The sequence below is a fragment of the Oryctolagus cuniculus genome, chromosome 1, assembly GCF_964237555.1.
Source record: "Oryctolagus cuniculus chromosome 1, mOryCun1.1, whole genome shotgun sequence".
NCBI classification, from domain to species: Eukaryota; Metazoa; Chordata; class Mammalia; order Lagomorpha; family Leporidae; genus Oryctolagus; species Oryctolagus cuniculus.
Genome location: NC_091432.1, coordinates 8,464,394 through 8,536,362, shown reverse-complemented (window position 1 = coordinate 8,536,362; position 71,969 = coordinate 8,464,394). Strand labels below are relative to the sequence as shown.

Here is a 71,969-nt window from a genome sequence, read left to right as displayed (position 1 = left end):
GAACCAGGAACCAGCATTCAAAAATGTTTCCCAGCTCCTTTCAATGTAAGACCAGGGTTAAGAAGCACTGTGCTTATGGAATCATCTTGCGTAGCCAGGGCCACAGTTTAAAATGCTGCTTGTAAGAGGTTCTTAGAGAAAGTTCCTTTCTGTAATCTAAAGTTTTGATAGTTTTTGTTTGACACATGATTTTTTTCCCTAAAGATTTCCTTATTTATTTAGAAATCAGAGAGAGAGAGAGAGAGAGAGAAAGAGAGGGAGAGAGAGAGATCTTCCATCCACTTATTCACTCCCTAAATGACTGTACCAGCTAGGTCTGGGCCAGCCCAAAGCTAGGAGCCAGGAACTCTACTCTCGTCTCCCACATGAGTGGCAGGGTCCCAAGCACTTGGGCTATCTCTTGTTGCTTTCTCAGGTGCATTCGCAGGAAGCTGGATCAAAAGTGGAGCAGCCAAAACTCAAACTAGTACTCTGATACAGGATGCTATAGTTGCAATCAGTGGTTTAACCCGCTGCGCCACAACAATGGTTCTGATGCGTGACATCTTTACATGCTTATGAGGTACAATGTGATGTTTTGATTCATGTATACTCTGGGTAATGATCAATTAAAGGTAATTAGCATATCTATCACCTTAAATTTTTTTATTGTGAGTATATGCAAATCCTCTCTTCTAACTTTTAAAATAATTTTTCATTTCCTTATTTTTATTTTATTTGAAGGTCAAAGACACATACATGCACACATACAAACACACAGAGGGAAGGAGGGATAGAGGGAGATATCTTTCATTTACTGGTTCTTTCTTTAAATGTCTGTAACAACCAGGATTGGAATAGGCTGAAGTCAAGAGCCCAGAACTCAATACAGGACTCCTATGAGGGTTGCAGGGTACTATGTACTTGAGTCAGTACTTCTGCCTCCTAGGATGTCACCAAATGAGTTTTTTAAAAAAATATTTTATTTATTTGAGAGGTAGAGTTACAGACAGTGAGAGGAAGAGACAGAGAGAAAGGTCTTCCTTCTGTTGGTTCACTCCCCAGTTGGCTGCAACAGCTGGAGCTGCGCTGATCTGAAGCCAGGAGACGGGACTAGAACTGGTGCCCATATGGGATGACAGCACTGTAGGCAAAGGATTAACCTACTGCGCCACAGGTGCTGGCCCCACCAAATGAGTTTTAAACTAGGATGAGGGGCTCGTGCTGTGGTGTAGTGGATGCTGCTGCTGCCTGCAATGCCAGCATCCCATATGGGTGCTGGTTCAGCCAGCCCAAGGTATCCAGTCCCTAATAGCATTTCTCAGGCTCTCAGTTGCTATTCTTCCTCCTCTCTGCTCTCTCTGATCTTGGGAAGGAGACCTTGGGGCCTGGGCCAAAGGAGCAAGAACTCCTGGTGATGATTTAAGAATTAGAGTTTGCTTGTGTTTTTTAAGCCTCAGGCACTCCCAAAAAACTCTAATGGTGGCCTTGAACTTCATGCCCCTATTTGAAATTCACTGATAACATTAAATGGATTAAATCAGTTTAACTATGTGCCAGAATAACACTAAGGTATAAAGAAGGAGAGATCAGACCCACTTACTCCAGGCCAGACACAAATGCACACAGAGAAGCCCAGGCAGGGTGCCAGAAAACAGAAAACAACTCAAGGTTATTGCCCAGGGAAGGAAAAACCTGTCCTCAGGATGCCTTGGCAGTTAAAAGAAGTGAAGAAAGAAAATACATAGGTCTTTTTTTTTTTTTTTTGACAGGCAGAGTGGACAGTGAGAGAGAGAGAGAGAAAGGTCTTCCTTTACCGTTGGTTCACCCCCAAGTGGCCACTGCTGCCGGCACGCTGCGGCGGGCGCACCGCGCTGATCCAAAGCCAGGAGCCAGGTGCTTCTCCTGGTCTCCCATGGGGTGCAGGGCCCAAGCACTTGGGCCATCCTCCACTGCACTCCCTGGCCACAGCAGAGAGCTGGACTGGAAGAGGAGCAACCGGGACAGAATCTGGAGCCCCGACTGGGACTAGAACCCAGTGTGCCGGTGCCACAGGCAGAGGATTAGCCTATTGAGCCATGGCGCTGGCCTATATATAGGTCTTAAAATCCAGAAAACGAAAGTCCAACAGCAGGGAAACCTGAGCCTGACAGTGCTACCCACCAGCACTACAACCTTCCCCCTGGGCCCAGACAGCACCTCCCTGTCTAGGCGATGCGCTTCCCTAGGCTAGATACTGCACACCATTCAGCATGATTTAAAAAGCTTCTCATGCCAGTTCATACACATCTTCATTTTCTATTGGTGATTACATGTGAATAATATATTTATACTGTTCTTTATGGAAAGCAATGTTAACAAGTCAACTCTAAGAACACAATAGGCAACCCTAACCCTGAGAACCCTCGGCATCTTTCTTGACAGTAAGCAGCCTTCTCTTCTGTCCCAGGGCTGTCTAACTTCCTCTCTTCCCCAACCGTGGTTTTTGGGCAAAGCGTCTTTTATGACCATTAGTCCTCACTGGACAAATTCTGGTCCTGGTGTAAACCATGAACAGCCAGTCTGGCCAAGAAGAGACAAGGGGTGACCTGAATGTACAGTCTCAAAGCCCAAGAAGCTGAAGGTCTTCAGGAGTACAGTTCTTTCTTCCTGGTCCTCCCTGAAGCAGAGGAAGACATGGTTTATTTTCACCTTCTCTGCAGCAAAGTCAAGCCGTGCTAGCAGTCCTTCCTTGCTGCCATCAACTGCTCATACATCTGGCATTTCTACAAATAGTCTCTGGTGAACAGGATTGCATCCCAGAAGACATTCGCTTTGCTGGCCTTGCACCAGCAGTGGATAATGTGAGAGTTTCCATTGTTCACAGGGAGGTCCTGGGTCGTAGTGAGCTTCTCGTCCTTTAGTAGAGCTCAGAGAGAAAGATTCCTGCATCCCCTCACTTACTGAGGATATTCGACAGTAGGTGGCAGCTATCAGGGCAACACAAAGGCCCTGGAACAATGTGCCTGCAGCACTGGAGCTGGGGACGGTTACTCAAAGGCAAAATACTACAGTCCTTGGTGTTTATTGTGTTGGAGTGTATTTCCTCGATGTCTAATTTGTTCAAGCTTTTTACATATTTTATTGAATGCTTTTTTGCATCTGTTGATATGATCATTTGATTTTACCCTTCAGTCTGTTCATGTGAGTCATTATGTTTGTTGATTTGTGTATATTGAACCATCTCTGCATACCTAGAATAAATTCCACTTTATCAAGGTGATAGGCTCTTGGATTCCTTGTGCTAGTATTTTGTTAAGTATTTTAGCAACTATATGCATCAGGAATTTTGTCAAAAGTTTTATTTTTTCTTTTGTTGTATCCATGTCTGCTCTGGTTTGGAGACCAAGACCTCATAGAATGAGTTCTGAGCTTTTTTTTTTTTTTCTTTTCTTTTCTTTTTTTTTTTTTTTTAACTTTTATTTAGTAGATGTAAATTTCCAAAGTACAGTTTGTGGATTACAATGGCTTCCCCTCCCATAACTTCCCTCCCACCTGCAACCCTCCCATCTCCCGCTCCCTCTCCCATTCCATTCACATCAAGATTCATTTTCAATTATCTTTATATACAGAAGATCAATTTAGTATATATTAAGTAAAGATTTCATCAGTTTGCCCCCACATAGCACACAAAGTGCCAAATACTGTTTGAGTACTAGTAATATCATTAATTCACATTGAACTACACATTAAGGACAGAGATCCGACATGGGAGTTCTGAGCTTTTTTTTTTGGAGTAGTTTGAGAAGATTGATATTAGTTCTTCCTTGAGTTTGATAGGATTAATCAATGAAGTTATCTGGTCCTGGGCTTTCCTTGCTGAGAAACATTTTATTGATGATTTTTTTTTTTTTACAGGCAGAGTGGACAGTGAGAGACAGAGACAGAGAGAAAGGTCTTCCTTTGCCGTTAGTTCACCCTCCAATGGCCGCCACGCTGATCCGATGGCAGGAGCCAGGTGCTTCTCCTGGTCTCCCATGGGGTGTGGGGCCCAAGCACTTGGGCCATCCTCCACTGCACTCCCAGGCCACAGCAGAGAGCTGGCCTGGAAGAGGGGCAACCGGGACAGAATCCGGTGCCCCGACCGGGACTAGAACCCGGTGTGCCGGCGCCGCAAGGCAGAGGATTAGCCCAGTGAGCCGTGGCGCCAGCCGATGATTCTATCTTATTACTCATTATTGACCTGTTAAGGTTACTATGTCTCTGTGATTCAATTTTGGTAAGTTATAATATGTATCCAGAAGTTTATCCATTTCTTCTAGGCTTTCCAGTTTATTAACATCTAGTTGTTCATAATGGTGCCTAATGATTCTTTGTATTTCTGCAGCATAAGTTTTTATCTTCCCTTTCACCTCTGATTTTATTGATTTGAATATTCGATTTTATTAGCCTATCTAAAAATTATTGATTTTATTTTTCTTATCACAGAGCCAATTCTCCATTTCATTAGTGTTGAGGTGGATTCGTTCTGAGAGAAGCATGGTGGGGGCAAGAGGCACGGAGTCACCACACAGACCCCAGGAGTCGGGTGAAAGCAGGCCACAGGTGAGCAGCCCGCAGACTCATTTATTTCAGTTGGTACAGCAGCTTAAATAGCCAAGGCAGCCAATCCAGTCAAGGAGCGGTTTATGCCCTAACCAATCACAGCCTGTTGCAAGGCAGGCTCTTTTGCCATCTGGTTTCCAAAGCCATCCAATCACAACCTGTTGCAGGGCAGGCTCCGTTGCCAGGTGGGTTTTGAAGCCATTCCTGAGTAACTGACGCTCACTTGCCAGTGGCCATCTTGGCATGGCCTTCTCATTCTACCACACATTAGTTGTTTTTTATTTTATTTATTTCTGCTGTTTTATTATTTATTTCCTTCTATGAATATTGGGCTTGTTCTTGTGTTTCCAGGTCCCCGAGATGCATTGTTCAGCTATTTTTCTGATATCTTTCCATTTTTTTGATGTAAGGTTTCTGTTGAAAAATATCTCTTGTCAATATAATGAAGTTCTCTTAAAATTGAGCTGGCATTTTTCTTTTATAGATTGTAGAATTCTCTCTTTGTGCTGTATTTTGAGAGTTTGACTATAATGTGTCTGATCATGTCTGTTTGGGGTCTTGTGGCTTCTTATACTTTTATGTCTTTATCTTTCTTCAAATTTTAGAATTTTTCAATTATTATTTCACTGAGTAGATTTTCTAAGTCTCTCCTCTTTTCCAAAACTCAAATATTGGTTTGCTTAGTGATATTCCAAAGATCATGGAGGCTGTCTTCATTTCTATTTATTTATTTTCTTTTACTTGTCTAAGGTGTTATGAAAGACCTGAGTTTAGGTTCAGAGTTTTTTTTTTTTTTTCAATCTTCTGTTTGAACTAGCCTATTGTTGAGGTCTTCAACTGTATTTTTATTGGACTATTTGGGTTTGCATATCTAATATTTGTTTGATTCTTTCATTAAAATCTCTATTTGTTGAATTTCCCATTCTTGTCATATATTGACTCCCTAATTTAAAAAATGATCTACTTGGGACTGGTACTGTGGTGTTGAAATTGGACATGACCCCCTAAAATTTGCACACCGATGTGGCCCCTTAAGATCCCCAGAAGTGCTATCTGCGGTGCCACATGTGCTACTGGAATTTGGGGTGCCATATGATTTCACCATGGGCTTATTACTAAATTCTCAATATTAATAAGCCTGAGGGTGTTCTTGCCTAATATTTGGAAAATTCTAAATACTGGCACAGATAAACGAGGCAGCGTGGTACATTTTTAGCTTTTATTTAGTGAGAAAGATGCATAGGAGAGTGAGAGCTTTATTTGAGAGAGAGAGGTGAATAGGGGTTCATACCAAGCACCAGGAACCAGTCATGTGGAAGAGCATCTAGGCTAGGAAGTCTAGAGCACATGGCCTGAAGGCCATGCACCCTGGAGGCGCAGGGCTACAGCAAGCTCTCCTCCTAGCAAGAGGCCAGGGAAGAAGAAAGGGGCGGACACACTGTGTCCCAGGCTTTTAGCCCACTTCCAAAGGGAAGTGGTTAATTACCCTGATTGGCTGGTTGGTGCCCAGGTGTGGCCAGGTAGGGGGATGAGGTCACACAGGGGCGTGGCGAAGGCATGGTCTTCCAGCTCACAAACCTAATCAATTTTAACCTATATGCCTGCCTACTTCAGTGTAGTGGGTAAAGCTGTCACCTGTGGCACCGGCATCCCATATGGGCACCAGTTCAAATACTGGCTGCTCTACTTCTGATCTAGTTCCTAGCTAATGTAACTTGGGAAGTAGTGGAGGATGGTCCACCCCCAAAATGGCACTGCATGAATGAACTCTGAACTCTCCCTTGATTGCAGTCTTCTCAGGTTTTGGAGAAATGACTTGGCTAGTTTAAAAGGTTTTTTCCTCTGTTTTTAGGATCTTGAATGGGCCTTCATCATTCTAGAAGCATAGAGAACTCAGTGACCCCTGGGGAAAAGAGAGATACAAGGGTGTAGACTCTATACACAGGTATAGCATAGTTGAAATTCCAGGAGTAGGTGTTTGGACATCTTTCCAGGGGACTTCAGGACTACACTGGATCCACCTTAAATATGCCTGGGAACACTTGATCAATAGGCAAGGGGATGGGAGAAGGGGTTGCTCTGATTCATCCTCTCATCTTCTCTTTCTCTTCCACACTTGGGGGTAGCTCATTCCAAGGCTCTTAGACTGTTTATTAAAGTACAGGAAAGAACTAGACTCATGAAGGCTGAAGAAAAATGCCCCCCATTTTTTTGTACTTGAGAGTGTTACAGGTGACATGGTGGCAGAGAAATATTATCTCTGTTCTTTGTCTCACGTGGAAGAAGAATTTCCACGAGGACAAGGTGTTATGCCAGTTCAGTTGTCCCCAAAGACCACCAAGGAGCCGATACTGCTGTAAAGCACACGAGAGTTTTATTGCAGGTCTGGGCCTGGACTCTCAATCAACACCAATGCAGCGGGTCTGAGTTGAGAGGCCCGACCCTTCAGTTAACAGGGTTTTTATAGGGTTTTCAGAGACATTCTATACATCATGGTACCACTTAGCAAATCATCTCATCCCGCTGGAAATTCAAAGGACATCTCTTAGAATTGATTAGTGCATCCAGTGGTGGGAACGGACCTATTAAAGGTGGTTGGATGGCTTTGGGGTTGATGCCTTTTGAATTGATTGGCCGAAGCATAGGGTCTGAGCTGCTGGGGTGTATGTGCCGAACTGCAGGGTCTCAGGAAGCTATTAATGACCTTATCTGCCCTGAGAAGACACCAGGAACTCTAGGTACTTCTCTGTTATCTGTTAATTGGCTGTTGCTAGGAGAGTTTATCTCAAGGGGAGTTCATTTATTTACTTTTAGGAGCTTCTGGCTTAGGGTTCAGGGCCTGGTCAGGCCCAAGTTACAAGATGGAGGCCTAATTTAAAATAGTTACACCTTGATCCAGGCTCAGGTCTTACACCATATGATGTCACCACATGCTTATTACTAAATCTCCAATATTAATAAGCCCGAGAGGGTTCTTGCCTAATGGTTAGAGAGGAATTCTAAATACCAGCACAGATAAACGAGGCAGCATGGTATATTTTTAGCTTTTATTTAGTGAGAAAGATGCATAGGAGAGTGAGAGCTTTATTTAAGAGAGAGAGAAATATCTGAGTTTATACCGAGCACCAGGAACCAGCCACATGGAAGAGCATCTAGGCCAGGAAGCCTAGAGGAGGCACAGGGCTACAGCAAGCCCCCCTCCTGGCAAGAGGCCAGAGAAGAAGAGAAGGGCCGGACACACTGTGTCCCAGGCTTTTAACCCACTTCCAAAGGGGAGTGGTTAATTACCCTGATTGGCTGGTGGGCACCCAGGTGTGGCCAGGTAGGGGCATGAGTGTTATGTATTTCTGTTAGGCTGTCACAAAACACACCAAACACTGGAGTAAGGGAAAGGATTTATTGGGGGAAACCCAGCAGACTGGAGGGAAGGGGTAAAGAGGGCAAAAGAGAAGGAGAGTATAAGAGAGAAGGGGAGAGAGAGAGGAACTAGCGAGGAGAGAAGAGAGATAAGGAGAGGAGAGTAGAGGCGACGAGCCAAGAGAACCACGTGTTCAGGAACAGGCCTTTTTAAAACTTTGCCGGAGGCCAGGCAGGGAAGCAGGAGCAGCAAATCCCATTAGGATGGGGGTGGAGCTTGGCACAGGTAGTTGGGCCATGTGGCCACCTGGCTTTCAGCAATGGCAGCAGGAACGGGGGCATAGGATGTATATCAGGATGTAGATTGTGCCATAGATAAAACTGTGTCAGTTTCCTAACAATGAGGTCACACTGAAATCGGAGAAGACCCCCTAAATTTTGCACTAAAATGTGGCCTCTTAAAGTTCCCTAGAAATGCTATCTGGGGTGCCACATGTGCTACCGGAATTTGGGGTGCCTTATGATTTCACCATGGGCTTATTACTAAATCCCCAATATTAATAAGCCCAAGAGGGTTCTTGCCTAATGGTTAGAGAAGAATTCTAAATACCGGCACAGATAAACGAGGCAGCATGGTACGTTTTAAGCTTTTATTTAGTGAGAAAGATGCATAGGAGAGTGAGAGCTTTATTTTAGAGAGAGAGAGATGAATAAGGGTTCATACCGAGCACCAGGAACCAGCCATGTGGTAGAGCCTCTAGGCCTGTAGGCCTCTAGGCCTGTATGTGGGCCAGGAAGCCTAGAGCACATGGCCTGAAGGCCATGCGCCCTGGAGGCGCGGGGCTACAGCAAGCCCCCTCCTAGCAAGAGGCCAGGGAAGAAGAGCAGCTCTGGCCACACCATGTCCCAACTTTTAACCCACTTCCAAAGGGGAGTGGTTAATTAACCTGATTGGCTGGTGGGCACCCAGGTGTGGCCAGGTAGGGGAATGAGGTCACACAGGGTCATGGCAAAGGCATGGTCTTCCAGTTCACAAATCTAACAATTTTAGCCTGTATGTCTGCCTACTTCAACACAGGGGTGTGACGAAGGTGTCAGGTAGGGCATGAGGTCACACATGAGCATGGCAAAGGCATGGTCTTCCAGCTCACAAACCTGACCAATTTTAACCTATATGCTTACCTACTTCAAATGCACCTTGGGCTGGTCCCAATAAGAGAAACAGCAATGGTCCCATTCAACTTCTCAGCTTAAAAGAAGTGAAAGGGGAATTAGGCAGCTTCACCAATAACCCCAATAAATACATCAGTAGTTTTGAGCGACTCTGTGCCCTATATGACTAAACCTGGAGAGATGTGATTCTCATATTGGATGAGACCCTAAACCCAACTGAGAGGAGAACAGAATGGGCATTTGTGGATATACTTGTTGGGTTTCTCCTATGATGGGTTTTATCTTTTAACTATGCCTCTGTGACTTAGTGGAGTGTATGTTCCTTCTGGATATCCAGAGGTGTGTGCTGGGTGGGGCCAGGGAGCTCTGGTTGGTGCTCAATAGTGGGGTGAGAATCCAGGGTGACACTCAAGTTGGGCATGGTTTGTCACACAAAGCCTTCTGGCATCAGAATCTCAGTGCCGTTAGAAAAGAGTGTTATGGTCAAGAATGTGTACCTGGCAACAATGACCAGGGAAGGCTTCAGTGAAGTCCTCCAACGGAATATGACTGATCGTAACATGACTGAGTTAAGAAGAAATCCATATGCAGTTTCTGTAAGCTTCCAGATTCATTCAAGAGCTCCTCAAAGGCCATTGAGGTCGAGCAGGTGATCCTTGGAAAAGAATGACTTTGTTACCAGAGAAGCTAGGGTTCTTGTCTTCGCGCAAGAAAGAATTCAGGCGTGAGACAGCAGGGGAAAACAAAATAGCAAGGTTTATTAGGGTAGGGACATCTGTAGGAACGGATGGGCACCTCTCCAGACAGAACCTGAGAGAGAGTGCCCAGTCACTCAGACTGGGGGAGAGTGAGGTTACATGGTTGAGTGGAGTACACCTGGCCAGGCCAGGCAGGTGGCTCAGCATAGAGGAAGAGGGCTGAGCTCACAGTCCGGTTGAGGCTGGAGGATTTTAAGGGGTTGGGCCTTGCCTTCCCACCTCTTCTCCTCCTTGAACAAAGGACTTTTTGGATGTAAATAAGAAAAATTCCTTTCTGAGTTTTCCCCTGAAGTTATCAGACAGGGGGAAGCCTGGTTGGCGTAGCCCCACCTTAGAGGAGCCTTAGAGGAAGGATGGTTATGGGTAGAAGGGGCAGGACGTTTGAAGTGCAGATACTGGGCTACACCTGGAAGGTTATTGGGATGACTTAGATGAGGATGCTGGACCCAGATGTTAACTCCTTAGGCTTTTGTCACACACACATAAGCTCATTTCTGACTTCCTACCTAATAACTTCATGGAACTAGAGAATAGTTCTTTGCCACAAAGTCACACAGTCAGTGTTGATCTTACATCACTTAGTTCTTAATATTTCCTTACCTAACACTTTATCAAACTAGTGTTAGCAGTTTCTAAATTTTTTGTTATTGAAGGCAGACACATTTTCAACACAGTCACAGAGATAATTCGTTAAAATGTTCCTTCCGACAATTGACAAACACACCTTAAATACCTACTATGGGAATGTTTCTGACCTCAGAGAGGCATCAAAATATCAGGGTGGACTTGAAGTTGAATGAAGTAACCAAATACACTAAACTATATTTGTTAATGTCCTGTAGTTCTGCAGTAATTTCCCTCTAAAACAGAAATTTTTACTCATATTTGAATGCTCTGTGGTTTTCTCATAGAAAGAATAATGAAAAGTCTTCTGTTAGTGTTAAACTTTGCTTAAAAGATTTTTATTAAAAGAAATGAGTTAAATTAAAGTGAGATGGCATGTTCATATGTAAAATATTAATTCTGGTAACTGAAGTTCTACCTCAGTGGAGGTCTAGTTAGGAATTCAGAGTTACTTTAAGTTTCTAGAAATTGGAGAAAGAAGAGGAGTTGAGGGAAATTAATAATTCTTCAGATAAAAATGTGCATCATTTGTCTTATTTTTCATTTATTTAATGTATTTTGAGAACATCATCTGTGCTGTTGCTAGGAACACATATATAGATGTGCCCTTATTGGTTTTATAGTTCATTGAAAGTGAAATAGTTAAGATCATAAATATTATGTATGGAGGATTTACATTGTTCTGTGGAAGAACTGTTGAGGTGATGTTGCAATCGACTGAGTAGATGAGTTAAGGCAGGGAAGTCTTAATTGTGGTGATGAGATTTTCACCAGATCTTGGAGCATGAGAAGACCCTGAAGAGTCAAAAAAGGAGTAAATGGGATTGTCCATTGGAAAATGATAATTTCAGGTACATGTTAAGTACATAGCTATGAATAAAGAGGATTAGAGACCATGAAATAACTGTAATTACTACAAACTACAGATTAGAGACACTGCATAAGAAGAGAAAGCAAACAGTTTGGACTTTGTTCTGCAGAACAGAGGTTCTCATTTCTTAGTTTCATAGTAACCTCTTGAGCAATAAGTGATAATAAACTTTCTATTCAGTAAAGTATTCTGAAGTAGGAGGCTCAAAGCTCAAACTTGAAGAATCATGGTTCTAAATCCAGAATTGCCAAGTGTTTTTTTTTATAAGGAGCAGCAAATGTACTTTAAAATAGGAAAGAGTTCAGAGTTTGGAAGCCAAGAGGCAAGATTGAAGATATTATGTTGACAACTACATAATAAGAGAAAAACAAATTTCCAGAATTATTCTATTGAGATGATTGAAACTATAATAATAATTGACTAAAAGTTTTAAAAATACAAGTCTATATATGAGAAAAATGAAATCATTTTTCTTTTAAGATAATATTTCACTTAATTGAAGTTCAAAGTAAGTGTCACCTATTACTGAAGTTATTTACAAATGTTTATTTGTTGAAGATGATCTTTAATGAGATTGTACATATTTAATCTCTGATACTGTGTTTTCATATGGGTAGGTAGTTCTAAATATCAACCATTAGCATGTGCATTGACTGAAAGTCATTTATAGAGTTCTATTAGACATTCTTTCATTTTAAAATCTTTATTTCAGAGTGGGAGAGAGTTGGAAGCACACTTCCTTCTACTAGTTCACTCTCCTAATGCCTGCAATGGCTGGGACTGTTTCAAACTGAAGCCAGGAATAAGGAACTCAATCCAGTTCTCCCACATAGGCAACAGGGACCTTACAACTTGAGCCATCACCTTCTTCTTCTTCTTTTTTTTAAAAGATTTATTTATTTATTTGAGAGGCAGAGTTAGAGAGAGAGAGAGAGAGAGAGAGAGAGAGAATGAATTCTTCCATCCACTGGTTCACATTCCAAATGTCCACAATGGCTATGATCCAAAGCCAGGAGCAGGAGCTTCTGTTGGATCTCCCATGTGGGTGTAGGGGCCCAAGCACTTGCACCATCTTCCACTGCTTTCCCAGCATTAGTAGGGAACTGTATTGGAAGCAGAACAGTCAGGACTTGAACTGGTGTCCACATGGGATTCTGGGGCCACAGGTGGTGGCTTAAACTACTGTGACACAGCGCCGGCCCCCAAGCCATCACTTTCTGCCTTCTATAGTGTGCATTAGCTGGAAATTGTAATTGGAATTAGATTCAGGATTTGAACTCAGGCACTCTGACATGGGATGCAGGCATCCCAATGGATGGGATAACTGCTGCACCAAATGCCTGTCCCCAGATTGTTCTCTTGATATTAAGTTATGTGGAAGCTCTTTAATTGCAAAACAATATAGTACTGGCATAAAGCAGACACATAGACCAATGAAACAGATTAGACGACAGGAAAAAATTCACCCGCCTATGGCTATCTGATCTATAAAGTCGCTAAGAACACACATTGGGTGAAGAACAGTGTATTCAATAAGTGGTGTTGGGAAAATTGGATGTCCACATGCAGAAGAATGAAACTAGACCCCCATCTGTCATCATACACAAAGTCAACTCGAAGTGGATGAAATAATTAAATGTAAGATTTAGAACTATAAAACTACTAGAAGAAAATGGAGAAGAAATGCTTCATGAATTGGACTATGTAAAACTTATTTTGGATAAGACCCAAAGCCAAAAACAATAGAAAAATTGACAGATGGTAATCCTAATAAATAAAAGCTTCCGCACAGCAAAGAAAACTATCAAGAGTGAAGAGAGAATCTACAGAGTTGAAGAAGATATTTGCATATCAGTATGACAAGGGGTTAGTATCTAAAATATATAAAGGACATTCACAATTCTGTAGCAAAAACATCCAAATAATTTGATTAAAAATGGGTAAAAGATTATAATAGAAGTTTGACAAATAGCACATGCAAATGGTCAACAGGTCTACAAAAAATGCTCACCATCACTGATTTTCAGGGAAATTCAAATCAAAACCACCACAAAATATCATCTTATTCGTTAGAATGGCTGCTGTCAAAAAGACAAAAAATAAAGATTGGTGGTAAGGATTTGAGGAAAGAGGAACTCTTTCCCACTATTTTTGTGAGTATAAATTAGTATGCCTGTTGTGGAAAACAGTATGGAAGTTCCTCATAAAAATTAAAAATAGAATCAATACATGATCTGGTAATCCCACTACTGGGCATATATCCAAAGGAAATGAATTAAATGTTTCAAAGAGATATTTATACTTACATGTTTGGCCAGCACCACGGCTCACTAGATTAATCCTCTGCCTTGCGGCGCCGGCACACTGGGTTCTAGTCCCGGTCAGGGTGCCGGATTCTGTCCCAGTTGCCCCTCTTCCAGGCCAGCTCTCTGCTGTGGCCCAGAAGTGCAGTGGAGGATGGCCCAAGTGCTTGGGCCCTGCACCCCATGGGAGACCAGGAGAAGCACCTGGCTCCTGCCATCAGAACAGCGTGGTGCGCTGACCGCAGCGCACCGGCCGCGGTGGCCATTGGAGGGTGAACCAACGGCAAAAAAGGAAGACCTTTCTCTCTTTCTCTCTCTCTCACTGTCCACTCTGCCTGTCAAAAAAAAAAGTATACTTCCATGTTTATTACATCATTAAGAATAGCCAACATGGAGATGACCTGCGTCCACCAATAAATGAATGGATAAGGAATATTTGGTATATATGCACAATGGAACAATATTTAGTCACAGTAAAAGATAATATACTGTCATTTGTCAATGAACCTGGAGGTCTTCAGGTTAAGCAAAAATAGGCACAGAAAGACAAATGCCATTTGATCTCACTCATATGTAGAATCTAAAATAATTGTTCTTACCAAGGACGTTAAAGATCTCTACGATGAAAATTACAAAACCTTAACGAAAAAAATAGAAGAGGATACCAAGAAATGGACAAATCTTCCATGCTCATGGATTGGAAGAATCAATATCATCAAAATGTCCATTCTCCCAAAAGCAATTTATAGATTCAATGCAATACCAATCAAGATACTGAAGACCTTCTTCTCAGATCTGGAAAAAATGGTGCTGAAATTCATATAGAGGCAGAGGAGACCTCGAATAGCTAAAGCAATCTTGTACAACAAAACAAAAGCCAGAGGCATCACAATACCAGATTTCAGGACATACTACAGGGCAGTAGTAATCAAAACAGCATGCTACTGGTCCAGAAACAGATGGATAGACCAATGGAACAGAATAGAAACACCAGAAATCAATTCAAACATCTACAGCCAACTCATATTTGATCAAGGATCCAAAACCAATCCCTGGAGTAAGGACAGTCTATTCAATAAATGGTGCTGGGAAAATTGGATTTCCACGTGCAGAATCATGAAGCAAGACCCCTACCTTTCACCTTACACAAAAATCCACTCAACATGGATTAAAGACCTAAATCTACGACCTGACACCATCAAATTATTAGAGAGCATTGGAAAAACCCTGCAAGATATAGGTACCGGCAATGACTTCTTGGAAAACACCCCAGAAGCACAGGCAGTCAAAGCCAAAATTAACATTTTGGATTGCATCAAATTGAGAAATTTCTGTACTGCAAAAGAAACAGTCAGGAAAGTGAAGAGACAACCGACAGAATGGGAAAATATATTTGCAAACTATGCAACTGATAAAGGGTTGATCACCAGAATCTACAAAGAAATCAAGAAACTCCACAACATCAAAACAAACAACCCACTTAAGAGAAGGGCCAAGGACCTCAATAGACATTTTTCAAAAGAGGAAATCCGAATGGCCAACAGACACATGAAAAAATGTTCAGGATCACTAGCAATCAGGGAAATGCAAATCAAAACCACAATGAGGTTCCACCTCACCCCAGTTAGAATGGCTCACATTCAGAAATCTACCAACAACAGATGCTGGCGAGGATGTGGGGAAAAAGGGACACTAACCCACTGTTGGTGGGAATTCAAACTGGTTAAGCCACTATGGAAGTCAGTCTGGAGATTTCTCAGAAACCTTACTATAACCCTACCATTCAACCCAGCCATCCACTCCTTGGAATTTACCCAAAGGAAATTAAATTGGCAAACAAAAAAGCAGTCTGCACATTAATGTTTATTGCAGCTCAATTCACAATAGCTAAGACCTGGAACCAACCCAAACGCCTTTCAACAGTAGACTGGATAAAGAAATTATGGGACATGTACTCTATAGAATACTATACAGCAGTCAAAACCAATGAAACCCGGTCATTTGCAACAAGATGGAGGAATTTGGAAAACATCATGCTGAGTGAATTAAGCCAGTTCCAAAGGGACAAATATCATATGTTCTCCCTGATTGGCGACAACTAACTGAGCACCAAAGGGGAAACTTGTTGAAGTGAAATGGACACTATGAGAAACAGTGACTTGATCAGCTCTTGTCCTGATGGTTGATGTACAATGTAATACTTTATCCATTTTAGTATTTTTTTTTGTTCTAGTACCATTGGTTGAACTCTGTAATTAACACACAATTATTCTGAGGTGTTTAAATTTTAACTGAAAAGTGATACCTGTTAGGAATTTGGAAAACATTATGTTGAGTGAAATAAGCCAGTCCCAAAGGGACAAATACCACTTATTCTCCTTGATACGTGACAACTAACTGAGCACCAAAAAGGAAACCTGTTAGAGTGAAATGAACACTATGAGAAACGGTGACTTGATCAGCCCTCACCCTGACTGTTGATGAGCTGCTTAATATGTTATCCCTCTTAGTATTTTTTTGTTTGTTCTACTTAATACTTTTGGTTGAATACTGTAATCAATACACAATTCTTCTTAAGTGCTGAAACTTAACTGAAAAGTGATAGCTGTTAAATATAAGAGTGGGAATAAGAGAGGGAAGAGATGTGCAATTCGGGACATGCTCAAGCTGACTTACCTCAAAGGGTAGAGTTAGAAACATACTAGGGGATTCGAATTCAATCCCATCGAGGTGGCATGTACCAATGCCATCTCACTAGTCCCAGTGATCAATTTCTGTTCACAATTGATCATAATGATAGGACTAAGAACCAAAGGGATCACATAAATAAGAATAGTGTCTGCAAATACTAGCTGATAGAATCAAAAAGGGAGAGAATGATCCAACATGGGAAGTGAGATACACAGCAGACCCATAGAATGGCAGATGTCCTAAACAGCACTCTGGCCTCAGAATCAGCCCTTAAGGCATGCGGATCTGGCTGAAATGCCCATGAGAGTATTTCAGGCATGGAAAGCCAAGACACTCTGGGGGAAAAAAAAACCTAAATGAAAGATCTCCACGAGTGAGATCTCAGTGGAAAGAATGGGTCATCAAAGAAGGAGGTACCTTTCTCTGAAGGGAGGAGAGAACTTCCACTTTGACCATGGCCTTGTCTAAATATGATCAGAGTCGGTGAACTCAGGGGGCTTCCATTGCCTTGGCAGCTCATGACAAGAGCCTAGGGTGATTACTGATGCCATAAACAGAGTGTCAATTTGTTAAGTCAACAACAGGAGTCACTGTGCACTTACTCCTCATGTAGGATCTTTGTCCTTAGTGTGCTGTACATTGAGATCTAATGCTATAACTAGTACTCAAAGAGTATTTTTCACTTTATGTTTCTGTGTGGGAGCAAACTGTTGAAATCTTTACTTAATGTATGCTAAACTGATCTTCTGTATATAAAGAGAATCGAAAATGAATCTTGGTGTGAATAGAAGGGGAGAGGGAGTGGGAAAGGGGAGGGTTGCGGGTGGGAGGGACGTTATGGGGGGGAAGCCATTGTAATCCATATTCTGTACTTTGGAAATTTATATTCATTAAATAAATGTTAAAAAAAACAAAAAAATAAAATAATTGTTCTCATAGAAGTAGAGAATTGAGCAGTGGTTAGCAGAGATGAAATGGAAAGATGGGCAGGTGAGATGGGTAGAAACTGTTCTTCAGTTTAAAGTTACAGTTAGGGTAAATAAATTCTGGTGTTCTATTGCACAGTAGAGTGAATATATTTAACAGTAATCTACTGTGTTTTAAAAAAAGATTTCTTTATTTGAAAGGCAGAATTACAAAGAGAGAGGGAGAGACAGAAAGAGAATCTTTCATCTCCTAGCTCACTCCCCAGATGGCCACAACAGCCAGGACTGGGCCAAGATGAACCCAGGAGCCAGGAGCCAGGCGATTCTTCTGGGTCTCCCATGTGGGTGAAGGGGCCCAAGCACTTGGGCCATCTTCTTCAGCTTTTCTCAGGCCATTAGCAGGGAGCCAGTTTGGAAGTGGTGTAGCCAGGACTTGAACTGGCACCCATATAAGTTGCTTGAGTTGCAGGCAGCAGCTTTACCTGCTATACCACAATGCCGGCTCCTACTGTATTTTTAAAAATAGCTAGAAGAGAGGATTATGGACATTCTTACCACAAAGAAATGATAAATGTTTGAGATAATTGATATGCTTATTATTTTGACTTGATCATTACACATTGTATATGCATATCAATCAGCAAGCTATACTTCACAAATATGTATAATTACTACATATAACTAAACACAAAGCAAAATATCTTACTATATAAGAAAAAAAAGAACAATACTGCTAAGCTTTAATTTGAATTTGAAAAATATCTCTGGGGGCCTGTGCTGTGGCACAGCAGGTTAACAACCTGGCCTGAAGCGCCGGCATCCCATATGGGCGCTTGTTCAAGATCTGGCTGCTCCACTTCCAATCCAGCTCTCTGCTATAGACTGGGAAAGCAATGGAAGATGGCCCAAGTCCTTGGGCCCCTAAACTCACATGAGAGACCTGGAGAAATCTCCTGGCTCCTGGCTTTGGATCAGCACAGCTCCGGCCATTGCGGCGAACTGGGGAGTGAATCAACAGATGGAAGACCTCTCTCTCTCTCTCTGCCTCTCCTCTCTCTTGTAACTCTGACATTCAAATAAATAAATAAATAAATAAATAAATCTATCTTAAAAAAAGAAAAATATCTCTGAAAATTTGCATGGAGAGGGGCCGGCATTGTGGCATAGCCAGTAAAGCCACCACTTGCACTGCTGGCATCCTATATGGGTGATGGTTCTAGTTCCAGCTGCTCCTCTTCCGATCCAGCTCTCTGCTATGACCTGGGAAAGCAGTAGAAGATGGCCCAAGTCTTTGGGCCCCTGCACCTGTGTGAGAGGCCTGGAAGAAGCAACTGGGCCCTGGCTCCTGGCTCCTGGCTCCTGGCTCCTGGCTTTGGATTGGTGCAGCTCTAGCCGTTGCGGCCAATTGGGGAGTGAACCATTGGATGAAAGACCTCTCTCTCTCTGTCTCTCCTTCTCTCTGTGTAACTCTGACTTTCAAATAAATAAATAAATAAATCTTTAAAAAAATTTGCATGGAGAGATAGTTCCTGTTTCTTGCTAGTGCATTTAGCAACACAGGAAGTGTATAAAGCATCTGATATTTCTGTGGTTCAACAAATGTTAATTGTCATCAATTTGACTTCAGTGCCATCTAACATTCACCTGTAAGTGATATTTCATCTTAAAATTTAGGTTGAACTCATGAAGGAAACATTATCACGTCCACAGCAAGGCTGATTTAATGTTCCAAATTTATTCAGTGTTTATAATAGAGGCTATTTCTTTTTATTCAGAGAAACTTCAATTTTGGTTCTGAGCTAAAGACATTGTAATATATTTTACCACAATTTATTAGTTAACTTTCCATTATTTTCACTGAAATACCTTATAGAGCATACTTAGGAAGGAAGGTTTATTTCAGCTAACAGTTTTGGAGAGAGGAGGATGGTGGAATGTATGAGCAGGGAGGATCACATTGTGAGTCAGGAAGGAGAGAGAGAGAGGGAGAGGGAGGGAGAGAAAATGTGCTTATCTTTCTTTCTTTTTTTTAAATAAACTTATTTGAAAGTCAGAGTTACACAGAGAGAGGAGAGGCAGAGAGAGAGAGAGAGAGAGAGAGAGAGAGAGAGAGGTCTTCCATCCTCTGGTTCACTCCCCAGTTGGCCGCAAAGGCTGGAGCTGTGCCGATCTGAAGCCAAGGGCCAGGAGCTTCTTCCAGATCTCCCACACGGGTGTAGGGGCCCAAGAACTTGGGCCATCTTCTGCTGCTTTCCCAGGCCACAGCAGAGAGCTGGATCAGAACTGGAGCAGCCAGGTCTTGAGCCGGCACCCACATGGGATGCTGGCACTGCAGGTGGCGGCTTTACCCGCTATGCCACAGTGCCAGCCGCATGTGCTTAACTTTTATAACCAACCCTCTTGTGAGACCTACCTTCTGAACGCAGTCTCCAATAACCTAAAGAACTCCACCAGTGTCACTTACCACCCTTAATCCATCAACAATTAACATCAATCCATTAACCATTAATGTAAGACTTTGGAGTTTAAACATGTGCATGAGTTTGGGGAGCTAAATCCTGTTCAAATGATAACATCCCACTCCTGATCCTTCAAAATTCTTGTCTTTCTCACATACAACAGTCTTTCCAGTCTCCAAAGTTTCAAAGTCTTAACTGAGTCTAACATTAATCCAAAAGTCTAAAGTCTGAGACTCAAGGCAACTTGCTTAGCTGTGAGCCTCTGTAAAATCAAACGCAAGTTATGAAATTTCAACATAAAATGGTGGGACAGGCCCAGGATATACATTTTCATTTGAAAAATGGGGAGATAGGGAAATAGAAAGAATCAATCACACCAAAGCAAGATCAAAAACTAGCAGTGCAAACATTAAAAGCTCCACATTTGGGCCGGCGCCACGGCTCACTAGATTAATCCTCCACCTTGTGGCACTGGCACACCGGGTTCTAGTCCCGCTCAGGGCGCCGGATTCTGTCCCGGTTGCCCCTCTTCCAGGCCAGCTCTCTGCTGTGGCCTGGGAGTGCAGTGGAGGATGGCCCAAGTCCTTGGGCCCTGCACCCCATGGGAGACCAGGAGAAGCACCTGGCTCCTGCCATCGGATCAGCGTGGTGCACTGGCCGCAGTGCGCCGGCTGCAGCGGCCATTGGAGGGTGAACCAACAGCAAAGGAAGACCTTTCTCCCTGTCTCTCTCTCTCACTGTCCATTCTGCCTGTAAAAAAAAAAAAAAAAAAAAAAAAAAAGCTACACATCTGGCTCCTAGGTACACTGTGCAGGGGACCGGGCTCCCAGCGGTTTGGACAAACTCACCTCTACAGTTTTGCCAGGCATGTGGTTCATGCATCAGTTGCTACAAGTTGGAGTGTCATCACTGAAGGTCCTGGAGTATTTCCCTAACTACAGGAGAATCACACTATCTTCACTGGTTTTACATCCAGCCTACAAAGTTGACTACTTTGCTTCAAGAAAGGAAACCCACACTGCACCTCTCCTCCTCCAAGCTCCACACCCTTGCTGCTATGACATAACCACTGCCAGACTCCATTCTGTATTAGGGGCCATAGGGAGCCTCATTTTCAGCACCAGGCAGTTTTGAATATAATTTACACTATGTCTTGAAGTCTGGTATTTTGATGCCTCCAGCTTTATTTTTGTTGTTTTTTTTTTTGATGGCTTTAGCTATTTGGAGTCTCCTGTGACTCAATATGAATTTCTTGATCATTTTTCTAGATCTGAGAAGAATATCTTTCATAGTTTTGACAGGGATCACATATAATCTGTAAATTGCTTTCAGTAGTATGGACATTTTGATATTAATCCTTCCAGTCCATGAACATGGAAGATTTTTTATTTTTGTGTTTTCTATTTATCTTCTTAATGTTTTAAAATTTTTCATTGTTGATATCTTTCACATCCTTGGTTAAATTTACTCTAAGGTATTTAAATTTTTTTTGTAGATATTATGAATGGGACTGATCTTACAAGTTCTTTCTCAGCCATGGCATTGTTTGTATATATAAAGGCTATTGATTTTTATGTGTTGATTTTATATCCTGCCATTTTGCCAAACTCTCTTGTGAGTTCCAATAGTCTCTTAGTGGAGTCTTTTGGAAAGCTATGCATCTGATAAGGATTTAATACCCACAATATATAAGAAGCTCAAGCAACTCAGCAACAACAAAACAAAGAATCTAAGAAATGGGCTAAGGATATGAATAGGCACTTTTCAAAGAATGAAATACAAATGGCCAACAGTCACAGGAAGAGATGTTCAGGATCACTACCCATCAGGGAAATGCAAATAAAAACCACAACGGGGTTTCACTTCACCCCAGTTAGGATGAATATCATCCAACAATCAAAATATCACAAATGCTGATGAAGATGTGGGGAAAAAGGTAACCTAACTCTCTGTTGGTGAGATTGTAAACTAGTACAAATATCATGAAAGTCAGTATTGAAATTTCTCAGAAATTTGAAAATTGATCAAACATATGGCCCAGCCATTCCACTCCTGGGAATTTACCCAAAGGAAATAAAATCAGCATATGGAAGAGTTATTTCTACCCCCATGTTTATGGCAGCTTAATTCACAATAACTAAGATACAGAATCAACCCACATTTCCATCAACTGATGACTGGTAAAGAAATTGTTGTATACATACATACATATATATATATATACACACACACACATACACACATACACACATACATATATAATATGAGGAGATACTACTCAGCTGTAAAAAGGAACGTAATCCTGACTTTCACAACAAAATGGATGTAACTGGAGACCATTATGCTTAGTGAAATGTCAGTCACCAAAAAACAATCACATATTTTCCTTGATTTGTGGCAACTAATATACAGAGTCTCCCCAAATGTAATGTGTATGATTTGATTATTGTTTATAGCCCTTGTCTATGCTCCTGGGTTTTCTACTTACTACTTATTGATTTCATTATTTATTAGAGAATTAAGCTTGTGATTATAAAATGAATTGAAAGTATGTCATTTCAAAAATTAAAAGAAAAATAAAAAAGAAATGGGGAGGGAAGGTGGGAGTGAGGATAGTAAGAAGGGAGGGTAGAATGGGAAGTATCATTATATCCTTGAAACTTTATATGTGAAATACATGAAATTTGTTCCCTTTATACAAATAAAAATTGGGATCAAACAAAAGTGGATAATGGACATGAATAGATAATTCTCAAAAAAGAAATACAAATGGCCACAAATCTATGAAAAATTCTCAATATCACTAGCTTTCATGGAAATATGCATCAAAATCAGAATGAGATATTAGTTCTCTTCTATAAGAATGACTATCATCCAAAAACACAGAGAGGAACAGATGCTTGCAAGGATGTGGAGAAAGGGGAACTCTGACACACTAATGGTGGGAATGTACATTAGTGCAACCAATGTGAACAGATAGTCTGGAGCTTTCTTTAAAAACTACAAATAGGGACTGGCACTGTGGTGTGGCAGGTAAAGCAGCCGCCTGTGGGGCCAGCATCCCATATGGGCACAGGCTGCTCCACTACTGATCCAGCTTTCTGCTATGGCCTGGGAAAGCCATGGAAGATGACCCAAGTCCTTGGGCCCCTGCACCCGCATGGAAGAAGCTCCTGGTTCCTGGCTTTGGATCGGCACAGCTCTGGCCGTTGCGGCCATGTGGAGAGTGAACCAGCGGATAGAAGACCTCTCTCTCTCTCTCTGCTTTCTTTTTCTCTCGGTGTAACTCTGACTTTCAAGTAAATGAATAAAACTTAAAAAAAAAACTGCAAACAGACTTGCTATGTGATCGAGCAATCCCACTATGAAGTATATACCTTAAAGACATAAATTCATTGTATCAAAGAGATAGCTGTTCCAGGATGTTTATAGCAGCATTGTTCACATTAGTCTAAATATGCAGTCAACCAAAGTGTCCATCATCAGATAAATGTATAAGGAAAATGAATATCATTCATCTATAATAAAGAATAAATTTCGGGGCCGGTGCTGTGGTGCAGCAGATTAACTCCCTGGCCTGGAGCGCCGGCATCCCATATGGGCGCTGGTTCTAGTCCTGGCTGCTCCACTTCCAATCCAGCTCTTGCTATGGCCTGGGAAGGCAGTGGAAGATGGCCCAAGTCCTTGGGCCCCTGCACCCACATGGGAGACCTGGAGGAAGCTCCTGGCTCCTGGCTTTGGATTGGTGCAGCTCCGGCCATTGCAGCCAATTGGGGAGTGAACCATTGGTTGGAAGACCTCTCTCTCTCTGCCTCTCCCCTCTCTCTGTGTAACTCTAACTTTCAAATAATAAAAAAAAAGAATAAAATTCTATTATTTGGAGCAAAATGGTTGGAACCAGAAGACATCATGTTGAGTGAAATAAGCCAGACACAAAAAGACAATGCATGTTCTCTCTTATATATGGGAACTAAAATTAAAAAGTAAAAATGCCTAAATGTATCAATTTTTTTTTGCAAATACAGTGTATATAGGTGAACTGGTCATTTCCATTCTATTGTTTATAGCTGTTGTCTATATTCCCACTAAACTAAGGTCTTTTTAAATTTTACTAGTTAAACTTCTTATTTGATGAAATAGTAAGCCTTTTTACTGTAATGTAAATTGAAATGTTTTTTCTCAAAAACTAAAAAGAGACAGAAAAGGAGAAGAAAGGAGGGTAGGAGAAGAAAGAGGGAGGAAGAGAGCCAGAGAGGAAGGGAATATCATTATGTTCTTAGCATTGTATCTACAAACCATATTGAATTAAAATTTTAAAAAATAAATAAATAAAAATTAATCAAAAAACTAATTAAATTAATTAAATCAATTGACATATTTTTCAAAAGAATTGGTAGGAATTATATTCTGGTATAGTTTTAATGATTTTGTGACTATTTAAAAATTTATGTCAATGAAGGTGAACATATTTTCTCTAATTACCTTGTATATCTATTGCTGATTTTCCTGCTGGACTATGTATGGTCTTTTTATTTTATATTTGCTGAAATCTTTATTTAGTGACACCAGTAAGCCTCTGACTATAATGTAAATTAAAAATGTTATGCTAAAAATAATAAATGAAGTACTTAACATTTTAAGTTAATGAAAGATCTCCAAAATGCCTTTCGGCTCTTTCTCCCATTGCTTTGCCCATGGATGCCTTTTATCTGAGCTAATCCACAAGTGGTTTCTCTACTTGATTTTCTTGTTCCAAACAAGTTTTTCTCCCTCTTTTCCCAGGCCAGTTTGTAAAATTTTCCAAAGCTTTCACTGTATTCCTTTTTGCTCCCCATTTTCACTAGGAACTTACTAGCAGCTGCCAATATCACTTAGGCGACAGCCTATACACTTTGCTGCTTCTAAGTCTCCATGGTCAAACAAACTAATCCACCATGCTTAAGTTCAGTCTCTCAGAAAGTCTCAGGACATGGGCAGGAAAGAGCCAGGTTCTTTGTCACTATACGGCAAGGATGGCTTTTAGTTCAATACCCAAGAGAATCCTCATTTCCACCAGAAAAAAACACCAGCCTGGCCTTTATCATTCACATTTCTGCTCTGGTCCTTTAAGTCCTCACCATGGCTGTCCTAGTTCTATGCTTACAGCCTTCTAAGCATTTCTTTAGCCTGCTCCTCCACAGTCTTCCTGCCTTCTCCAGCAAACCAACTCCAAAGCGTCTTCCACATCTCCAGCTCCACAGTTCATAGCAACAACCCCAATTCTTTTTTTTCTTTTTAACTTTTATTTAATAAATATAAATTTCCAAAGTACAGCTTTTGGATTACAGTGGTTCCCCTCCTCCCATAACCACCCTTCCACCCACAACCATCCCATCTCCCACCTCCTCTCCCATCCCATTCACATCAAGATTCATTTTCAATTATCTTTATATACAGAAGATCAGTTTAGTATATACGAAATGAAGATTTCAACAGTTTGCACCCACACAGAAACATAAAGTGTAAAATACTGTTTCAGTACTAGTTATACTGTTAATTCACATAGTACAAGATATTAAGGACAGAGATCCTACATGAGGAGTAAGTGCACAGTGAGTCCTTTGTTGATTTAACAATTGACACTCTTGTTTATGGTGTCAGTAATCACTGAGGCTCTTGTCATGAGTTTCCAAGGCTATGGAAGCCTTTTGAGTTCGCCAACTCTGATCTTATTTAGACAAGGTCACAGTCAAAGTGGAAGTTTTCTCCTCCCTTCAGAGAAAGGTACTTCCTTCTTTGATGGCCCGTTCTTTCCACTGGGATCTCACTCACAGAGATCTTTCATTTAGGTGTTTTTTTTTTTCCCCCACAGTGTCTTGACTTTCTATGCCTGAAATACTCTCATGGGCTTTTTAGCCAGATCCGAATGCCTTAAGGGCTGATTCTAGGCCAGAGTGCTGTTTAGGATATCTGCCATTCTATGAGTCTGCTGTGTATCCCACTTCCCATGTTGGATTGTTCTCTCCTTTTTAATTCTATCAGTTAGTATTAGCAGACACTAGTCTTGTTTATGTGATCCCTTTGACTCTTAATCCTATCATTATAATCAATTGTGAACTGAAACTGATCACTTTGACTAGTGAGGTGGCATTGGTACATGCCCCCTTGATGGGATTGAATTATAATTCTCTGGCACGTTTCCAACTCTACCGTTTGGAGCAAGTCCGATTGAGCATGTGCTGCACTGTACATCTCCTCCCTCTCTTATTCCCACTCTTACATTTAACAAGGATCACTTTTCAGTTAAATTTAATCACCTAAGAACAATTGTGTGTTAATTAAAGAGTTCAACCAGTAGTATTAAGTTGAACAAAAAAAATACTAAAAGGGATTAAGTATTAAGTTGTTCTTCGACAATCAGGACAAGGGCTGATCAGGTCATCATTTCTCATAGTGTCCATTTCACTTCAACAAGTTTCCTTTTTGGTGCTTGGTTAGTTGATCAGGGAGAACACAGTATATTTGTCCCTTTGGGACTGGCTTAATTCACTCAGCATGTTGTTTTCCAGAATTCCTCCATTTTGTTGCAAAAGACCAGATTTCATTTTTTTTACTGCTGTATAGTATTCTATAGAGTACATATCCATAATTTCTTTATCCAGTCCACTGTTGATGGGCAGCTTATATAGCCGAGGCAGCCAATCCAGTCAAGGGGTGGTTTATGCCCTAACCAATCACAGCCTGTTGCCAGGCAGGCTCCGTTGCCTGTGACCATCTTGGCATGGCTTTCTCATTTCACCACAAACATAAACTTTTGAAGTATGTACATATTACAGAATGGGTAAATCTAGCTACTTAACAGATGCATTACATATTACAGTTATTTTTATAGTGAGACCATCATCCACTTTTTTTTTAGCATTTTTTGAGGATACAATATATTGTTATTAGCTATTGTCACCGGGCTGGATAACAGATCTCTTGAACTTACTCTTTCTATAAACTGTAATTTTATATTCTTTGACCAGCATCTCCCCAAACACTCCCTACTATCCAACTGCCTGGGCCTCTGGTAATCAACATCTACTCTCCATCAATAACTACTCTATTTCTATGAGATCAACTTATTTTAGATTCTTGCAATGTTTGTCTTTCTGTGCTTGCCCTATTCTTCTAACATAATGTCCTCCAGGTCCATCCATGTTGTTGCAAATGATAGGATTTTCTTCTTTTTATCAGATGAATAATCCATTGTGTATCTATACCATATTTCAATTACTCATTCATCTGTTGGTCATTTATGTTGATTCTGCATCTCAGCCATTATGAATAGTGCTACAATAAATAGCCAGTGCAGACATCTCTTTGACATAGTGATTCCATTTCTTTGGAAATATACCCAGTGGTGGGACTGCTAGATCACATGAATAATGCTGCTTTTTCTAAATCCCCTTGGCTATTGGTAATTTGTAGGTGAATTTGGAGCTACTTTTGCAAAGAATTGCATGATGTAATTACTTAGTCAAATTACTGTGGAAAAATACATGATTGTAAAAGGCATCAATTTGTCCATTATTATTTTTTTAGCTAGTTTTATAGTTTTAGAGGAAAAATCTTGATATCATCCCCCATTTTGCTCTGATTTGGATCCATTCTTGGAATACTCCTTAAAATTGTGTTACTTTTATGAAAGTATCTTCCTCCTTCACTTTTCTTGATTCTTTTGTGCTGGGAAAAAATTCCAAACAAAAACAAAGTCAGGAAACAATCAAACAAGGTCCAGAATAACTGTACACAGCCTTCATGCTAAAGGCCAAGGAGATCCTTTACCTACCAACTCTTCACTCAAGACCCCCGACATTGACACATTTGTGTTGGAAAAGGTACTGATATCTGGACATACCTGAGAAGGTGGTGTTGAACATTGCTGTGGTCACCACTGTCTTTTTTTTAAAGACATATGATGTCTTTGGAAAAATCAAAGGGACAACGGAAAAATTTAAGGGTACTTTCACATTTTTCTTCATTTCAAATTATTTTCCTTTTTTCTTAATTTCATTTCTGTAGAATTTCTGTTACCAGTAGTGAATCTGACAATCTTACAGACTCAGTTCCTTTAGACATACTGTCTTCTCTGCAAGGAAGCTTGTTCCATACCCCAGTCCTGTAATTCTTCCTAACTGACGCAACACACGGGTTTGCGTCCACAAGCCAGACTCACTTCCCTTCTCACATTGTATCAAGCACTCACTGGGCTCTTGGATGGTAAAACCAGTGTGATGGAAATGAAGCATTTGAGTCTTAGTAGGTTTATGAGAAAATGTCAGGAGTGTACATTTCCCATAAGGATAAAAGAGTATGAGTCCTTCCTGCTGGGAATATTTGGACCTTTTCTCCACTAAATCTACTAGTGTGAGATGATATGTGTGACCTAGAGAGCCTCGCAATGCATTGACACCTCAGTGGGTAGGGGTGAGGCTGCCAGTGAACTAAAGGACACGGAGACAAATAGCCCGTGTGTGAGCCTTCACTGCAAATGGTCATTTCCCTCTTCATGACAGAGCTATTAACACAACCACTCCTCACTCTGGTGACAGCTAGAGGATTTACTCACTCATTTTCCACATCCTGAATGGTGTTAGGAAGAGGCCGATTCCTGGTTTCCGGAAGGCAGAAGACAATCAGACCAGCAAGGATGGGGAAGACTCCATACATGATCCAGGGCAGGTGGGGAGAATACACCACTAAGGTCATCAGGAGGGGAGCCAGTACTGACCCCATTCTTGAGAACACATTATTGATTCCTGCAGTTGTTGACCTTTGTGTGCAAATAATGATACGGAGAAAATTTTGTACATGGTATTCTTACTTATCTTCATTATTAAACAGATAAGCTTTGGCTTTAATAGTGACATTTACTGTTTGATAGGATAAATTGGTAAGTGCTCAAAACTTCAATTTTATTGCTTTTAAAATACTGATAAATGTAGCATCAATCCTGGAGAGTGTTTCTTAAGATAACGAGATGATACCTTATAGAACCTGGCACATTGACAGGTATAAAGTTAGCTTTAATATTGAATAATTGAACTCTTAATTTATGCTAAAATTTATTCCTCTGCCATTTTAACAGTCTCAGATTTATTCCCACATAAATGTCAATTATTTCAGAAAAGTGCTGAATAGAAACCAGACACATGATCTTTTAGTTCGCGTACCTGAATGTGGTAGGGGTGAGTTCCAAAGCATGGACAAAAAAAGTAGCATTGGCAGCAGAAACTGTACCAATTCCCAAAGTGGCTAAAACCACACGCAGAGTTTGCATTTCTGGAGAGAGGAAGACCAAGGAGAGTTAGGAAATCTTGGCTGAAGAAATCTGTCAACCTCCAAAAAATTGTGGGAAGATTCTCTTGGGGAATGTGTGGGGTTTCAGCTGTGGAATCTAAGGTATGAAACCGCAACCTTCCAGAGGTTATGGAATGGTTGATACGTGGATGGACGTGGGCTGCAGAATGTCGTGGCTTAAACAGTGAATGAAAAGATCTCAATCTGTTGCTTCAACTCTTCTGGCACATTTGAGTAATTTTGTTTGTTGTGTGTTTGTATTGCCTTTCCTGTGCCCTTCCTGCAATGTATATATGTATATACAGGTAATAATGGAGAGTTTATGATCCACATCTTGCACAGTTTGGAACCAACAGTGTGGGGAACAATGTTTGATGGGGGACAGGTATACCATCCCATAGTAAGAAACAGATTGCATTTATTTGGGAGTGGACAGTGTGATGACGCACACGCTCTGGAATAATCACTCAGGAGAGAATTAGGACTCCTAGTTGGAAATGATCGATGTTATCCTGAGAAACACTAACACTGAAAATTCAAAAGGCACTTGTGAAATTCATGAAAAAAATTACCTACAGAGATATTTAAACAATGGAGAAGGCTCTTGAGTGGAGCCTTCCAGTCTGGGATACTGAAAAATACGTTACTGCTCTGGGGACATGGCTGAAGTTCCCATATTTATCATGTAAGGTCATTCAATTATTTTAGTAAAATAGATTCTAAGAGAGTCTGAGTTAATTTATTAACCTGTTCCTTGTTTAGACACAGATTAGAAAACAGATTAAAAGATGGAACAAGATTAGACTCTCCCTTTGTTCCTACCATACACTTCTCTTAATGAAGACAGGATTTTTATTTTGTTGTAGTCAAGGAGCTTCTCCTAAAACCTGTTGCATTTATAACTCAAATGCCATCTGCATAAAATGAATATGAAAATGTGTGAGAGAGGACAAAGAGAAAAGGCCTTGAAACTCGAGAAGAGTCCAAGACAGAGGAAGCGAGAGTACTATGTGCCCATCTGGGGCTATAGTTGCAAGGGCTACCTCTCCAAGAGTATTTAAATTCTCCAACAGTATTTAAAGGCATGTGGTGTAACTGCTAAAGAACCTGTTCTGTGTAGTTGGAACTGGTGTCCAGGTTCATTCTACATGTGATGGAGACACCTTCATATGAGAATCACCCCTTGCTGACACTGGTTCAGCTGGAGCCCAAGTCCAGGTTTTGGACAACTTGTTATCAGGATCAGTTTCAAGCCCTCATATTAGCTTCAGCCCACCCTTCAGGTTTCAATGTCAATGCATTTTTTTTTTTTTTGGCATTAGGAATATAAGACTCATGTAATTCCTGAGGATTGGGGAAACAACTTACTCATTCCAAATTCTTGCTTTCTCACCTTGGGACAAAAAGGTGTTGACCAGGATGCAAAGTCCTACCAGGAAGAAAAACAATGACTGATTTATTCGCCGGTCCATATGTTTCATTATCAAATGGGCAGAACATCTGGATATGAACGTGATGGCTCCGAAGAGCACCTGGAACAGGAAGATACTGCTCCCCAAGTCCTGCAGGTTGAGTATCAGGCCCATGAAAGGTACAGAGGCTCCCAGTCTGAAGTGAATAAAGGAGTAAAGACATATTTAATAAGGCTTAGAGCTGAAGAAGTGTTGCTGGCCGGTGCCGCGGCGCACTTGGCTAATCCTCTGCCTGCGGTACAAGGCACACCAGGTTCTAGCCCCAATTGGGGGGCCGATTCTGTCTCGGTTGCTCCTCTTCCAGTCCAGCTCTCTGCTGTGGCCTGGGAAGACAGTGGAGGATGGTCCAGGTCCTTGGGTCCTGCACCTGCATGGGAGACCAGGAGAAGCACCTGGCTCCTGGCTTCGGATTGGCGCAGCGCGCTGGCCGTAGTGGCCACTTGTGGGTTGAACCAATGGAAAAGGAAGACTTTCTGTCTCTCTCTCTCTCTCACTAAGTCTGCCTGTCAAAAAAAAAAAAAAAAAAGGAAGTGTTGCTTGCAATTTTGAAGACAAGTCCTGCAGCTGAAGATCCCAGGTGGTTGAGGTCAGTGCAGAAGAAAACGCTTCATTTTATTTTCATAATGTATTTTTTCTTCAAGAAAGATCTAAATATAAAATCATGGTAAAGCATGATGTCCAAATGGGCTCTAGGTTGCAGTTTTTTACTGAGGCCCCCAGGAAACGAGTATCAGATACACACAGATTCAAGTAAAAGTTACATAAACACACAGAAAAGGTAGTATGAAATCAGTTCACCACTCAACTGCAGATTATATTTTTTATTTTTATTTTTTATTTTTTTGACAGGCAGAGTGGACAGTGAGAGAGAGAGACAGAGAGAAAGGTCTTCCTTTGCAGTTGGTTCACCCTCCAATGGCCGCCGCGGCCGGCACGCTGCGCTGATCCGAAGGCAGGAGCCAGGTGCTTCTCCTGGTCTCCCATGCGGGTGCAGGGACCAAGCACCTGGGCCATCCTCCACTGCACTCCCGGGCCACAGCAGAGAGCTGGCCTGGAAGAGGGGCAACTGGGACAGAATCCGGTGCCCCAACTGGGACTAGAACCCGGTGTGCCGGTGCCGCAAGGTGGAGGATTAGCCTAGTGAGCCGCGGCGCCGGCCTCAACCGCAGATTATAAAGAATTAGCACAGATAGGATCAGATGTTGAAAATTAAGGAAATAGTGGTTTTTATTTTTATTTTTTGCCACAGTTCAGCATCCTGTGAGGCTCTTCTCTTCCCTCCAGCACAAAACCTTCTTCACTTTAATCCTAGTGGGTGAGGCTGCAAGAACACCAAGAGGGAACAGTTTTCCATGGGTTTCCTGCATTGAAGGATACAGTGACCAGAGTTCTAAGCAATCTAAGAAATAGAAGCAGTGAAGTATTAGCTACAAGTGTCAGAATTGAAGTCAAGAGCGTGGCAGCTAAGTATACTTTCAGTAACGCATGGCAAGGACATGTGGGTTGTTCATAGAGAAGTAAAGGCTCTGGAGTCATTTTAGTTCCTTTGTGGGAAGAAGGATGGAGACAAAAGGCATGGGGTGAGTCCAGTGATTTATAAGAGGGTAATACCCAGCCAAATTCGCAGGGCCTAGAGAGAAATGTGTTTGCAGGAGCCAGAGGAAAATGCATTTCTTATATCACAAGAAATGGAATGAAAGGCTAAATGGCGTTTGGAGGCGTCCACGGAATCTATACAGAAGTGTCCAGGGAAGGAATCTGCTTTGATCATCGACTGTGCTCAGGATCTTATGTTTAACAATGCTCAGTTCTTTCCTTCCCATTAGCTCTTCCCCCTTTTCCTGCATAAATCAGGACTTGGCCCACAGGTTAGAGGCTTGGAGAGACAAAACAGCATGGCAAAATAGAGAAGTAGTCAATAATGTCTTCTTCCCGTCACCTTATTGTCTTCCAAGGCAGCCTGGATCAGAGAAACAGAGCCACTGTAACTCTGAGTGAAGATCTGAGCTTTTATGTGGTTGGCTGAAATAAATTCATTGGTAAGATGAGATCATTCTTGGGAAAGAACAAACTGGACTTTTTATTACTGGCAAGGAAAGTAGACGTTAGGCTGATTCTTAGAGGTTTCATTCAAAAGGGGGAAGCAATCATAGGATGGGTTTGAATGGGTGAAGATTATCCTTTTTTTTTGACAGGCAGAGTTAGACAGTGAGAGAGAGAGAGAGAGACAGAGAGAAAGGTCTTCCTTTTCCATTGGTTCATCCCCTAAATGGCAGCTACAGCCGGCGCACCGCGCTGATCTGAAGCCAGGAGCCAGGTGCTTCCTCCTGGTCTCCCATGGGGTGCAGGGCCCAAGTACTTGGGCCATTCTCCACTGCTTTCCCGGGCCACAGCAGAGAGCTGGACCGGAAGAGGAGCAACTGGGACTAGAACCTGGTGTGCCGGTGCCGCAGGCAGAGGATTAGCCTAGTAGCCAGGGCGCTGGCCAACAGTCTTATTTTGATTACAGAAAGTCAACCTGTAATAGACTATTTTTCCAAGGAAAATATTAAGGCCAATATGGATTCATTCTTTAGTTATTATATCATTTGAGGAAGGAATAATAACTTAGCCGAATTGAGAGTCCATATATTACATGTATAGCCTTCTGACTTACAACAAAAATGTTTAGGAAATTAACTAGAGAAAGATTATCTTTTCACCTAGTGGTGAGTCAATTATCAATCCATGTGGAAAATCTTGATCTTAATTTTTTTTAATTATTTTTTTTGACAGGCAGAGTTAGTGAGAGAGAGAGAGAGACAGAGAGAAAGGTCTTCCTTTCATTGGTTCACCCCCAAAATGGCCTCTACGGCCAGCGCACTGTGCCAATCTGAAGCCAGGAGCCCGGTGCTTTCTCCTGGTCTCCCATGCGGGTGCAGGGCCCAAGGACCTGGACCATCCTCCACTGCCTTCCCGGGCCACAGCAGAGAGCTGGACTGGAAGAGGAGCTACCATGACAGAATCCGGGGTACCGGCACTGCAGGCGGAGGATTAGCCAACCAAGTGAGCTGCGGAGCCAGCCTTGATCTTAATTTTAAATCCTTCACAAAACTTAATTTGAAATGAATCAAAGTATAAATGGGAAAGGTGAAATAAGTTTTGAGAAGAGGATATCTGTATAAACTTGGAGTAGCAAAGATTTCTTAAACGGGATTTCAAAAACTCTAGGCATAAAAGAAAAGCATAATAAATAAAACTTTATGAACATTGGGCCGGCGCCGTGGCTCAATAGGCTAATCCTCCACCTTGCGGCGCCGGCACACCGGGTTCTAGTCCCGGTCAGGGCGCCGGATTCTGTCCCGGTTGCCCCTCTTCCAGGCCAGCTCTCTGCTATGGCCAGGGAGTGCAGTGGAGGATGGCCCAGGTGCTTGGGCCCTGCACCCCATGGGAGACCAGGAAAAGCACCTGGATCCTGGCTCCTGCCATCGGATCAGCGCGGTGCGCCGGCTGCAGCGGCGGCCATTGGAGGGTGAACCAACGGCAAAGGAAGACCTTTCTGTCTCTCTCTCTCACTGTCCACTCTGCCTGTCAAAAAAAAAAAAAAAAAAAAAAACAAAAAAAAAAAAAACAAAAAACAAAAAAACTTTATGAACATTAAGGCTTCCATAGTCTTGGCAGCTCATAACAAGAGCCTAGGGTGATTACTGATGCCACAAACAAGAGTGTCAATTTGGTAAGTCAACAACAGGAGTCACTGTGCACTTAGTCCTCATGTAGGATCTTTGTCCTTAGTGTACTGTACATTGAGATTTAGTGCTATAACTAGTACTCAAAGAGTATTTTTCACTTTATGTTTCTGTGTGGGAGCAAACTGTTGAAATCTTTACTTAATGTATGCTAAACTGATCTTCTGTATATAAAGAGAAACGAAAATGAATCTTGATGTGAATGGAAGGGGAGAGGGAGTGGGAAAGGGGAGGGTTGTGGGTGGGAGGGACGTTATGGGGGGGAAGCCATTGTAATCCATAAGCTGTACTTTGGAAATTTATATTCATTAAATAAAAGTTAAAAAAAGAAATTTAGTTGGGGGCTGGTGCTGTGGTGTAATGGGTAAAGCCGCTGTCTGCAGTGCCGGCATCCCATACGGGTGCCACTTTGAGTCCCGGCTGCTCCACTTCCAATCCAGCTCTCTGCTATGGCCTAGGAAAGCAGTAGAAGATGGCCCAATTCCTTGGGCCCCTGCATCCACGTGGGGAGACCCCAAGGAAGCTCCTGGCTTTGGATTGGCGCAGCTCCAGCTGTTGCGGCCAACTGGGGAGTGAATCAGTGGATGGAAGAAGACCTCTCTCTCTCTGACTCTCTCTCTCTCTCTCTCTCTCTTTCACTGCCTCTCCTTCTCTCTTGGTGTAACTTTGACTTTCAAATAAATAAAATAAATCTTTAAAAAAAAGAAATTTAGTTAATCAAAACACATCCTTTAGGGAAGTGGAAAGGTAATTCACAGACTGAGGAAAAAATAGTTGTAATATACATCTAGGAGACATAAATAAGAAAAAAATTGACAACTTAATAAAAATAGACAGAGTCCAGGCAAATTAAGGAGTACTTCATCACAAGTTACCAGGAAAATGAAAATTGAAATCACAGTTTGATACAATATGCACCCACATAGATAAGTAAATTAAAACAATTCAGAAACTTAATATCAGAAAGGACATGGAACAACTGAAAACATTGTACTTGGTGGTTTGCGTGTGCATTTGTAAATTCAATTTGGAATACTGTTTGGCAGTTTACTGTAGCCATATATACATACAACTCAAACTCAGGAATTCATAATGACCCCCAAATGGGAAAAATTCAAAATCTATAAACAACAGGATAATTATGATATATTAATATAAAAGAAAATGACTAGTAATAAAAATAAACTCTATTACTTCTTTTTAAAAAAGATTCATTTATTTATTTGAAAGAGTTACACAGAGAGAGAAGGAGAGGCAGAGAGAGAGAGAGAGGTCTTTCATCTGCTGGTTCACTCCCTAGTTGGCTGCAATGTCCGGAGCTGCACCTATCTGAAGCCAGGAGCCAGGAGCTTCTTCGAGATCTCCCACACGGGTACAGGGGCCCATGGACTTGGGCCATCTTCCACTGATTTCCCAGGCCACAGCAGAGAGCTAGATTGGAAGTGGAGTAGCCGGGATTTGAACTGGTGCCCGTATGGTATGCTCGCACTGCAGGCGGCGGCTTTACCTGCTACACCACAGCGCCAGCCCCCTGAATTACTTCTATGTAAAATAAAATGCGTGAATTTCACATACATAAAAGTTGCACATGGAGGACTGGCCTTGTGGGATAGCAGTTTAAGCTGCTGCCTGCAATGCTGGCATCCCATCTTGGAGTGCTGGTTCAAGTTCTATCTGCTCTGCTTTTGATCCAGCTCCAGACTAATGCTCCTGGGCAGGCCACTGAAAGTAGTCCAGGTATATTTGGATCCCTGTTACACATGTGACATGTGGGAGACTTGAATGGAGTTCCTGATCCTGGTTTGGAACAGGCCCATCCTCAACCCTAGCCACCATCTGGGGAATGAACCAATGGTTGGAGAATCTCTTCCTCTCTGTCCCTCCTCTCTCTCTCTCTCTCACTCAGAATTTGGCTTTGAAGTAAATAAATAAATACATCTTTTTAAAAAATATACATGTATGATTCCATTTATATGAAATTCAAGAACAGACAAAAGTAATCTGGGGGAGAGAGGTGAGAACTTAGGGACAAATATTAACTGAAATGAAAGGGGGTCATGAGAGATGATTCAAGGTGTTGAAAATGTGGTCATCTGCATGGTGCTTACATGGATTTATAGATGGTTTAAAATTTTTATAAGGACGGAAGTTGGCTAAACATTGAAAATCCACATGGAGCCCAGCAACAGAAGACATCAGAAAAATAAAGGAGGAACCGCATTCCTAGTGGACTGATAGAGAGAAATGTTCAGGAGACAACTCATAGTCCAGAACAGAGACTCCATGGGGCAGCAAGGAGACAGATACCATAAGCCACGCTGCATCTATATGACTAGATCCTGACTGGGAAATGCCATCTTGCCAGGACAAAGTAGGAAGAAGGTGCCTTGGCTTCCACCCCTGGCCGCTTTAACTGAATGAGAAATTCCACAGTCCCCACTGACTTCAGGTCTAGTGCTGGGAGTTGACAGGGGTCTAAGTGACTACTTTGCTCTGAAAAAGGAAGCCACATTGCCTCACTCTCCTCCCCAACTTCCTCAAAGCACAGCATTTCTGCTAAGGTAGAGTCTCTGCTGAACTTTGTTCTCACTCAGAGGACAGAAAGCAGTCTTGCTGCTACCAGAAGCTACCAACACTGCCGACAGGTAAGTTATAGGTCAGAGCGCAGACCCCTCTGTGTTGTGTGACTGTGGGAGTTCCAGGCATAAGCCCGAGAACTAAGGCCATCACAGGTTGCAGCTGGGTTGCTGTGCACCTGGGCAGTCTGGCTGTGGAGACTCAGAGCTCCATGCACACTGTGGGTGGCTCTCACTAGGGAGTGAGTCAGTGCTCTGGAATGTGCACACACCATGGTAGGTGACATGCACTGGCACTATGAGCTCACTCTTAGCTGTGAATCATCTAGTTCCTCCTGGCACAGAGGAAAGCTGGTACTTTGAACACACCAGTGGGTTCTAACATCCCCTCCCTCCCACTGACTATAGCCAGAGGTGCTCCAACATCATCTTTAGTGTCATTCTGGACTCTTGGCCCACCTTCAAATTGTGGTCATAGCTCCCTGGCCCCACACAGCACACATCCCTTGAGCTCAAGGGTAAGCCTTAGGCACTCCATGGAACCCTAGGGGCATATCTGCAAGAATAAAGCCTTTGATTAGAAAAAATATTCTGTGTAAGAGAGAGAAAAAAGAAATCCCCAAGATGCACAAAAATCAGTGTAGAAACACAAGACGTATGAACAAGAAGGCAATATGACTCCCCAAAAGGAACACAATAATATGAAGGGGAGACTGACAAAATGCCTGAAAAAGAATTCAAAAGAATGATTGTAAAGTTACTAAAAATATAGAGAAACAGTTAAATGAAATTAGAAAATAAGTATAGGCAATGATAAGAAATTCAGCAAAGATATAGAGCTATTGAAAAAGAACCAAACAGCACTATTGAAAATGAAGTATTCAAAAAGTAAAATAAAAATACCTTGGAAAATCTTAGCAATAGACTTGAAGAGGCAGAAGAAGGAATATTGGATCAAGAAGATAGGACTTTAAAACCGTCTTAGGCAGACCAAAAGAGAGACAAGAAAACCAGAATGAAAACAGTGTTTGGAATCTATGCAATATCATCAAAGAATTAAATATATGAGTCTTACGAGATCCTGAAGGAATACAAAGAAAAGAATGGCTTAGAAAACTTATGCAATGAAACAATATCAAAAATTTCTCCAGTTTGGAGAAAGATATTGACATTCAAATACAGAAAGTTCATAAAACTTCAAATAAGCACGAGTAGAAAACATTCTTACCATGACACATTATAACCAAACTTTCAAAAGCAAAATATAGAATGTGTGAGAGAGAAATGCCAGATCACCTTTAAGGTAACTCTCATCAGATTGACAGATTTCTCAACAACAACCCTACAGGTCAGGAGAAAATGGAGAGATATAGACCAAGTCCTAAAAGGAAAAACTGCCAACCCAGAATACTTTACATGGTAAAGTTCTCTTTCATAAATGAAGGTGAAATAAAGACCCTATAAGTCATGCAAAAATTGGAATAATTTTTCACCACCCAGCCAGATTAACAAATGATACTTAAGGATGTGCTTCACATAGATCAGCAGTATGAAAGACTGTGAAGGCAGAAAACCTCCTAGTCAAAGAACAAAGGTGGTTAAAAAGTAGGGATATTTATGGAAAACATCAAGACCAAGTAATTACTTATCAATAATAACCTTGAATGTAAATGGGCTGAATTCTCCAATTAAAAGACACTGACTGACTGAATGGATTAAAAAACAAGACCCATCTATATGCTACCTATAAGAAACAACTTCACCAATCAAGATACACAGAGACTGAAAGTGAAAGCATGGAAAAAGATATTTGATGCAAATGAAAATAAAAAATAAAAGCAGCAGGAGTAGCTATACTCATCAGACAAATTAGACTTTAAAACAACAACTCTTAAAAGACACAAAGAAGGTCATTATGTAATGATTAAGTGGTAAATTCAACAAAACATGTGCCTATCATAAATTTATATGTACTCAATGTCAGGGCACCCAGTTTCATAACACAAATGTTAATGGATCTAAAGGGAGCCAAAAAAAAGAAATTATCAACTCCCAACTTGACTCTCACTGGGATTAAACATGACAATAGGTCTGATCTGATTTCATCATCATTAAAAAAATCATCTATTATTTTTCACTTTATGTTTCTGTGTGGGAGCAAACTGTTGAAATCCTTACTTAATGTATACTAAGATGATCTTCTGTATATTAAGATAATCGAAAATGAATCTTGATGTGAATGGAAGGGGAGAGGGAGTGGGAAAGGGGAGGGTAGTGGGTGGGAGGGACGGTATTGGGGGGAAGCCATTGTAATCCATAAATCGTACTTTGGAAATTTATATTCATTAAATAAAAGTTAAAAAAAAGGGAGCCATAAGCTCTAATACAAACATAATAGAGGACCCCAACACTGCACATTCATCAATGTACAGATCAACCAGACCAAAAACAAACAAAAAACCAGAGCTATTCTACACTATAGACCAAAAGGACCTAATAGATATCTACAGAACATTTTGCCCCACAGCTGCAGAGTAAACATTCTCTTCATCAGTGGATTGAACATTCTCCAGGATAGACCATACACAGCCCATAAAACAAGTGTCAGCAAGTTGAACAAAATTGAAATCATATCATGCATATTTTTTACCACAGTGAAATGAAGCTGGAAATTAACAATGAAGGAAACTCTAGAAAATATACAAATATGTGGAAACTGAACAGCATGTCCCGGAATGAACAGTGGATCATAGAAAAATCAAAAGGGAAATAAAAAAAGTTTCTTGAAACAAATTGAATTGAAAGCACAACATATCAAAACATAGGAGATACAGGAAAGCAGTGTTATCAGGAATATTTCTAGTAATTAGTGCTACATTAAGAAACTGGAATGGCTTCAAATAAATGATCTAACAACACATCTCAAAGACCTAGAAAAATAAGAACAAACTAAACCCAAAAATTAGTAGAAGGAAAGAAAGAATAGAAATTAGAGAAGAAATAAATAAAATAGAAATAAAAACCTACAAAAGATTAGTGAAATGAAGAAGAGTTGTTTTCTGAAAAAATAAGCAAAAATAATAAACTGTTGGGCCAACTAACCAGAAAAAGGGAGACAACTCAATAAGATCAGAGATGAAAAAGGACATGTTACAAATGATACCACAGAAATACCAAAAAAACCATTGGTAATTATTGCAAACCACTATATGTCAACAAATTGGAAAATTTAGAAAAATGGGTAGATTTCTGGACACATAATTTACTTCAAATGAGGCACAAAGATAGAAAACCTGAATAGACCAATAACAAAACTCAGATTGAATCCATAATGAAGAGCCTCCCAACTAAGAAAAGCCCAGAACTTGATGACTTCACTGCTGAATTCGACCAAATAAGGAAGAACTAACACCAATTCTTATTAAACTATTCAAAACAATTGAAAGGGAGGGAACAGTTCCAAACTCATTCTGTGAGGACAGCATTACATTAATTCCAAAGCTAGAGACAGATACAGCAATAAGGAGAACTACAGGCCAATATCCCTGATAAACATAGATGCAAGAATCCTCAACAGAATACTGGCAAATTTAATCCAATAACACAACAAAAAAGATCATCCACCCTGCCCAAATGGGATTCATCTTAGGCATGCAGGGATGGTTCAACATACAGAAATCAATAAACATGATACATCACATCAATAAAATGAAGGATAAAAATCATATGATTCTTTCAATATATGTAGACAAAGCATTTAATTAAATATAACATCCTTTCTTTGTAAAAACATTAAAAAACTCGATATAGAAGGAACATACCCCAACAAAGTCAAGGCAGTACATGACAGACCCACAGCCAGCATTATATTGACCTGAGGAAAGTTGAAAGCTTGTCTGAAACCAGACAAGGATACCCACCCTCACTATGATTATTATAATTATGGAAGTTTTAGCCTGAGCCATTAGGCAAGAAAAAGAAATCAAAGGGATAGTTATTGAAGAGGAAGAAGTAAGATTATTACTGTTTGTAGATGATATGATCCTTCATAGAGGGGGACCAAGGACTGCACTTAAGAGACTGTTGTGGGGGGCAGCACTGTGGCATAGCAGGTAAAGCTGCTGCCTATAGCTCTGGCATCCCACATGGGTGCCAATTCGAGTCCAGGATATTCCACTTCTAATCCAGCTCACTGCTGTGGCCTGGAAAAGCAGTGCAACTAATCCTTGATAAGTGGTCTAAAATTGATCCGTGGAGAAATGACAGTCTCTTCAATAAATGTGATGTGAAAATTGGATTCCCATACACAGAAGTTTGAAACAAGACCCTTACCTTATAGAGTAACCAAAAATAAACTCACAGTGGATCAAAAATATAAATTAAAGATATGACATCATTAATATACTAGGGGAAAACATAAGGAAAATACTACAATATATTTGTCTAGGCAAAGATTTCTTGTATAATACCTCAGTAGCACAGAGAATGAAAGGAAAAATAGGCTCATGGGATTACATCAAGCTAAGAAGCTTCTGCACAGGAAGAGAAACAGCAAATTGAAGAGGCAACTGACAGAATGAGAGACAATATTTGCAAACTATACATTCAATAAAGGATTAATATCCAGAATGTATAAAGATCTCAACAGACTCAAAACCAAGAAAACAAATAACCCAATTAAGAAATGAGCAAAGGATATGAACAGGAAATTTTCTAAGAGTGAAGTACAAATGACCAACAGATACATGAGCAAATGCCCAAGATCACTAACCATCAGGGAAATGCAAATACAAACCACAATGAGGTATTATCTCACTCTAGTTAGAATGGCTATCATCTAAAAATTAACAAATAACAGATGCTGCTAAGATTTTAGGGAAAAAGGTATCCTGATACACTCTTCGTGGGAATATCATTTGGTACAAATATTACAGAAAACAGGGTGGGATTCCACAGAAAACTAAAAATGGATTTACAATATGACCCAACTATTCCTCTCCTGAGAATATCACATGCTTTCTCCTATTTGTGGATGGTAATATCTATCTATCTATCTATCTATCTATCTATCTAGATATATATCTAGTATAAAAATTGTGTTGATGGCATATCATTTGGTATTTAGTTATAAATACTGGTTCACTAAATCATACCATGTAAATGACAATATACTCTTCTTTTGCTATGTTATGATCATTGTAATGAATCTCTCACTTTGATATTAATGTCTCTTTTCAAGATAAAATAGTATATATGTGGATTTATATAATGTCTATATTTTAAGTGAATGTGGCAGTATTAAACAAGTAAAATACTAAAGACAATAAAATATTATATAGATGAATACTTAAGATTTGTGTTTTTCACTTGTTTAAGTTTTCTGTCTGTAAAACATTTTAAAAGGTGAAAGTATATTTTATGCTAAAGCTTCTCTTCATCCTACTCTCCAGTGATACACGCTGTGCTGGAATACATCTAAGTAGTAAGGTTAGGTGAATCTTACACTGTTAGGCTATCCTACAATGTGGCACTTTAAAACAAACATTTTATATCACTTTCTTTTCTCTTATGTATTCACTTGTCACCAAAAATTCTGCTAATATTTTTGAAAGAATAAAGTCATCTGCATCTCCAATATTTGAAATTTAATCATCAACCAATGGAACTCACCTTATGAAGCTCAAGAAGCATATTATCATGCGCAGTTTGGGTGCACGGAGCAAGTGAATAACTGAAGTTTTGGTCTGGGCTTTGTTCAGCTCCTCCTGCATGGCGGATCTCACGAACTTCAACAATAAAACCAACAACAAGCACTTATGAGATGTCTGTAAGGCATAATGGTGAGTCTCAGAGAATGAGACAGACATGATGTTTACTATGTTCATGGACACTTCTGAGTAGTGAGGTGTGTGGACTATAAGTAATCTATCTCTTGGGTGGAAAGTTACAAAATGTATCATGAGAGATAGGACCTCAGAGGAATTTTATAAGAAAAAAGCCTGTTACAAAATATTGAACTCATAAGGGGCAAAAAGCATTGATTAAAAGATATATAATATAGGCTGGCACCATGGCTCACTAGGCTAATCCTCCCCCTGTGGTGCCGGCACCCCAGGTTCTAGTCCCAGTTGGGGCACCGGTTCTGTCCCAGTTGCTCCTCTTCCAGTCCAGCTCTCTGCTGTGGCCCGGGAAGGCAGTGGAGGATGGCCCAGGTCCTTGAGCCTTGCACCCACAAGGGAGACCAGGAGGAAGCACCTGGCTCCTGGCTTCGGATTGGCACAGTGCACTGGCCGCAACACTCTGGCCATAGCGGCCACTTGGGGGGTGAACCAACGGAAAAAAGGAAGACTTTCTCTCTGTCTCTCTCTCTCTCTCACTAACTCTGCCTGTCAAAATTTATAAAAAAAAAGAAAAAATACATATTATAAAGGGAAAAGCCAAAGGGAACTTGCTCAGGTTTCAAGATTTCTGTCCTATCCACTGAGCAAGAGAGACTTGTCCTTCCCTTATTAGAATAAGACTGTTTTGGCTATAGCAATTAGCAAAAATAAAGAAATAAAAAACTATAAATTAGAAAGGAGATAGTTAATTTCCTGTTTGCAGATATAAAATCAACATGTAAAAATTAAAGCAATTTTATACATTAAAAATCTTACTGAAAAAGAAGTGATAAAAGTAGTCCCATGGGCAGTAGCTAGGAAAAGTATACAGAAATAAATTTAACTTTGTATTTGAAATATTTTTACAGTGAAAATAATGAAACATTGATGAAAGAAAGAAACTGAAGGCACAAATATGTGGAAAGACATCCCATATCCATTTATTGGAAGAATATTCCTCTTCCATTCCAGCTCTCTGCTGGAATGGGCCCCTGCACCCACATGGGAGACCCTGAGGAAGCTCCTGGATTCTTGCTTCAGATGGGCACAGCTCTGGCCTTTGCAGCCATCTATGGAGTGAACCAGTGGATGGAAGACCTCTTTCTCTCTCTCTGAAACTCTGTCTTTCAAATAAATAAAAATAAATCTTTAAAAAATATGGCAGAAATTTAACAAGATCATTAACTCTAGTTAGGTGGAAAACATGACATGGACTTAATGAACTTGGCTTTCAGCTAAGAAAATTTCCAATCCAAGTATTGATGTCTCTTGATTTCTTCATATTGCTAATAATAAAAGCAAGGGATAAAGAGAAACTGAGGAAAAAATTGTCAGCAAAAAGAAATAATAAGAGCTTCTTCAGGAAACTTAAGTTTCTACCTCAAACTCTCATGAAAAAATGAGATTAAAAGATAAGTTTATTTTGGAGCAAACATTTTTTGAAATTCAGGCATAATTGCTTTTTCATACTATGTACTTTCCATTAATGTTTTGTATTGTCCTTCTATTTCTCAGCCTTTCCAAGTGGCAAATTTAAACATTTTAACATTTAGAATTGGCTTTGAAGTGCTGTCAGGAAAACATGGTGTGGAGATAAACCCTAGCCAAGTGATAAAGTCCAGCATGTGAATGTATGATGTTTCTCTTTAAAAAAAGTTTCAGTTAATTTTTAATGGACCCACAGTGACAGGACTTATTGATGGAATACCAGGTGAAATGTGGATACATGTACACATTGTATAATGATCACAGCAGGGCAATTAGCATATCCATCACCTCATACATGGTTTTTATCAAGATCTCATAGAAAACACCAAAGGGTCAGTGTATAATTCAGAAATAAAGGGCCCTTTAAAGAAATTAAGAATGTGCCTCTCAATCAAACAGGTACTTAGATGCAATGCCTCTCCGTCATCTCAGCAGGAAACCAAGGTAGATACAAGCTTATCTCAAAGGTATTTGCTAGGGTGGACTTTGCTTAATAAAATAAACAACAATAAGATTCATAGGAGATCCACACAGTTTTTGAGAAATACTTATCAAAAGAAACAATGCCAAGTTGACTGAAAATAAGAATGCAAAATGAAAGGATCATGAGTTCCCCAAAATGCTACTGGTGGGAAACTCCCTGAGAACACCATTCAACTGCAAACATTTTTGTCTTTAATGAAATAGGAACCACATTTCAGAGATTGTATCTAGGAGTCAGGGGGATATAGCTTAAAGTCACATTTCTTTCATTTTCCATGCCTTGAGACCTACTCAAGGAATATTTAACATTTGTCCAACTGGATTTTATAACTACTCTGGGCTCCTTTGTGTCTCACAGTCTCACATCTCTCCCCTATTTGGACTATGGATGTCTACAGTGGTTATTCCATGCTTGCATTTTCATTGCTTGTTAGATGTCTTGAGGACAGGCGTTTTGTCTCTTCAGTTCTAAAGATCTACAAATACAAATATGCTATAGTTAGAGAACTACATGTTGCCGTTGCCGTGGCTCACTAGGCTAATCCTCTGCCTTGCGGCACCAGCACACTGGGTTCTAGTCCCGGTCGGGGCGCTGGACTCTGTCCCGGCTGCCCCTCTTCCAGGCCAGCTCTCTGCTGTGGCCCGGGAGTGCAGTGGAGGATGGCCCAAGTCCTTGGGCCCTGCACCCCATGGGAGACCAGGAGAAACACCTGGCTCCTGCCTTAAGATCAGTGCGGTGCGCTGGCCGCAGTGCGCCGGCCGCGGCGGCCATTGGAGGGTGAACCAACGGCAAAAAAGGAAGACCTTTCTCTCTGTCTCTCTCACTGTTCACTCTGCCTGTCAAAAAAAAAATAGAGAACTACATGTGTCTCATCCACATGTGAACCTCATTTTAATGTTAAGATTGTAGACTTTTAACGTGAGTTATAATGAAATAAGATTTTCTGGGGACATTTGGCATGTTGCAATTCATTTATCATGTCAGAGTATTGAAATAATTTGGAGCCAGAGGATAGAATCTTTGTTTTTTTCCTTATGCACATTTTATTCTATAAGGTATTTACTTTCATAGTTGATATGAGGATATCTATTTGTTGTGCCTCTATCAATCACTTTGCTGTAAGAAATGCTTTTCCTTTTCCTTTTTATCAACTAATTCCTAATCCTCCTTTGCACATGATGAATCCACAGGGAATCAGGACAGAGTTGTGACACCCCATCCAGAGAATTCTAATTCTGGGTTTGCAGTGTTTCCAGGAATCCAGACTAGGGTGATTGTGAGTTCATGGCATTTTATCCCAGTACCCAACTCCCCTTTCCAGATCACCTCAATGGTCAGGATCTCTCCAGCACTCTTTTTTCCATTGATGTGTGCAACCCTTCTAAGTGCCTTTGTGCCTTCATCTAGCTGATTGGTTGTAACCAGCCACCGAGCAGACTCCACCAGCCTTCTGATGAAAGAACACAACAAAGGACCAATTAACACACAATTGTTTAATTGTCACTTAGCTTTAACTTGAGGTTCCTTTCCTCTTCCATTTAATACAAGCATTACAAATTCTAGTAAGGTAACTTCTAATCAAACCTGCCTCCTCCATTGGACTGTCTTCCTAAGGGGAGGGATATATCTGATCATCACCAAGTGTTTAAGTAATCTTAGAAAACAGTGAGGAATGAGCAATAATGTAAGTCACTGGTCTGAGTTAAAATGTTTGTTATTAAGATATAACTCATATATCACAAAGTTAATTTCAAAGGACACAGGTCAGTGGTTTAAACAATAATCACAAAGTTTTGCAAAATCACCACTCCATGATTCCAGAAAATTCTCATCATCCTCTAAAAAAGATCCTATACATGTTAACAATCTCTCCATAGTCCTTCCTTCTTTACTTCTAGGGGTCATTATCTACTTTCTGTCTTTATGATTTTCATATTCTGATGCAACTGGACAGCAATATACATAGTGAAATAAGCCAGTTATGAAAAAAATATCATATGGTCTCTCTGACACCACAAAAAAGAACACTATAGACCAATATTCCTGATGAATGATGCAACAATCATCAACAAAAAGACTAGAGAACTGAAATAGACAGCAAATTAAAACTGCTATGTACAAAAACTAAGTGGGATTTATTCTGGAGTGCAAGGATGGCTCAATATACAAACAATAAAAATATACATACATTGATCAATGTAATATAACAGAATAACCGAATGAAAGGCAAAAACCACATAATCATCACGATTGTGTAGAAAAGTGATAAAATCAACACCCTTTCATGACAAAAATACTTAAAAAACTACAACCTTTAGGACTAGAAGAAAATTTCCTCAAAATAATAAATTACCTATACATATTAAAGTTCTATTCCATTTAATCTATAAGTCTGTTTTATGTCAGTAACATGAGACTTCGGTTACAAAAGAGCCATAGTATGTTTTGAAATCCTGTATTGTGATGTATCCAGTTGTGTTCTTTTTTTTAAAATAATTTTTATTTATTTATTTATTTTTATTTTTATTTTTATTTTTGACAGGCAGAGTGGACAGTGTGAGAGAGAGGCAGAGAGAAAGGTCTTCCTTTGCCGTTGGTTCACCCTCCAATGGCGGCCGTGGCTGGCGTGCTGCGGTCAGCGCACTGCGCTGATCATAAGGCAGGAGCCAGGTACTTATCCTGGTCTCCCATGGGGTGCAGGGCCCAAGGACTTGGGCCATCCTCCACTGCACTCTCTGGCCACAGCAGAGAGCTGGCCTGGAAGAGGGGCAACCGGGACAGAATCTGGCACTCCGACCAGGACTAGAACCCAGTGTGCCAGCGCCACAAGGCAGAGGATTAGCCTATTGAGCTGTGGCACCGGCCACCAGTTGTGTTCTTAATATTCACTATTTATTGGCCATTCAGTGTTTTTTGTATTTTATATTAATTTTTTTTTTAACTTTTATTTAATGCATATAATTTTCCAAAGTACGACTTATGTATTACAATGGCTTCCCCCCCATACCGTCCCTCCCACCCACAACCCTCCCCTTTCCCACTCCCTCTCCCCTTCCATTCACATCATGATTCATTTTCGATTATCTTAATATACAGAAGATCAGCTTAGTATACATTAAGTATGGATTTCAACAGTTTGCTCCCACACAGAAACATAAAGTGAAAAATAATAGATGATTTTTTTAAATGATGATGAAATCAGAGCAGACCTATTGTCATGTTTAATCCCAGTGAGAGTCAAGTTGGGAATTGATAATTTCTTTTTTTTTTTTTTTTTTTTTACAGAGGATCAGTTTAGTATGCATTAAGTAAGGATTTCAACAGTTTGCACCCCCATAGAAACACAAAGTGAAATATATTGTTTGAGTACTCGTTATATCATTAAATCTCAATGTACAGCACATTAAGGATAGAGATCCTACATGAGGAGTAAGTGCACAGTGACTCCTGTTGTTGACTTTACCAATTAACACTCCTGTCTATGGCCTCAGTAATCTCCCTATGCTCCAGTCATGAGTTTCCAAGGCTATGGAAGCCCTCTGAGTTCTCCGATAGCCCTGACTGCTAATGAACAACTTAATACATTATCCCTCTTAGTAGTTTTTTTTATCTGTTCTACTTAATATGACTGATTTAGATCTGTAATTGATGCACAGTTATTCTTAAGTGTTGAAAATTAACTGAAATGTGATCCCTGTTGAACATGGTGGTGGGAATGGGAGAGGGAAGAGATGTATAATTTGGGACATGCTCAGGCTGACTTGCCCCAAGTGGTGGAGTTGGAAGCATACCAGGGGATTCCAATTCAATCCCATCGAGGTGGCATGTACCAATGCCATCTCACTGTTCCAGGTGATCAGTTTCAGTTCACAGTTGGTCATGGTGAAGGGACTGGGAGTCAAAGGGAACACATAGACAAGTCTAGTACCTGCTAACGCTAACCGATGGAGTAAATAAAGGGGAGAGTGATCCAACATGGGAAGTGAGATACTCAGCAGACTCATAGAATGGCAGATGTCCTAAATAGCACTCTGGCCTCAGAATCAGCCCTAAAGGCATTCGGAGCTGGCTGAAAAGCTCATGAGAGTATTTCAGGCATGGAAAGCCAAGACACTCTGGCAAAAGATCTCTGCGAGTGAGATCCCAGTGGAAAGAACAGGTCTTCAAAGAAGGAGGTACCTTTCTCTGAAGGGAGGAGAGAACCTCCACTTTGACTATGACCTTGTATTTTATATTAATTTTATTATTGTTTTTCTAATTTTGTGATGAGTGTTATTAGTATTTCGATGATGATTGCATTGAATCTGTGAATAACTTTGAATAATATGGACACTTAGATAATGTAAATTCTTCAAATCCATCAACATGGGAGGTCATACCATTTCTTGATGTCTTCTTCAATTTTTTTCATTAGTGTTTTCTAATTTTCATATACATATGGTCAACTCTATACTAAGTAAAGAGTTTAACAAATAATATGGAAAAAAAACTGCTCGTCAACAGCAGAGACAAGGGCTGTTCAAAGTCATTGCATCTCAAAGTATCAATTTCACTTCTATAGATTACCTTTTAGGGGCTCTATTATCACAGATAAGAGAGAACATATGGTATTGTCTTTTTGGGAATCCCCTGGCACATTTCTAACTCTATCCTTAGGGGTAAGTCCGATTGAGCATGTGCTGAACTGTACATCTCCTCCCTCTCTTATTCCCATTCTTACATTTAACAGGGATCACTTTTCAGTTAATTTTAAAGGTCTAAGAATAATTGTGTGTTAATTGAAGAGTTAAACCAATGGTATTAAGTAGAACAAAAAAAATACTAAAGGAATAAAATAGTAAGTTTTTCCTTGAGAGTCAGGATGAGGGCTGATCAAGACACTGTCCTTGCTCCAAGAATTGGTTTTAGATCCTTGATCAAATATAAGTTGGCTGTAGATGTTTGGATTTATTTCTGGTGTTTCTATTCAGTTCCATTGGTCTATCCATCTGTTTCTGTACCAGTACTATGCTGTTTTGATTACAACTGCCCTGTAGTATGTCCTGAAATCTGGTATTGTGATACCTCTGGCTTTGTTCTTGTTGTACAATATTGCTTAGCTATTTGAGGTCTCCTGTGCTTCAATATGAATTTCAGCAACATTTTTTCCAGATCTGAGAAGAATGTCTTGGTAATTTGATTGGTATTGCATTGAATCTATAAATTGCTTTTGGGAAATGGACATTAAGATGATATTGACTCAACCAATCCATGAGCATGGAAGATTTTTCCATTTTTTGGTATCCTCTTCTCTTTCTTTCTTTAAGATTTTGTAATTCTCATTATAGAGATTTTTGACATCCTTGGTTAAGTTTATTCCAAGGTATTTGATTGTTTTTGTGGCTATTGTGAATGGAATTGATCTTAGAAGTTCTTTCTCAGCTGTGGTTTATTCGGTGCCTTTCCAATATTTTGATGTAGGACCCAATTGCTATAAACTTTCTTCTTAACAATGCCTTTGCTGTATCCCATACAGCAGAATCTGGTGCCTTGACTGCGACTAGAACCCGTGGTGCCGGCACCGCAGGTGGAAGATTAGCCTATTGAGCTACGGTGCCAGCCCATAATAGTTTTGAAATCCGTATCTTGCATTTCTTCTATTTCATCATCTTCATAATCTTGTATTGGAGTGTCATGTTCATTTGGGAATGTCATGTTGTCTTCCTTGTTCTTGTTTCCTTTGTTTGTGCATTTGTTGTTTGGCTTTGTGGAGATATTCTTTGGTTTCTTCTTTCTTTGCTTTTTTTTTTTTTTTCCACTGTGGTGGCTTTCTCGTTATAGTGTGACTCTAGATTAAGTGGACTGTTTGCTTTTGGTGAATCTCTAGAGGCTTGTGGTGGGTGTGGCTCTGTTCAGTTCTAGTGGGTGTGGCTTGTAGAGTTCTTCAGGGTTAAGGGTGTGCCAAAGTTGACACACCCAGGTTTGGTGTGGTAAATCTCTCTTCTGTCTTTTTCTCTCTCTCTTATAATTCAGAAGGAAAGTAATTCCACTCAGCTGAGTTCTTCTCCTTGATGACAATAAGTGCCTGAGTGCTAGCCCCAGTGGGTATAATATTCGTCTGCTCTGTTCCAAGGACCACACAAAGGATCAGTGCAGTCCTCAGTGGAAGCTCAGATTCCCCTGCAATGTCTCTCACCAGGTAGCCAAGGCTACCGAGTTTGTGGTGTCTCCCACTGAGACTACTCATATCTCAACCACACTGTGAGTTCTCCCCACACACCCTCAGTTTTTTTTTTTTTTTAACAGTCCCGGTTCATAAGCTCCACACATTCACTAGTCTTAGTCTCCTGTTATTTCTCTCCACCAGAGTCAGGTTTTTCTTCTTGGTTGAGGGCGGGCACAGTCCCGACCTGGTGCATCTGTTATGTATGACCAAAATGGCACCCGCTCTATTGTCTTGTTCGCCTTTGTAAGGTGAATGGACATGGAGAATCGTGTCCATACTGATCACTTTTATTTTTTTTTCTCTCCTCTAGTTAGGCTGGTGTACTTTCCACCATAGGGTTTCAAGCCTCGTTCCCTCTAGGCTCTTCCTGCTGCTTTTCTGCCAGTGTCTCTGGCTACTGTGGTTTTGCCTCACCTCCCTTTCCAGTGCTGGTGCGTAGACTTGGCAGGTGGGGTCCCAAACCGTGGGTGCCTGTGCCCTCCACATATGTCCACCATGTCCCTCTAATTCTGGAAGAGTTTCCTCTGCTGTTTTTCCCCTAACTCTTCCCTGAGACTACAGTATCTTGACTTTCATTAAACTATCTTTTGCTGGACTATAAATGAGCTCCCTCCTTATTCTGCCATCTTGGAGCCCTCTCTCTCTCTCTTTTTTAAAGTTTTATTTTATTTATTTGAAAGACAGAGTTACGGAGTGAGGTAGAGACAGAAAGAGAGAGGTCTTCCATCTGCTGGTTCACTCCCCAGATGTCCACAATGGCCAGAGCTGTGCTGATCTGAAGCCAGGAGTCAGGAGCTTCTTCCAGGTCTCCCACGTGGGTGCAGGGACCCAAGGACTTAAGCCATTTTCCACTGATTTTCCTGGCCATAGTAGAGAGCTGGATCAGAAGAGGAGTATCTGAGACTAGAATGGGCATCTGTATCAGATGCTGGTGCTTCAGGCAAGGGCATTAACCCGCTGTGCCAAAGTTCTGGCCCCACTCCATAATTTCTTTATCCATTCTTCAGTTGATGGACATTTGGGTTGGTTTCATATTTTACCTATTGTGAATTGAGCTGCAATAAACATGGAGAACAGACAACTCTTTCACATGCTGATTTCATTTCCATTGGGTAAATTCCCAGAGGAGGGATGATTGTGTCATATGGCAGGTCTATATTCAGATTTCTGAGGTATATCTGTAATGTCTTCTACATTCGCTGCACCTTTTTCCCCACATCCACACCAGCATTTGTTGTTTGTTGATTTCTGCATGAAAGCCATTCTAATTGAGGTGAGGGGAAACCTCATTATGGTTTTGATTTGCATTTCTCTGATGGATAGTGATCCTGATTATTATTATTATTTTAAACAGGCAGAGTGTACAGTGCTCTAGAGAGAGACAGAGAGAAAGGTCTTCCTTTTCCGTTGGTTCACCCCCCAATGGCCGCTGCTGCCGGCGCACCGCACTGATCCGAAGCCAGGAGCCAGGTGCTTCTCCTGGTCTCCCATGGGGTGCAGGGCCCAAGGACTTGGGCCATCCTCCACTGCACTCCCAGGCCACAGCAGAGAGCTGGACTGGAAGAGGAGCAACCCGGACAGAATCCGGCACCCCAACCGGGACTAGAACCTGATGTGCCAGCGCCGCAGGCAGAGGATTAGCCCATTGAGCAGAGGTGCTGGCCATGATTATTTTTTATGTGTCTAATGGCCATTTGGATTTCCTCTTTTGAAAAATGCCTTTTAAGTCCTTTGCCCATTTCTTTATTGAATCGTTATTTGTTGTTGTTGTTGAGTTTCTTGATCTCTTTATCAGTTGCATAGTTTGCAAATAATTTCTCCCATTCTGTCAGTTGCCTCTGAACTTTGCTAAATGTTTCTTTTGCAGTATGGAAGCTTATCAATTTGATGTAATACCATTTTTCAATTTTGGCTTTAATTGCCTGTGCCTCTGGGGTCTTTTCCAACATCTCCAGCTACACAGTGAAAATCTGGTTGTGAGAATGCCTTTCTCTTGCAAAACAATCCAATATAGAGTGGTTCAGAAAAAAAAAATGTATTGATCAAAATACCTGTTGGTTCACATAACTTAAGTAAATCTTTGATAAATGATCTGCTTTAAATGTGAAAAAAGGACATTTTAAAAAGCTGTTAATGAACATTTGTGCCTGGTTGCTAGTCAAGAAATGTTATGCTTGTCTTTGTTAGTTATTTGAAATCATAAAGGTATAATTATGACCTAAGAACAAGTAATTCAGATGAAGCCACAGTACTCATTGTGTTCCATGAATTAAGTACAATGAATTAGCTTTCATTGTTTTCTTTGACAAGAAAATTATTTAAAATGATAATAATGCTTATCTAATCGCCAAGCTTCTTAAGTCATCTAGATATAGTTGCTAAGTGTAATTTGGGTAAATGTAAATGAGATAAATGTTCTAAATATAAACTTCAGCACTCTTAGCATCTTAAATTCTACAAAAAGACTATCTGGGTTTGTTAACAAATAGGGTTTCATAAATTTTCCATATATGAAAAGTAATTTAAGACTGCTTGAAAATAACTAAGATTGGGGACAGTACTGTGGAATTGTAGGTTAAGCCTCCACTTGTCACTGGCATTCCATATGGGTACTAGTCTGTGTCCTGGCTGCTCCTCTTCCAATTCAGTTCTCTGCTTATGGTCTGGGAAAGCAGTGGAAGATGGCCCAAGTGCTTGGGTCCCTGCACTCATATGGCAGACCTGTAGGTAGCTCCTGGCTTCTGGCTTTGGATTGGCCAAGCTCCAGCTGTTGCAGACATTTGGGGAGTGAACCAGTGGATGGAAGACTTCTTTCTTTTTCTCTCCCTTTCTTTGTAAATCTACCTCTTAAACAAACAAATAAATAAATAAATCTTAAGAAATAGAAAATAACTAAGGTTGGAATTTTGTATGTTCTTTCATTAGAACTCTTTGTCTTGAGATTTTTAAAGGATTATTTCAAAATGTAAGTCATGTAAAGTAGATATGGGAGGAAGAAATAAGGAAGTTGCATGTATGAAAATGTACTTTTGATTTGGAACATTAAGAAGGAATGAGAATTGCTTGTGCGAATTTTTGTCCTAAAGTAGAATGACTATATTTTTTTAGACTAAAAGGGAAAATTTAGGGCAAAAACTAAAAGTTTAAGTAAGTTGTAGAAGGTATTCACATGTTACAGAAAGTTTGGAGGGCATAAATCTTCTAAGAGGAATTTGTGTGTGATAAAATTGACATTCATTTAAAAAATGTTGTTTACAGGGTTTTCTAAAGATTGAACATTTATATCACAGATATACTAACATAAAATTGGATTCTGACCTATTAGAGCAATGAAGTTTTAAAAATATATGTATATCAATACGCTGGTAAATACCTGGAAATATATTGATCTTTAATTTTGAATTTTTTTAAAAATGGCAACACTTCCTTTTAATGGTTGACGTTTAATTGGTAGTTTTCTGTCAATTTTATAGTCAGTTCCTATAAGCTCTTTTTATTCTTCCTGATTCTGACTCTGTTAAAGTGTTCTAAGTTATGGGGTAATTTCATATACTGTTTTTTCTATTGAAGGTTTTTATTTCCCTGTTAGGTGACTGACAAAGGAAACACTGGTTTGTATTTTAGGTAACCTCTTGTATTCTCTACCGTCTATTAAGTTTTGATTGTATGCAAAGAATTGAGTCTAAGAGAGTTATTTCTGGATATGTACTTATTTTGAACTATTTGAATGATCATTATGGTTAAATATAGTCTATCAGTGGTTGAATCATCCTGACTAAATGGATGAGCATTATTTCACAATGATAAAGGATCTTATTTTGAGCAGATATGTTAAGCCCTCTTGGCATCTTTGACAGGTTTTCAGAGAATCAAAGTCCTAAATTCCTTAGACTTTGAGATTTCCAGTTGAGTCCCTGGTAATGTCAAAGAATGCATCTTTCATCAGGTAGAGGTAATAGCAAATTAGACTATTTATAATGTTTGGAAAGTACTGTCAAGATGTGAAATGACAACAAAGATAGGTTATTGATGTAAATGTCCAAGAATTTACATAAAAGGCCAACAGACACATGAGAAAATACTTAGGATAACTAACCATCAGAGAAATGCCAATCAAAACCATAATGAGGTTTTACCTCACCCCCATTAGAATGGCTTTCATACAGAAATCAACAAACAACAAATGTGGGCCAGGATATGGGGAAAAGGGCACTCTCATTTACTGTGGGTGAAAATGTGAACTGGTGCAACTACTGTGGAAGACAGTATGGAGATACCTCAGAAAGCTGAATATAGACCTACCATATGACCCAGCCATCCCACTCATGGGAATTTATCCAAGGGAAATGAAATCAGCATATGAAAGAATGATCTATACCCCCCTGTTCATTGCAGCTAAATTTACATTAGCTAAGATATGGAATCAACCCAGATGTCCATCAGTGTATATATATGGTATATATACACTACAGAATACTACACAGTGGCAGAAAAGAATTCTATCATTTGCAACAAAGTGGATGCAACTGGACATTATACTTAGTGAAATAAGCCAGTCTCACACACACACACACACACACACACACATACACACACCCCAAACAAATACCATATGGTTTCTCTGATCTGTGGTAACTACTAGAGTATTTAAAATGTAATCCGTAGGAGGAAAACCGGCACTTGTGATGCAATGATTTTGAACAGCTCTTGTCTTGACTGTTGAGGAGCAATTATTTTTGTTTGCTTGTTTTTTTTTTTTTTCTTTTTTTCTTTTTTTGTCATACTATTAGGTGAACTCTATATTTAGTGTAGGGTTAATCTTAAATTTACATTAGCAAAGATATGGAATCAACCCAGATGTCTGTCAACTGAATACTGAATAAAGAAGTTATGGTATATATACACTATGGAATACTACACAGTGGCAGAATAGAATTCTATCATTTGCAACAAAGTGGATGCAACTGGACACCATTATACTTAGTGAAATAAGCCAGTCACACACACACACACATACACACACACACAAACAAAAGGTTTTAACTCAAAGTCCTTACCATACCTTCTGCCTTAGAGGAGGTAAGAGAATAAACACCTGGGGCTGGCACTGTGGTGCAGCAGGTAAAGCTGCCTTCTTCAGTGCCAACATCCTGTATGGGTGCTGGTTCAAGTCCTGGCAGCTCCAATCCCAAGACAGCTCTCTGCTATGGCCTGAGAAAGCAGTAGAAGATGGTCCAAGTCCTTGGGCCCCTGCACCCACATGGGAGACCCAGAAAAAGCTCTGGCTTTGGATTGGCCCAGCTTCAGCTATTGTGGCTATTTAGGGAGTGAACCAGTGGATGGAAGACCTCTCTCACTTGGCTTATGAGTCTCTGTAACTCTGGCTTCCAAATAAATAAAAAAATAAATATTAAAAAAAGAGTAAACAACGGCACTAGAACAACAACAAAAAATACCGTTGGTTGAACTCTGTAATTAACACACAATTATTCTTAGCTGTTTAAATTTTAACTGAAAAGTGATCCCTGTTAGGAATTTGGAAAACATTATACTGAGTGAAATAAGCCAGTCCCAAAGGGACAAATACCACTTGTTCTCCTTGATAGGTGACAACTAACTGAGCACCAAAAAGGAAACCTGTTACAGTGAAATGAACACTATGAGAAACGGTGACTTGATCAGCATAGCCCTGACTGTTGATGAGCAACTTGATATGTTATCCCTCTTAGTATTTTTTTTTGTTTGTTCTACTTAATACTTTTGGTTGAATACTGTAATCAATTCACAATTATTCTTAAGTGCTGAAACTTAACTGAAAAGTGATCACTGTTAAATATAAGAGTGGGAATAAGAGAGGGAAGAGATGTGCAATTCGGGACATGCTCAAGCTGACTTACCTCAAATGGTAGAGTTAGAAACATACCAGGGGATTCCAATTCAATCCCATCAAGGTGGCATGTACCAATACCATCTCACTAGTCCTGGTGATCAATTTCTGTTCACAACTGATCATAATGATAGGACTCAGAACCAAAGGGATCACATAAACAAGAATAGTGTCTGCAAATACTAGCTAATAGAATCAAAAAGGGAGAGAATGATGCAACATGGGAAGTGAGATACACAGCAGACCCATAGAATGGCAGATGTCCTAAACAGCACTCTGGCCTCAGAATCAGCCTTTAAGGCATGCGGATCCGGCTGAAAAGCCCATGAGAGTATTTCAGGCATGGAAAGCCAAGACATTCTGGAAAAAGAAAACCTAAATGAAAGATCTCTGCGAGTGAGATCCCAGTGGAAAGAATGGGTCATCGAAGAAGGAGGTACCTTTCTCTGAAGGGAGGAGAGAATTTCCACTTTGACCATGGCCTTGTCTAAAAATTATCAGAGTTGGTGAACTCAGGGGGATTCCATAGCCTTGGCAGCTCATGCCAAGAGCCTAGGGTGATTACTGATGCCATAAACAAGAGTGTCAATTTGGTAAGTCAACAACAGGAGTGACTGTGCACTTACTCCTCATGTAGGATCTTTGTCCTTAGTGTGCTGTACATTGATATTTAATGCTATAACTAGTACTCAAAGAGTATTTTTCACTTTATGTTTCTGTGTGGGAGCAAACTGTTGAAATCTTTACTTAATGTATGCTAAACTGATCTTCTGTATATAAAGAGAAACGAAAATGAATCTTGATGTGAATGGAAGGGGAGAGGGAGTGGGAAAGGGGAGGGTTGCAGGTGGGAGGGACGTTATGGGGGGAAGCCATTGTAATCCATAAGCTGTACTTTGGAAATCTATATTCATTAAATAAAAGTTTAAAAAAAAAGAGTAAACACTGACACTGACTCTAAGTAAGGAAACAAAAAATGGTAGCCTTGGCTTCCCCTGAGATAGAGAGGGAAGTTATATTTTGGGCCTTCTTAGCTTTAAATAAGATGGGAAAATTATACAGAATTCTGCCAATTTCCCAAACTTGCTTCATAGATAGACCATGTGCCGGCCGGTGCCGTGGCTCAGTAGGCTAATCCTCCGCCTAGCGGCGCCGGCACACCGGGTTCTAGTCCCGGTCGGGGCGCCGGATTCTCTCCCGGTTGCCCCTCTTCCAGGCCAGCCCTCTGCTGTGGCCAGGGAGTGCAGTGGAGGATGGCCCAAGTGCTTGGGCCCTGCACCCCATGGGAGACCAGGAAAAGCACCTGGCTCCTGGCTCCTGCCATTGGATCAGCGTGGTGCGCAGGCCGCAGCGCGCCGGCCGCGGCGGCCATTGGAGGGTGAACCAACGGCAAAAGGAAGACCTTTCTCTCTGTTTCTCTCTCTCACTGTCCACTCTGCCTGTCAAAAAATAAAAAAAAAAATAAAAAAAAATAAGATAGACCATGTGCCTTCCATTGGTATGAGTACTTGCTCTGTATCTTTGATCAAGGGTTAGGGTTGGAGAATGTAATTTTTCTCAGTAAGGCACTGATAGATGATACTTAATGTATCCTAAGATAACAGTTCCACACACCCAGATTAATGTTATGTCTAAAGTCTTAGCCAACGGCTTTACTCCTGGTTGGGGACTGAAAGTCTTCTTATGGGAAAAATTACTAATTTCTCTGGCTTTCATTGTAGGTATAGGAATGATAATATGTTGTTGGCTTTATTGCTGCTGTGAAATGATGATGCACTGGGTCTGGCGCTGTGGTGTAGTGGGTAAAGCTGCTGCCAGCATTGTTGTTATCCCATATGGGTGCCGGTTCAATTCTCGCTGCTCCACTTCTGATCAAGCTCTCTGCTATGGCCTAGGAAATCAGTAGAAGATGGCCCAAGTCCTTGGGCCCCTGCATCTACATGGGAAGACCTGGAGGAAGCTCTTGGCTCCTGGCTTTGGATCGGCGCAGCTCCGGCCATTGCGGTCATTGGGGAGTGAATCAGCAGATGGAAGACTCTGTCTCTCTGTCTCTCTGTCTCTCTCTAGCTCTGCCTTTCAAATAAATAAAATAAATACAAATAAAAAAGAATCTTCATCATTCACTCCTCAGGAAACCTGAGAATTAAACAATAACTGCCCATCTCCTTGCCCTGCACTTTGCTATAAAAAGAGTTTCTTCCATTACCATCACGTCAGTAAATGACTTCCTGCACGTCAAGCGAGTGGACCCAGTTTGAGGTTTTGTAGAACATTTCCAACTAGCTTGGGATTTTATCTGGCAATAATCATGTTATGGGCAGGAATGAGAGAGAGAGAGAGAGAGGGAGAGAGAGGAGACACCAAACTTGAAATTAAATAATAATCAACTTTCTCATCAGAATGATCTCTGAGGACCTAGCCTTAATGACCAAAGCAACTCCCACCGGAACTGCCTCCTACCTGCCACAATTAGATCTGGTCTCCACCCTTTATCCATCAACCATTAATATTAAGACATCAGAGTTTAAACATTTGCATGAATTTTAAGGAGAAAAGTCCTACTTAACTCATGTACGTTTTTGTTGTTTTTGATTTTTCCCCTTTTCTTTTTGTCTGACAATGGTATTTATTTTTTATTTATTTTTTTATTTTTTATTTTTTTGTTAGGCAGAGTGGACAGTGAGAGAGAGAGAGAGACAGAGAGAGAAAGGTCTTCCTTTGCTGTTGGTTCACCTTCCAATGGCCGGCGCGGCCGGCACACCTCGCTGATCCGATGGCAGGAGCCAGGTACTTATCCTGGTCTCCCATGGGGTGCAGGGCCCAAGTACTTGGGCCATCCTCCACTGCACTCCCTGGCCACAGCAGAGAGCTGGCCTGGAAGAGGGCCAACTGGCACAGAATCCGGCGCCCTGACCGGGACTCGAACCCGGTGTGCCGGTGCCGCAAGGTGGAGGATTAGCCTAGTGAGCCGCGGCGCCGGCGACAATGGTATTTCAAAAGACCTCTGAAATTGTTTTGTATATGTTTCTTCTGCTTGGTGTAGTTTACTGTTGAGGCTTTTATTTCTATTTTAATTTCATTTACTGAAGTCGTTAGCTCAAATAATTCTTTTGGTCCCCTTTTTAAAAATTTCTCTCTCTGCTTAATTTATCACTGACATTGAATATTGTCTTCCTAATTTTCTGTGTTTTATTTTCTGTCTCATTGACTTTCCTTAAAGTCATTAGTTTGAATTCATTTTCATGAAATCCACCAGTTTCCTTCCCTTTGGGGTCTGTGGATAGAGAGTTAGAGTGTTTCTTTCGTGGCATCACATTATCTTGTTTTTTTTTTTTTTTTTTTTTTTTTTTTTTCATGTGACTTGTGTCCTATGTTGTTTGTATGGTTGATCAATTGTTCTTATTATTAATATTTTAGAGGGACTTTCATAGTAAAAGATTTTCTCCTGATATATACTAGGGTATTGGTAGAGTAGCTTTGCTTGCTTTGGTTCCAGGTATTTGACATAGCATCTGTGTAGCTTCTTTGGCTGCTATCATTTTTTTTTGACAGGCAGAGTGGACTGTGTGAGAGAGAGACAGAGAGAAAGGTCTTCCTTTGCCGTTGGTTCAACCTCCAATGGCCACTGCGGCTGGTGCACTGCGCTGATCTGAAGGCAGGAGCCAGGTGCTTCTCCTGGTCTTCCATGTGGGTGCAGGGCCCAAGGACTTGGGCCATCCTCCACTGCCCTCTTGGACCACAGCAGAGAGCTGGACTGGAAGAGGGACAACTGGGACAGAATCCGGCGCCCCGACTGGGACTAGAACCTGGTGTGCTGGCGCCACAGGTGGAGGATGAGCCTATTGAGCCAGCCTGGCTCACATTTTTGGCAATGTCTGTTGGTGTCTTGGTGACCTAGGCTGTTGAAGTTGTGGAATTGTATGACATGTGGGGTTTAGTTGTCTTGGTTGGGGTAGGTTCACTGGTTACTCTGGCCATAGCTTTAGGTGTTGTATGCTTATCAGTTTCCATGGGTTGTATGGGACTAGAGCCACTTATGTTAGTCCATTCAGGTGAGGCATGGCTGTTATGGCAGCAGAGGAGTAGCATTATCAGTTTCCAAATGTCCTATGGGTGTGGGCCTCAGGTGGGTATAGCACAATATTTCTGGTAGTGGGGCATAGCTGGGGTGCTCATCAAAGTCCCAGGGCTATGTGTGTGCCTTTCCAGGGCCCCTGGGGATGACCAGCTCAGAGTACACTGCCCAGCTCCTCGTTTGGGTCAGTGATAAGAGGATTGGGGAACTCATTTACTTCTGAGGGCCTCAGTGGTCCAAAATTCCTAGAATGAGCTATTTGGCCACTTTCCAGGGCCATGGTTATGTAGGAGGGGCTGCTTAGATTCTTCCTCGGATTCTGCGTGATGGGGTGGGGCCATCTGACTGCTGCCCAGGGCCTCAGGAGGCTGAATAACCAAGATCAGACTGTCTGGCTATTTCCTGGTTACACAGGAAGACGGACAAGGCTGCCCGACTGCTTTTCAGGAGCCTCAGTGGATTTTGCATCCTAATACATGTTGCCCAGGTACTTCTTGGGGCAATAGGAGAGTAGGCATGTTAACTCAGTTGGTTTGTGGGACTGGGTTGGATGAATACCTTGGGGCAGCTCTTGGCTACTTTACACGACCTTGTGTGGATGGGTTCTTGAGAAGGCATATGTGCAGCAAGAGTTTGAGTAGGGGAAGGCATAATATGGACTGGGATATTTCCCTGGGGCAATGCAGCCATATAGTAATCCAGAAGGTCCCTCAAATGGGCCCAGGCCTGTGAAGGGTGCAGGCATCTCCAGCAAAAAATGCTTCAGATCTCTGTGGCATGAGTGGGATTCCTGCTTATTATTTTCCTGCCATGCAGTGTCCTTTTTGGCTTAATGTTAATCCTGATTGTTGGGATGGCGAATGATGTGTGCTTGGTTCCCATTTCTATAAGGTTATTGTGTATCTCTATGCTCTGCAACATCTCTGCCACAGCCCCATTGCACTCCAGAAACTCTGCCTCAGACACTCCTGTGGAGTGGGTTTTGTTTCTACTCTGGGCAACTTTAAGTCAGCTCAAATATAGTCTTCCAAATGAGTTCCTAGGCGAATCATCACACAGATCAGATAATGATAGTTCTTTGTGAATGAGGCTATGAAACAACTCAAACTGTGTTCTTCTCCTTCTAATATCAAGAATACAAGCAATTTTTTTCCAAAGCTATAATATAGCTGGAAAGTAGAATATAGAATTAGGATATTTTAAAATACAACAAACTCACTATTCCTAATGGGATTCCTGCCTTTTTTGAATGATTCCCTGAATTTCTGAAAAAGTTGGTTCAGCCTTTTTTTTGTTAGTTTTGTGTTGCATTTATTGAGGATCTAATTTTTGGAGGTCCTATTTTCCAATTTTCCCTAACACTACCTCCATGTCAATTCTTAGTGCGGGAGAAAACATACTCTTACTATTTCTTACTTATAAATTCCTTATCATTTTCTTTCATACAATGTTACTTACAGGGAAAAAGCCATGAAATCATCGCCATCATGTATTGCTTTCCAAAGTTCAAAAAGTATTTGCTTCATAACTAAGCTTATTTTTTCTCTTAAACTTATTTCATAAATAATTCTGTTTCTATTGAACCTCTGTGATGTCAGCCTCCCCAGTAGAGCATCATTCTTTGCCTTCTTTTGTTTATCAAAGTACAGTATGAACAGGGACCATGGTTCCTGGGCAAGCCAATACTAACCAGATCTTAAGTGTCAGGATTTTTCTGTGTGCTACCACCATAGCCTCCTCTATGGTTGTACATACCTGGAGAGCAAGGAAAGGACAAACAGGGGTATAGACACAGTCAGATGCAGTGTGTACCAGTCTTGAATGGCAAAAGCTAATCCTCCCAGGAGCATCTGCCCAATACTGTAGGAACACAGTATCAGTGTTATTCCTATATATTGTAATTTGGGCACTGTCCACTCTGTTGCTGGAAGAAAACATACACACAACGACAGTTTCAGACAAAGGGCAATTTCAAGGGCAACTCAATGCTTAGGTGCAACAAAAGTCTTAAGTTACTGACTTACCGAGAATGAAAGCATTTGTCATAATATTTATGGTAGTCAACCCAGCCAAGAAGCGAAATATGCAGAAAACAACGAAGGTGGGAGCAAAGATTGCACAGGTGTCAGCGATGGCTGTCTGGAGGAGACACCACGTGTATATTGCCTTCCGGCCATACCTAAGAAATAAGATAATTTAGGAAGATAAATAAATACATGGAAAGCTTGACAAAAGATGACATGTCTTGAAATTTAGGATAAATATTTAATAACTGGAACATTGCATTGGTGAACTGGTAGAATAATTATTTTTGTCAACATGAGAAATCACAGGTGTAAGCCTTCCTGTCGATATGAGAATGCTGTCAATCTCTCAGCCAGCCATCACTGTTACTCCATGTGAAACCATATAAAGGAAAATGTAATATGGGAAATTATCTCAGATATTTGCTACACAGAAATATGTATTGAGTACACTGAGTTTGTGTATTGTGTTTAGAGCAGTGAAGACTGAAATCAAGAGACTTGTATTTATCACTGTATTATCAAGGTAAAGCTTTCACAAAACAAAAGATATGTATTTAATGAGTCCCAGTTAAATAGAACATTATTTTCACACAAGAATCCCATGTTGTGCCCTCTCTTATTCCCTATTCCCACTGAAGTTATCTGAAATTACAACTTTTAATACCATTTATTAATTTGTTTTTGACTTTATAAAATTGGAATCATATAGTGTTTAATCCTATGTCATATAATTTTTCTCTGTGTTAATGTGTGATGATAGCTTGTTTTAATTATTGCTGAGTATGAGTTTATATGTGGGGCAGGCATTGTGGTGCAGTTGGGCAAGTTGCTCCTTGGATGCCTGCATTCCATTTTGGAAGGCCACTTTGAGTTCAGACTAACTTACTTCTGACCCAGCATCCTACTAATTCATGCCAGGAGACAGCAGATGATGGCTCAAGTGCTTGGGTACCTGCAACTCACATGGGAGACCTGACAGATAGAATGCTAAGCTCCTAGCTTTGGTCAGGCTCAGCATCTTGTGTGTCAACCAGCAATGAAAGATCTCTCTCACTTTGTCATTCTGCCTTTTTAGTAGATGAAAATAAACAAATAAACATTATATGTCACATTTTTCATTCTACAGTTTATAGGTACAATCTGAATTTACATTTCAAGAAAACTTATTGACATCTTCTTCAAACTGTTCCATTTATTTACTCATCCACTCATCCTGCAATTTGAATTGTAGTAATGTGAGTCTGAAAACTAGGGGCAAGTGAATTCTATGCATGTATTATTTAACTGTGCAAACTCAAAGGTCATACCTTTTAACTAAGGCAACTGATGGCGTTAAGAATCTGTAGTGCCTTGAGTGTATTTGTGAGAGACATGCTTGAGTGCTAGGCATGGTTTTGGTTGACTGCCTCCTTTTGGAAGCACTCTGCCAGTACACAAGAAGTCCCAAACTTCTCATACCCTAACAATATCGGTCTATATTGTTAATATTATTTACACTTTATGATTGCAAAAATTACCCATTGGAGCTCTTTCAGAAGGTCCAGCTCTCCGTGTACGAGTGTAATGTCTTACCACCCCACCAGGAGCATTTTGCTTTACAACCAACAGATTCTGTAATGGTGACTACCACTACACAGGTGTACCCATGTCATAGGTACAAAAGGATGACCAGTCTAAAAGTGCCCATGTTTCTCACAGGGTCTAGGTGTTTCAGACCATTGGCAAGGCCAATCACACTGCTTCACAGTTTTGTCCCTTTGAGCATGAAGGCAACTTCTGCCTCATTTCCCCTTCCTTTCCTTTTGTTTAACTAACTCCAACTCAGAAACTTCGTATCTTGAAATATGCTCTGAAAATCACTCCTGAAATTTGTTTGAATCTAATTTAGATGGCTTCTTATGTCTTCCTTCATGCACACAAAGAACAGATTTATCACATCAAACTATAATGTCCAGGTCACAACCAAATACTTTTATTTGTTAATAAATAATAGTAATGATAATAATAATAATAATACCTATGTTTGGTTGTAGCACTCTGAAATCAGAAGTAGAAGTCAGTATGTAGCACAATATAATGCACACAGCATAAAAACCTCAAAGATTTCCAAAATAAATGAGTGCATGCATCATTTGATCAACAGCCCAAAAGAAAGTGAGAAGACACTCACCTGTCTGAAAGACGGCCAAACATCAGACCTCCCAGTAGTGACCCACTCATAAACAGGGTTTGAACCACTGATTTTAGTGACTGAAATTCACATACCAGGTCCCACTGGAAGAGAAAAATAGCACAGCAGAGTTTTAAGAAAGCGTAGACCCTTTGGTGGAACCTGAAACCAACTTCTACATATGATATACACATTCACCTGTTATGGGATTCTGCCTCCCTCTTCAGCTTCATCTAAAATTGCTCTCCTCTGGTTGCCCATAGACTAAAAATACTGAACTTACTTCAAGCCTTCAAATGTAATTGCTGTCTATCTCATACCCCTCCAATAATCTGTAACCATGTATCTACGTGTCTTTAGTCACTTTCCCTTTGATAACAAATTCCCTTTGCTGCAGGAATGTCAACACATTTCAGATATCATAATTAAAAATATGAAAATTTAATTTTAGAAATCTTCACTTACCAAAATTGAAACAATGAGGAAAAGCCCATGTTTTTCTTTTTCTAGGAAGCTTCCTTCATCATATCACTAACATGTCACTTAATAATATATACTTAATTAATACAATAATTTTTTGTATGGTTTTAAAAACTTTTTATATCAGAATAGTTTTAAATTTACAAAACAAAAATTTTAGCTTTGTACAGAGATCACATGTACCCTTGTAATCAGCTTCCACTATTTCTTTTTTTTTTTTTTGACAGGCAGAGTTAGACAGTGAGAGAGAGAGACAGAGAGAAAGGTCTTCCTTCCGTTGGTTCACCCCCATATGGCCGCCATGGCCAGTGAGCTGCGCCAATCCTAAGCCAGGAGCAAGGTGCGTCTCTTGGTCTCCCATGCAGGTGCAGGGGCCCAAGCACTTGGGCCATCCTCCACTGCCTTCCCGGGCCACAGCAGAGAGCTAGACTGGAAGAGAAACAACCGGAACTAGAACCCAGCACCCATATGGGATGCCAGCATTGCAGGCAGAGGATTAACCAAGTGAGCCACGGTGCCAGCCTCGAGCTTCCACTATTTCTAAGTATTTGTCCCAATCTATAAACCATTCCAAATTTTTCACATTTTTAAATGCAAACTCCTTGAATGCCTCTCATATCTCCTATCTTCTAGTTATTAACATACTGTGTTCATACTGGTGGTGTTTTTCAACTCCCACATTTACAGTATTTGCCTGTTGGTGTCTGACTTATCTCATGTAACATGATATACTCCAGTTCCATCATTTTGCTGCAAATGACAGGATGAATGAATGAAATTCCATGTATGTATGAACCACATTTCCTTTATTCATTCACTTGATGATGGGCACCTTGGTTGATTCCATATTTTGACTATTGTGAATAGCAATAACTGTGGTGGAGCAAGTATCTCTTTAATAAATAATTTTGTGTCTTTTTGATATATACCCAGTATATATTGCTGAGTCATACAGTAGTGAGATCGCTGTGTCATATGCAGTTCTATTTGTAGTTTTTACAGAAATCTCTATACTGTTTTCTATAGTGGCTATAGTGTCTATGCCAATTTACATTCCACCAACAGTGAATAAGTGTTTCCCTTATTCTATATCTAGGACATCACTTTTTCCTTTCTGTCTTTTTGATAATAGCAGTTCAAACAGGGGTGAATTGATGTTTTATTGTGGTTTTGATTTTCATTTCCCTGATGGGTAGTGAGTGACATTGACCAGCTTGAAAATATTATCTGTTGGCCATTTGTAGTAGGCACACATCAAATCAGTTGAAGAGCTTCAACAATACTAATTCCTGAATCACCTAGAGGTTCTGATATACTTGCTCTGTGCATCACTTTTCAGTAAGTCTGAGAGCCACTGATCTAGCATAACATTTGGGTAAAAGCTTTCAATTACTTTTTTTTTTTACAGGCAGAGTGGACAGTGAGAGAGAGAGACAGAGAGAAAGGTCTTCCTTTACCATTGGTTCACCCTCCAATGGCCACTGTGGCCGACGCACCGTGCTGTTCCGAAGCCAGGAGCCAGGTGCTTCTCCTGGTCTCCCATGCGGGTGCAGGACCCAAGGACTTGGGCCATCCTACACTGCACTCCCAGGCCACAGCAGAGAGCTGGACTGGAAGAGGGGCAACCGGGACGGAAACCAGTGCCCCGACCAGAACTAGAAACCGGTGTGCTGGCGCCAGAGGCAGAGGATTAGCCTATTGAGCCGTGGCGCCGGCCCTTCAATTACTTTTTAAATGGCATAATTATCCTCACTAGATTAAGTGATATATGACATATGTATACACAAGTTTATGTTTAGTTAGTTTGATTGACTAATCTCAATACTGGTGTACAATATATTGTAGTATAGGTAAACAATTGCTACCTTCTGAAGGAATGAAGAAAAGGCTGACAATATCTGTCTAGGGACTCAACTCCCAGTCCATGCTTCGTGTTAACCCCCAAAACCTTCACTACTTCTTTATATGCAGAAGATTTATTTTATTTTATTTTATTTTATTTAATGAATATAAATTTCCAAAGTACAGCTTATGGATTGCAATAGCTTCCCCCCAAAAAAAACTTCCCTGCCACCCACAGCACTCCCCTCTCACACTCCCTCTCCACTTCCATTCACATCAAGATTAATTTTCAATTATCTTTATACACAGAAGATCAATTTAGCATAGATTAAGTAAATATTTCAACAGTTTGCACCCACACAGAAACACAAAGTATAAAATACTATTTGAGTATTAGTTATAGCATTAATTAAGCACCTAAGAGTAATTGTGTATTAATTACAGAGTTCAACCAATAGTTTTAAGTAGAACATAAAAAATACTAAAAGGGTAAAGTATTAAGTTCTTTTTTTACTTTTTCTTTTTTTGTTTGTTATATAGTTATTTTTTTATTTAATAAATGTGAATTTACAAAGTGCAGCTTGTATATTGTTGTGGCTTCCCCTCACCAACCTCCCTCCCTCCCGTGGCCCTCCCCTCTCCCACTCCCTCTCCCAACCCACCCTTCATCCAGTTTCATTTTCAATTACCTTCATATACTGAAGATATAGTTAGTATATACTAAGCAAGGATTTCAACAGGCTGTACTAACACAACTGCACAAGGTATAGGGTATTGTTCGACTAGTAGTGTTGTTTTTAAGTTTCATAGTAAAACACATTAAGGACAGAGATCCTACGTGGGGAGCATATACCCAGTGACTCCCGTTGTTGATTTAACAATTGGCACTCTTATTTATGACGTCAGCAATCACCCGAGACTCTTGCTATGAGCTCTCTAGGCTATGGAAGCCCCTTGAGTTCACCAACTCTGAATTTGTTTAGTCAAGGCTGTATCACAGTGGAGGTTCCTTCCTCCCTTCAGAGAAAGGTGCCTCTCTCCTTGATGGCCTGTTCCTTCTGCTGGGGTCTTGTTCACCAGGATCTTTCATTTAGATTGTTTTTTGCCACCGTGTCATGGCTTTCCATGCCTGTGAGACTCTCATGGACCCTTTAGCCAGATCCGAATGTCCCAAGGGTTGATTCTGAGGCAGGAGTGCTGCCATTCTATGAGTCTGCTGTGTGTCCTGTTTCCCCTGCAGGATCATTCTCTCCCTTTTAATTCTATCCTTCATTAGTTGCTTACACTGGTCTTATTTGTGAAATCTCATCAACACATACCGTATCTTTTTGATCGGTTGTGTATTTATACTTATCACTTTACCAAGTGCGCTGGCATTGGTACTTATATGCAGGAGATTTAAATGAGGACTCTTACCTTAGTCACAATGGTGGAGGAGAAGGAGCTCTGATCGTACACCCAGCCGTCTACACAGGGCTCTGTGTCCGGCTCATTTGTGCTCGGGGAGGTCCCATTCAGGTAAAGGAGCTGCCACTGGGGATGGATGAAGCGACGGCACTTCTCTGGCCTCAGGTTTGAGTCCAGCGGGATGGAGACTCTCAGGAGGGCGTCTTGGCTGAGGATGTCAGAGTCATTGCCAGAGGTGGTGTGGTTGTCCAGGAGGGGGACCCAGCAGCGATGCCCAGGGATGGCTGCAGTGAAGTTCTCCAACAGAATATGAGTGTATGTTATCATACTGGTGACAAAAAAGAAGGCAATCTGAAGGATCTGAAATCTCCCCAGACTTCCAGCTTGATCCAGGAGCACATCAAATCCCATTGAGGCTGAGCAGGTTGTCTCCAAGGTGAAGCACAGTGACTATGGAGATAGGTTCAGAGGAAGAGAATGCTTCCAAGTCCACTAGTGCTGTGTTGCTCTTGACCCTACTTTCTCCTCAATAGGCCCAGTCTCTGCACTGCAGGAGAGCAGAGACAATTTCTTTGATTTTGGCAGCCAACAGCTTAAAAATTTTCACAGATGTAATTTTTGATGTTCAGTTGCTGATGGCTGATCCTGCTCAAAACACTTCTCTGAATGATCCTGACCCCTGAGCTTTGCAAGAGCTGAGCGGACCTTCAGCTGGATGGAATCTCCACGTGATCTAAAGTAAGCATTCCCAGTGGTCTGTGTTTGTTTTCAGAGAAGGGATGTTGGAGACTCGCAAGTGAAGTGCCTGGTGGTGCGTCTCCCAAACAATGGAATATGGCTTTTTCCTGGTTAGAAGTGCATTCTGACTCAAGGTTAATGAAAAGACTCCTTAGTTAAAATAAAGCAAAGAGGAATGTTGAGTGGAAATGCTGACTGCCGGTAACTGAGATTCTGCTTCCCTTCAATCATACCAGTGGCCGTGATTTCAAGAGTTTTGCAATCGTTAAGCAAGGTTATGGGGCAAGAGAGAAGGAACTAGTATGTAGTCAGTGTCACAAGATCTTATCTTCAGTTCATAAGAGGTGGATCAGGACGCCACCCCTTTAATCTCATTTAACCTTTTCTCCAAGTGTTGTCACATCTTGAAGTGCTGGGGGTTTGGATTTCATCATGTGAATTTTGGGAGACATCATATTCCCTTAGTGGAGCCAAGCAATCAGATTATTATTTTTCAAAAGTCACTAACAGTACATAATAACAGTGAGAAGGGACTCATCAAGGCAAAGCATTTAGAATTTATGATTAAATTATATAAATAATGACAATGAAAGTTAACAACTCTCTGAATATGCACTATGGATCAGCTGTGTCATAATCACTTTTATTTTCTTTCCTTTCTCTCTTACTCTTATCATCTTCATTTTGTCACTGAGAAAACTGGTTCAGAGAGATTATGTAACTTGCTAAAGGATGCATATGCAGGGTATAAGTGATGGAGAAAAACGTGGACCAAGCTAGTTCCTGCTCCAAGCACAGTCCCTTGCTCAGTTTAACTGATGCATTTTATTCTCATTATTCATTGATTTCAGGCTGAGAAATGATGAAAGTGCTTAGAGTGTCAAGGTGCCTGAGAAAGAAAAAGAGAAAATCATGGTGCCTCATTCTCCAGTTCTCCCAGGAAACACAGGGAAGTTAGAGTAGAGGAAGTATCATAGTAATCAGGTGAAGACATGAATAGAAAGTGAATGTTCCACATCCAAACAGGAATATATCACTAAAATAATGCGGAAATGGATGAATATGCAGAAATATAAGTACTGACAATGAGAATAATGTATTAGTATTTCCTATGTGAATCTGCTATGTATTTATTTGAGATGGATATAATTACCTTATTTTATAGAAAAATGTAATATGGAGAGTTTTATTCTTTTCCCACTGAGTTGTTGGGGCTTTTAGGTATGAACAGTATATATATACATATATATATATATATATATACCCTAAGAAAATCTGGCAGAAGTCCAACACAGGGCACTTAGTGGAGGATTTGACTGGGGTTCAATGAGGGACCAGGCAACCAGGAAACTGCATGATCACGCACTCCACTTGTAAAATTCTCAGTATATCCTCAAAGTACCCGGGCTTATAAAAAATTTTCAGACTCCATAGTTATTTGCAGGAGAAAAGAAGCTAAGGTAATGTTAATCTCTATATTTTATTTAAATGGAGAAGAGGTGGGAATGCTCAATGTTTTGCTGAGGTTGAATCCCCAGTTGGAACCACTACCTCCTTGGCTGGAGGGGGGATTTGTGCCTCTGAGTGCTTACTATCATTAACTCTGCTTTCTTTATAGCAATGCATTTGGTTTAAATTTTTGTCACAAGATGTTGGCATAGATTTGCTGCTATGTTAATTTCATTCCTTTGATCCTATGGAAACCTTTCAGTAAAGCAAGGGGCAAAACTAATATTCAAATCCGTGTTTGCTTACTGGAGTCAGATATTACTGAACCACATGAGGAATGTTGGCAAGGCAAGAGTTCTCTAAAAACTGAGGCCTCCCTGGCATGTCCCTATAGTAGACATTCCGGGAAGATACTGCTCTCTTCCATGAACACATTTTTTTTTTTTACTAGCATGTTCTTTTTTATTTTTATTTTTTATTTTTTTAACTTTTATTTAATGAATATAAATTTCCAAAGTACAACTTATGGATTACAATGGATTCCCCCCAATACCGTCCCTCCCACCCACAACCCTCCCCTTTCCCACTCCCTCTCCCCTTCCATTCACATCAAGATTCATTTTCGATTATCTTAATATACAGAAGATCAGCTTAGTATACATTAAGTAAGGATTTCAACAGTTTGCTCCCACACAGAAACATAAAGTGAAAAATAATAGATGATTTTTTTTAAATGATGATGAAATCAGATCAGACCTATTGTCATGTTTAATCCCAGTGAGAGTCAAGTTGGGAATTGATAATTTCTTTTTTTTTTTTTTTACAGAAGATCAGTTTAGTATGCATTAAGTAAAGATTTCAACAGTTTGCACCCCCACAGAAACACAAAGTGAAATATATTGTTTGAGTACTCGTTATAGCATTAAATCTCAATGCACAGCACATTGAGGACAGAGATCCTACATGAGGAGTAAGTGCACAGTGACTCCTGTTGTTGACTTTACCAATTGACA

General features: G+C 40.6%; 1 protein-coding gene and 1 pseudogene across 2 annotated transcripts; both read right to left on the bottom strand.

Annotated features, from left to right (window-relative positions):
- Nucleotides 1–2,489: 2,489 nt before the first annotated feature.
- Nucleotides 2,490–3,136, bottom strand: LOC100338349 (ornithine decarboxylase antizyme 2 pseudogene; annotated as a pseudogene).
- Nucleotides 3,137–24,813: 21,677 nt separating this feature from the next.
- Nucleotides 24,814–69,749, bottom strand: SLC22A24 (solute carrier family 22 member 24). 2 transcript variants are annotated; one of them, XM_008274352.4, is made up of 10 exons: nt 68,779–69,749; nt 65,041–65,144; nt 62,868–63,022; nt 62,599–62,767; nt 46,003–46,126; nt 42,496–42,650; nt 30,443–30,657; nt 28,923–29,031; nt 28,319–28,522; nt 24,814–27,432 (listed from the first exon to the last, which is right to left on the bottom strand). In XM_008274352.4, the coding sequence occupies exons 1-10, from the start codon at nt 69,178–69,180 to the stop codon at nt 27,372–27,374; spliced, it is 1,698 nt and encodes a 565-aa protein (XP_008272574.2). In that variant the 5' UTR covers nt 69,181–69,749; the 3' UTR covers nt 24,814–27,371. The 2 variants fall into 2 exon arrangements, with proteins under 2 accessions (XP_008272574.2, XP_002721038.2); XM_002720992.5 differs by having other exon boundaries at nt 24,816–27,432; nt 42,496–42,611; nt 68,779–69,626.
- Between the last annotated feature and the right edge of the window lie 2,220 nt (nt 69,750–71,969).

Coding starts and splice junctions, on each gene's coding strand:
- SLC22A24 (XM_008274352.4), bottom strand. CDS start 69,180: ATGGGATTTGATGTGCTCCTGGATCAAGCTGGAAGTCTGGGGAGATTT. Junction 65,145..68,778: donor CCTCCACCATTGTGACTAAG/GTAAGAGTCCTC, acceptor TTTCTCTTCCAG/TGGGACCTGGTATGTGAATT. Junction 30,658..42,495: donor TGCTTCTTGAGCTTCATAAG/GTGAGTTCCATT, acceptor TATTCACTTCAG/ACTGGGAGCCTCTGTACCTT.